Genomic DNA, 72089 nt, shown 5'->3' with positions numbered 1-72089 from the left:
TAGTTTGACAATATTTCAGATATAATGTTTTGCTAGGATTGTTTTTACCTACCAAGCTCCACATAAGACTTCCACTTTTATATATGAGTAGAATAGGTTGAAGACAATCTAATGTAGGCTAGAGTGACTTGATGAGATGACTGTTTCCATGATCTTTTGCAAGAGAACCTCACTTATGTTTGATATGCATTCTTTTGAAAACTCTTCACGATGAAACAAGGTAAAGGTTTGAAGTTTGCTTAAGTTTGAGAGCATTGTATTTATTTATTATTGTGGCTTGTTCTTTAATTGCTAGTCTATCTTCCATAATGAAAAAGTAGCCGGTCACAACATGAACTTAAATGCTAAATACTTGAGAGAGCAATATGTCTTGTTATGTATGACTAAGTGCAGAGAGGACATTGAGGGGCAACACTGATTTCTTTATAAGCAAAGCTCCTGGACTTACTCGAGGATGAGGAAGGTTTAAGCATGGGGGGAATGTTGGCGCTCCTTAAGTACCCATTTTATCCCTTGTTTATCCTTGATAATGGCATGAATTTAATATCAAAATCACTAACCGTCCTAACCCCGGCCTAATTATTGGTCATTTTCATATTTGCACAAATATTTTGGAGGAACTTCATTTTTGTAGGTTTTTGGCCTGTTTTGGAGCATGAAATGACAAGGCCTGTGATCGAGTGCTAACACGGAGAAAGACGAAGGCCAAAGCCCAAAGGAAGGACCAAAGCCCATGTTGATTCGAAGCCCATTCATGCACATCCATCCTCCAAGTGAGCCCAAAGGACCAAGCCCACAAAGATGAGATCAAGATACTTCGGGATTAAGCAAAGCAAATAAAGATTTAAGGAAGGATTCCCTATCCTATCCTTTCCTCGAAGATATCTCCAAGATAACGATGTCTAAAGGGGTGCAATCGTGAAGGACATAAACTCTAGAAGATGCGAGGAGCCTACACGCGAAAGATGAGACCGAGGCGGGCCCAAAAGAGGGTAGGCCGGCTGGCCTAGGCCCATGAGCCAGCGGGCCTAGCCCGTTTCCAAGGCGGTTCGGCCTCCCCTTCGACCGGTGGCTTCCTCGGCTCATAAATAGCTCGCACCTTATTCAACTTGCGGCATCCATCCACCCAGAACTCGACGAAAACCTAGGGCCAAGACCGGAGGGAGACGACGGCCGCCGCAAGTCTTCGAAGTTGTCTAGGAGATGGCTTAGGCCGCCCCTAGCCGCCATGGCCTCCCTACGTGGTTGTGCCATGGTGGAGTTCACGAGCTAGTTGGAGTCGTCAATGGTATGTACTCGGTGGTGACGATCCAAACGAATCTATTATGTGAGTAATGATAATCATGTCTTCCAAATCTTTTAGCGACCATGTTCTCTCTTTCGATCTCGTTCTTTTCTTTGGGTTTGCTTCATCCTAGATCTATTATCGAGATAGATCGCTTAGCATGATCTTGTTGTCATGGTGGCTAGAGGTTCATGGCGGAACTACCAAAGGGGGTTCGACTTGCTTCAGGGTGCTTTCGTCCAAAGGGGGGCGTCATGACAGGGCGCTGCTTTAAGTAGATGGGGTATCGAAGGATCGGATTGGAGATTTTGGGTTTAAAGATGCCATTGATTGAGATGCATGATTTATTTGCTCGTTAGCTTGAACTACAACTAGATGACAATAGGCCCAGTCATGTCTTTGGTTTTTCTATGGTTACGCCTATGTTCATGGATGAGATCAACCTTTACACAACACTCATATCTATTAAATGTTACTCTATATGTGCAATTCATGCTTCATGTTAGGATAAATCCGTTAGATTAGATGGAAAACCTTGGGTAGTTCTTTGTCGATCCACGGATTGATAAACCTTAGGGGAATACTCTAAGGGAAAAGCTACACGATCCCGTGCGCTTGCGGTATATAAATTGGGGCGCTAAGGAGCATCAACACACGTCATGAGCCCTACTGGCGTGAGCGCACTCCTGTGCATGATCGGCTAGGAAAAAAGGTATCGGTGCATGATCGACTCGGGGGCAGGACAATGTTGCGTGATCCTGCTGGGAGAAGAGTTCCTGTACACGATCGGCTAGAATAGGTGGCCAATGACAGAGTGCAAGATGATCAGCCGATGCGAAGAGATCCAGAACGTGAGCCTGATCACACGAATCAATTTCAGTGGTGTCTAGGAGGTTTGACCAAGTCTCAGAAGCGACATGTTTAGAGGCTACGCCAGCTGGAGATCATTGAAGAAGAGCGAGAACAAACTCTGAACAAGAAATGAGTAAAATCGCAAGTTTGGCGTGTTAAGGCTAAGGCCGATGATGAATCGGCCAGTGACAATTCTACACCGATCCAAGCAGTCGGTTCTTCAGAAAGCTCCTAATGGATGAGTTCCTAGAAGAAGAAGGGAAATTGGGATAGGGATTTACGTCGGCCGATTTGTTAGAAGAAATTGATATTGGAGATGGTGACAGACCAAGGCCGATGTTTATTAGTGCCAACTTGGATCCCGAATACAAGCAGGAACTGAAAAGTTTATTAAGGGAATACAAAGATTGCTTTGCTTGGGAATATTATGAGATGCCTGGCTTGGATAGATCTATTGTGGAACATCGTTTGCCTATAAAACCGGGATATCGGCCATATCAACAAGGAGCAAGATGGTGTAATCCTAAGATTTTACCAGATATAAAGGCCGAAATCACATGGTTAGTTGAAGCCAATTTTATTCGGCAGTGTCGTTATGCCGAATGGATATCTAATGTGGTTCCTGTTTACAAGAAAAATGGCAAACTACGAGTGTGCATTGATTTCAGGGATCTCAACAAAGCTACGCCGATGGATGGTTACCCTATGCCGATAGCTGATATGTTGGTAGATGCTGCTGCTGGGCACAAAGTGATCAGTTTTATGGATGACAATGCTAGATACAATCAAATTTTTATGGCAGAGGAAGACATCCACAAGACAGCGTTCAGATGTCCAGGACATCTCGATTTATTCGAGTGGGTAGTCATGACCTTCGGATTAAAAAATGCCGGTGCTACGTACCAGAGAGCCATGAATTATATCTTTCATGAACTCATCGGCAAAATTGTGGAGATATACATTGATGATGTGGTTGTGAAGTCAAAGGGGCACCAAGAACATTTGGCTGATTTGTGTAGAGCTTTGGAATGCACCAGAAGACATGGTTTAAAGATGAATCCAAACAAGTGCTCTTTTGGTGTATCAGCTGGCCAGTTCTTGGGTTTTATGGTACATGAGGGAGGAATTGAAGTTAGTCGGAAGACTATATCTGTCATTGACAAAGTTGAAGCCCCTACGACGAAGGTTGAACTTCAGTCATTGATCGGCAAGATTAATTTTATTTGAAGATTTATATCTTATCTGTCGAGAAAAATTCAGCCGTTTAGTTCTTTACTGAAGTTGAAGGCCGATCAGGAATTTGTATGGAGAGAGGAACATCAGAAGGCATTGGATGAAATCAAACATTATCTGGTAAAGCCTCCGGTGTTGGTTCCTCCCCAAAAGCACAAGCCGTTTAAATTGTATTTATCGGCTGATGAGCGTACTATCGAATCGGCCCTTATTCAAGAATTTGAAGGAAAAGAAAAAGCTATTTACTTTGTGAGCAGAAGGTTGCTGGATGCTGAGACCAGGTATTCTCCTGTCGAGAGATTATGTCTTTGCTTATACTTCTCCTATACCAAGCTTAGACATTATTTATTGTCGGCTGAATGTATTGTTGTGAGCAAAGATGATATTTTTAGATATATGCTCTCATTGCCGATTTTAAAAGGGAGAATAGGGAAGTGGATTTTGGCATTATCAGAATTTGATTTGAAATATGAATCGGCTAAAGCAGTTAAGGGTCAAGTTGTAGCCGATTTTGTTGTGCAACATTGTGGAGAAGAGCTAAACATGGTAGATCTTGTTCCTTGGACTTTACTCTTTGATGGATCTTCATGTGGGAACGGTTCTGGAATTGGTGTGGTGCTGATTTCCCCTTGGGGGGCAAATTTTGAGTTCTCATTTTCGATTGAAGCCTCTGCGACCACTAATCAAGCTGAGTATCGTGCTATTCTCAAGGGGATTCAATTACTTCGAGAAATCAAAGCCGATGCTGTTGAGATTTTTGGAGATTCTATGCTGGTGATCAATCAGTTAGTTGGGGAATATGAATGCAAAGATGATATTTTACAATTATATAATGAAGAATGTCTCCGGCTCCTAAAAGAATTCAAGAAGGTAACCATCGAGCATGTTCCCAAATTTCATAACAGTGATGCAAATCGGCTGGCTCAGCATGCTTCAGGATATCGGTCGATGGAAGGAATAATGGCCTTGGAGTTAACGGCCGATGATTGGAGGAAAGAGATTATTGATTATTTGAAAGATCCACCCAAGAAGGTGAACAGAAAAATAAGATTCCAGGCAATCAAGTATGTATTGTTGGAGGAGGATTTATATTATCGGACGATTGATGGAGTTTTGCTCAAATGCATCGATAAAGAAGAAGCTAAGGTATTAATGGGTGAAATTCATGAAGGGGTCTGTGGATCCCATCAATCAGCCTATAAGATGAAATGGGTGATCAGGAGGAATGGATATTTTTGGCCGATGATGCTAGAAGATTGCTTCACATATTACAGAAGTTGTCAAGAATGTCAGAAGTTTGGGAGCGTGCAAAGAGTTCCTGCGGCAGCCATGAATCACATAATCAAGCCGTGGCCGTTTAGAGGATGGGGAATTGATTTGATCGGCCAGATATATCCTCCATCCAGTAAAAATCATAAGTTTATCTTGGTGGCCACTGATTATTTCACCAAGTGGGTTGAAGCAATTCCTCTGAAAAATGTTACATCAAGAGAGATGATTAAATTCGTCAAAGAACATATTATCTATCGATTTGGTATTCCACAGACCATTACGACCAATCAAGGTACTATGTTTACGTCAGATGAATTTGTGGAATTTGCTACTAGAATGGGGATTAAATTGTTGAATTCTTCTCCATATTATGCCCAAGCTAACGATCAGGCAAAAGCATCTAATAAAGGGATCATCAAATTGATCAAGAGAAAGATTGATGAGTATCCTAGAAAGTGGCATACTGTGCTTCATGAAACTTTATGGGCATACAGAATGGCTTGTCATGGCGCTACAAAGGTGTCTCCATATCATTTGGTATACGGACATGAAGTCGTTCTCCCATGGTTGTTGATACTTGATTCACGGCATGTCACATTTCGGAATCAATTGACGGCCGATGAATATTCGGCTCTGATGAAAGATGAATTAGAGGATTTGGCTGGCCATCGGCTAAAGGCTCTTATAAATGTTGAGGCGAATAAAGCCAGAGTTAGCCGATGGTATGATAAGAGGGTAAAAGCCAAAACTTTTGAGCAAGGCGAATTGGTTTGGAAGTTGATACTGCCGATAGAAACAAAGAGTTCAAAATTCGGCAAATGGTCGCCAACGTGGGAAGGACCATTCAGAGTAAACATATGTGTTCTTGGCAATGCTTATATTTTAGAGACACTCGAAGGGGAAGAGTATTCTAGAGCTCTTAATGGAAAATATTTGAAGAAGTATTACCCTAGCGTTTGGGTGGATGGATAGCCGATTAATTGAGTTATTGGTTGAATTGTTATGGCCGACACGATATGTGTCGCCCTTAGTGCAAAAAATCTACACAATCCAGATTGTTCAAATTCGGGTCAGAGTTGTTTTTTTTTTGCAACATCAATTGGGAAAATGCAATGGGAATTGGCAAGAAAAGGGAAATACCTCATTAATAATACTGTTTACAAAGGGGCCGATCTGAGGATCTGGCCGATACAGTAAGAGATTGTTTCTAGGAAGATGCTACTCCTAGAAATCTAATCATCGGCAAAGACGTTGCCGATGACCGGCTCTATACTGACATCTTTGGAGATGGCGGCGGCTGCCATCTCCATGTCGTCGGCGAGCTCTTCAAAGAACCACCAGTCCTCGCTGCCCAGCGGAAGGTGGACCAGTTCAATCTGCAGGAGGTCGTGACCAGTCTGAAACTGAGCAGTGGCGAGGGCTACAGTGGCACCGCGGCGGACCCCATGTCCGGCGACCTCCCGGACGCGGTTGGGAATGTCCTGTAGACGGGCAGCGACGGTGCCACCACGAGCGTTCACCGACCTGGTTGCGGTGGAGGCTGCGGCATGGAGGGTTTGGACCTGCGACTCCAGGACTGAAGCAAGATGTCAGAAAAAGAGTTAGAAAAACAGGAAAGAGCAATGCTTCGAAAGGGGCAGCTTACAAGCGACCCTGGAGTCGGCGGCGGTGAGCTGGGCCTGGAGGATTGCCCGATTGGATTGCGCTGCCTCCAGTTCGGCGGTAAGGAACTGAGACCAGATAGTCTCCTGGGAATAATTCTACCGAGCTTCGTCCTTCTCGTGAAGGAGCTGGCGAATGTACTCCTTGGTGCTCTCGGGAACACTAGGAAAAGGGGGTCCCTCCGAGTTGGAGGAACCGGAAGAGCCATCGTCACTTTAAAGAAAAGAGACAAAGAAATTAGAGATCGAAGTTGAACAAAAGCATGGCAATCTGAAGACGGAAGAAAGAGGGGCTTGCTCCACGCGGCGACGGATCGCCGGTGGGGCATTGGAGGGACCCTCATCGGGGCGCTTGGAGCCCGCCATTTGCTACAGGAAGACCTAGGGTTTTTGGTGAAGAAAGAAGGGAGGAGGCTCTGTAGCTAATGGAGACTTGTTGCCGATGCAAGGACGGAAGGTGATATTTATGGCCCAGTCTGGATAAGTGAAAAGATGAAAGGTGAATCGGCGCGTTGGGTTTGTGCGGACAGAAGGTGAAAGGCCAGGGGCAAAGAAGAGTTTTACCCGATCGTGTGGGGTAAGCCGTATGCACGGGGTACGAGGAATGGCTTTAAATGCTAGTTGGAGTAGTTTCGGAACAAAATAAATTATTCCAAAACTAGAGGGCATGTGTTGACACTGTTTTTTGACACGTGTCAAAGAACGTGATTTTTGTGAAGAGAAGTTGGCCGATTTGGAATAAACCAAAAGATGCACAGGGTTGGAATCGGCCAATGGAGTTCGTCCGATGGGCTAGAAGTATATGCTTTGAAGATGCTGATCCGCTAGCTCTGGTATCCAGCCGATGGAGAGATGTTGATGAAGTCAAGGAAGGAGAGGATCCAGACTCTGCGAAAATCTTGATGATTCGGTTGTAATATTTTAAGTAGTTTATCTTTTAGATAGTCTTTTCTTTAGGGTCAAGTAATGTTTGCCGTAATTAGCTAGAACTTGATAGCGCTAGGCCATATATATTAGTTGTAAGGGACCGGAAAAACTTGATACACATCCAATACAACAAACTTTACAATTCCTTTGCACTTTTTCGGCGACTTCACATTTTTCTTTTCTTTTTTCGACGAGTTCTTTCAAGTTGATCAAGGACGCCTCACATTCGAGCGACTTGATTTGCTGGTGAGTTTTTGTTTTATCGAGTATATTTGAGCTTTAGCTACCGGGCGCATCGCTGTAGCTTCGTTCAAATATATTCAAAAGTTATCGAATTTATCTAGGCTTTGACTTCCGGGCGCATCGCTCTCGTCTCGTCTAGATTTATTCAGCAATTATCAATATCGGCTAGATTTATAAGTTTTCCTATTGGCTGGCCATTATCACATCTAAAAACATACTAGATCGGCTTTAGGTTTTGGAGTAACACTTTTGTTATCTCAAGAGCCAGTTTAGATTTGTTTTTAGCTCACGTCATCTGAGGTACACATTCGTAGCTTAGATCTTGTCATATATACGCAATCGGCTGTTCAAAGCCGATTTTGTCATTTAGTGCATCAGCTGATCCTGCCGATGCGCTCTTTTACTACATGCTTGCCTTTAATATCTTTTTGTCGTCTATAGTATCGGCAAAGCTTGCCGATACACCTATCTGAGAGATATTCAGAATAAAGCCGATATGCTCTCGAATTTGACTTTGTTTTCTCCCTTATCAATTTCAGGTCAAATTGACTGGCACGCTTGGTTGACTTTCCGTGACTCGGTGAACACTTGCCCTCGGATTCCAGTGTGTTGATTTTTGCATCAACATCATCTAAAGGCTCTTTACATGAGGGGACACGTCAACGGGAAGCTGGTGACTCGCATGCTAGTAGATGGTGGGGCTATTGTAAATCTTATGCCCTACTCGATGTACAAGAAGCTTGGTGGCCAAGACGAAGACTTGATCAAGACAAACATGACGGTCAGTGGCGTTGGTGGAAGTGAGCCCATTAGCGCCAAAGGATTTGCTTCCATGGAGCTCACCATTGGGAGTAAGATGCTTGCTACGGCCTTCTTCGTCTCAGAGGTGCAAGGTAATTACAACTTGATCCTTGGGAGGGATTGGATTCATGCAAATCAGTGCATTCCCTCTAACTTGCATCAATTTCTTGTTCAGTGGATCGGTGATGAGGTTGAGGTAGTCCATGGAGACACTTCATCTTTTGTTGCTTTGGCCGATTCTGATTCCATTAGTGCACATGACAATGTCAAGTGTTTATCAGGCGTGGATCTGTCTGATTATGATTTGATCAATTGCACTAAGGATGGTTTTGTTTCTGCTGTGTTAAAGCCGATGGACAATCAGCTAAATCATCTAATATAAATCAGATGAGTTCAACATAAACTTTAGAGGCGACCGGTCAAACCGCTTGTGCCGACCGGTCAGACCGGTCCGATCCCGTTCGGTGCATAGAGACGACCGGTTAGACCAGACCCCCCCGACCAGTCAGATCGGTCCAACGTAGAATGGCTGCAGCAGAGGCTAGATCAATATCGGGTGCGTACGAACGATATGTGTGAAGCCATTGAAGATTTTGATGATCTGGACAAGCTGGGCCAAGGGTTTACATCGGCTGATCCTTTAGAAAAGGTAGACATTGGTGATGGAACTATTCTTAGGTCGACATTTGTAAACAAGAGTATAAAGCCGATTTGATAAATTTGTTAAAAGAATATGTTGATTTCTTTGCTTGTGAGTATCATGAAATGCCTGGTTTAAGTCGTGATTGTTGACACTCCATAGAGCCCCAATTTATGTACCGCAAGCGCACGGATCGTGTAGCTTTTCCCTTAGAGTGTTCCCCCAAGGTTTATCAATCTACGGAACAAGCGTTCTACTATGCTTAACTAAGCACTAATGATGTTGGTAAAAGATCTATATTGAGTGATTGAGTGTGAAATAGATCTAATCTAACCAATCTAATCTAATCTAGACTAGTGAGCAATGATAGGTGTGTGCACAAGATATGAAGAGCATTTGTCCATAGGGTCTAGGATCACTAGAGATGTAATCGCCGAGCAACAAAGAAGGGATCTAATCTACCGAAGGTGTGTTCCAAGATCAAAACCTTTCCCTCCCGCATACTGTCACTACACGAGGATAATCGGTAATGAACAACAAGAACACGATAGTTGATGTAATCTAAGAAAACCATGCAAGAGCAAAGCAAACCCAAAGCCAAATCGCGACCTATTAAGCATCAAAGCATCATCAACAAGAATCATGGTAGATCAATCTCATAAAGGATTCGGCAATTACAACTCAAGGTCTCCTTACAACCCCATGAACAAACGAGGACCTTACCCCATGAAGCTAGGTGAAGCGTAATCGATCATGGTGACGAAATCTCCGGCAAGGGATGGATCCCTTGCTGTCCTCCAACTTGCAGCGGCGCCGAGGGACGATGAGGCCTCCGGTGTCGCCTTTCTCTTGTGTCTAACTCGAATGGATCTCTTGTGTCGCCTTTCTCTTGTCGCCTTTCTCTGGATGCTCTCTTTTCTTGATGGCGGCTTTGGGGCATATGTAGGCGGCTCTGGTCGATGGTTTTAGTAAAACACCGGCTAGGTTTGACGAGTACTTCGCGCTGAAGAAAGTTGAGGCCGATTGGGCCCTGGAATGGGCTAGGCCAGCCGGCTTAAAGGCTCCTGGCCGGCCGGCCTGGGCTCCTTCTGGCCCCTTTCGGCTCCATCTTTCGCATGCGGGTTCTTCTCCTTATTCTTCATCTTAGCTCAGTTGTGATCCTGCGTCAAAACATCTCCGAAAATGTCCAATTTCCTGCCAAAATGCAACATGCTCCAAAATCCAAGACAAAATTGAAAACGGTCAAGTTCAGGTGCCAAGTGGCAGGTTAGTACATGAATCATCCCGAAGAAATTACCAAAACTACTCCTAATTATATAATAAAATGGGTACTTAAGGAGCGCCAACATTCCCCCCATGCTTAGCTTTTGCTCGTCCTCGAGCAAATCAAATCATCAAGTCCTTCCATGGGTTGCTCGAGAGTTCTCAAACTGCAAAATTTACTTATGCAAACAAGTCTAACAATATTTCTTCAAACAAAGGTCAGAGGAGCAGCGAGGGTAATCATATCATGGGCGTTTAAAAACTCATCCAATATTACTCCACGACTTTTACCTTTAGCCGGCGACTTGAATATTGACAACACTTGCTTTTCTTGCCATCCTCGGATGTTTTTTTAGTTTTTAGAAGCAAAATACCCTGCAACAAAGGTTAGACCAAAAATTCTTGCACAAGTCCTTCCATGTCTCTCGATATAAGTGGCTATCATATTATTATTTGCAAACTCTCATCTCCCAAAAGTCTCTCAAGTATAAAGTGGGGCTATAGGTGAGGCTAGCAAAGTATACACATATATTGTCAAATTAAGAAAACCTTCTAATGATTGCTTACCTTCCGAGCCAATGATCATGAGCGTTTCTCCATAATGTAAGGGGTTCAAGGGTAAGAAGATTTAGAATGGTGGACATGTGCAAAGACATACAAAAAGATTGACTTCAAGGCACAAGCGCCGTCCTCGTTGTCGGATTGCACATGGTTAGAATTGAGGATATTGTTCTCAAACAACAAGGTGATATCTCTTTGCACTCCTCTAACCATAGAATCCCTTCCTTCATTCTTTTCTTCTCTTCTCATACATTTTTTTTCTTTATTTCTCCCGAATTTTCTTTCTCTTTTCCGAACCTTTTCATAGGACACTTTCTATAAAATATAGATAGGCAAATCTCCGAAGTGGCTCCCTGAATTTTTGGAGCCCGAGCCGAGGTCAGAGGGGCCTAGGCCGGCCGGCTCAAGGGGTGTAGGCCGGCCGGCCTGGGGCTTTCCCAGCTCGGCTTCGGTCCGTCTTTCTAGTACTCCTTCCTTTCTTCATCCCAAAATTATTTTTTGTACAACTCATGCACAGGAACAGAACGTATCCTCATAATTGGGTTGTGGTCAAGGAAAAGGATAATAAACAAGATAATCTCGGGTTCGGGTTTTGGAATCCGGTAGATCTCATGAGTTGTTCCAATGAGGAATTCTCATTACCGAATATTGACGGGGCTAGCAATTTAGAGATGAAAAATACGGACATGATCATTGCTCGAAATTAAAACTCCCAAGAGAAAGAAATCCTAACTCAACTCAATGCACATCCAATGCTTATGGTGGAACGAATATAGCTTGTGGATGATAGGATTTTTACTCTCGACTTGTCAAGAACTTGATCATCCTTATGTTTGTAGGGGTTTTATTATTTTTATGAAATTAAAGTCCTCCAAATCATGCCTTACTCGCAAGCGTAATCAAAACCAAGCGCTAGATCAAAGCTCAAGTGTGGGTATTAACATGGACGAATAATTTACTAAGCTCCACAAATAAGAATTAATTTCCATGACAACGCTCATGAACAATTGCTTTAAAGAAAATAAAGTAAAACTGAATGCATAAATAAAATTGCACGATCCAACAATTTAACAAAAAACAAAGACTCTTTTTATTTCGTTTTCATGACTCAACACTAATTTAAGACTCACTCTCACACATGCGAAAAATAAAGCACACAACGCTAGACTATGACTCTCACACAAATGAAATTAAAGACATGCACACGACGAACTTTCGACTAAACAAAGACTAACAAAATTCAATCTACGAGCCGTCACACCTCTCCCCCATGCTTAGATTATGTGGCGCCTTCGTCGCAATGATATAAAGGATGGGTGTGACGCTCGTTGGTGTTCTCAACGGCACCTAAGGCAATTGCATCTAGGGCGCCCTCCTCCTCCTTGCTTTCGTAGATCTCCGACCATCCCAAATAACTTCCTTATGTTGCGGAGAAGGAAGTTGTAATCTCTTTCTGCCAAGCGCTCGATGTCGTTCATCCTTCGATCCATTGCCACGATTTGATCGTGACACCAATCAATGGTGGCGTAGAGATCCGTGATTTCATTGCGGCACTTGAAACAGCACCCGAAGTGATGGCCGCCATGGTTGGGACCATCATCCTTGGGCTCGTCGTCGTCCTTCTTCTTCCCCTTACCGCAGTCACCTCTAGAGGGGTCGTCATCCTCCCTTCTCTCCTCTTCGGCCCACCCCGGCCAATCATCGTCGTAGTCACGACCGGCGGCGCCCCATGAACCGGGGCTCATGTAGCTCTCCCAATCGCTCTCCCCCATGTAGTCCTTCGGCTCCGGGGTGTGCTCGATGTAGTTTTTCCTTTTAACTCCGAGAAGGCGCAAGGAACGCCTAGGTGCGGGTGGCTCATTGTCTTGTCGCTTCTCGCCCTCGTCCTCGTCGCTAATGACGACGACCACCCTTTGGGTTTGATCTAACTTCTCCATGCGCCACAGAGGGCCCGTCCCTCCGGCGCTCATCCGTGCTTGGGTATTAAATTTCTTCGGAGGGAGCTTCGCTTCACATCGCTTTGCTTCGACAAGGAGGAGTGGTGCACCGATTGCCGAGGTGGAGCTAGGCACCTACTAGTTTGGCATGGGGGGTGTCGGGCGCCATACCCCCCCCCCCTCCTTGATCTCGATCGCTGCAATTATGGCTCTTGCACTCGCAGGAACGGCTATTGTCGACGTCTCTCATGAGGTGGTGGTGTAGATTGAAAAGAATGAGAGAATTGATCTAAACCGCGCCTCTATTTAAGTCCTGAAAAGACTTGGATGAGAAGTCCAATATCTCTATGTTTTTGGCATGCGAAATCTATAAGGCACGGGTTTAAAATGTCCTTATCTCGTACCTACCAAAAATCGAGACCGAGACGTGCACGAGAGGGCTCAGGCCGGCCGACCTAGGGGTGTTAGGCCGGCTGGCCCAGGGTTTTTTTTGGCCCCCTGGACTCCAACTTTTTCCGAGGTGCCCACCAACAAATTCTAAGTCTATGTTTTACTCGAAGTTCGTCCAGAATAATAATAAAACTATGAAAATAAAATCTAAAACAGAATATTTACAAACTTACCTTGCTTAACGTCGTTAGGCTTGACATTCTGGTTCCTCATCCATGGTGTATATGTCGATATAATGAAGGGGCACGATGTCGGGCTCCAAGAATACCTTTATTCATTGTCCGTTCACCACATATTGGTCGACTTTTGCATCCATGATTGTCACCACTCCCGTAGGTGAAACCGAGTGTACGACGTATGGTCCGTCCCATTTGCTTTGCAATTTTCCTTTGCCAAAGAGTTTGAACCTTGAATTGTAGAGTAGGACCTTGTCTCCTTCTTTGAATTCCTTGTTTTGTAATCGCTTGTCGTACCATCTCTTCATCCTTTCTTTGTAAATTGTTGCACTATTGTACACTTTCAATCTTAACTCCTCCAATTCGCTTATTTGGATTCTCCTTTTAATTCTAGCGGCTTCCACATCAAAGTGCATCTCCTTCATCGCCCAATACGCCTTATGTTCTAGCTCAACCGGCAAGTGGCATGTTTTTCCATGAACAAATTGATAAGGAGTCATACCAATCGGGGTTTTGTATGCCGTACGATATGCCCATAGTGCATCATCTAGTCTCTTCGACCAATCTTTTCCTCCTTCTATCACGGTCTTCTTTAATATATCCTTCAATTGCTTGTTCAAAGTTTCCGCTTGTCCGTTTGTTTGGGGGTGATAAGCCGTGGACACTCTATGTTCAATTCCCAATTTCTTCAAGCAATTACCAAAGTCTTTGCCCGTGAAGTGTGTTCCTCCATCGCTTATCAAGATTATCGGGACGCCATATCGAGGGAAGATTACCGATTTAATCATGTGTGAGGACTCCTCCGTTGATGCCTTCCGACATGGCATAGCTTCAACCCACTTTGAAACATAGTCCACCATCACCAATATATGCTCAAACCCATGTGAGTTCACGAATGGTCCCATGAAATCGATTCCCCAAACATCAAATAGATCTATTTGCAAGTTGTAGTTCAAAGGCATGGCATTCCTTTGCGAGATATTCCCCGTCCTTTGGCACTCCGGACAAGTCGAAACAAATCTTTTCGCGTCTTCATGCATCTCGGGCCAATAGAATCCACTAGCCCATACCTTAGCTTGAGTTCTAAAGTGCCCAAAATGTCCTCCATATCCCAACGAGTGACACTTTCTTAGAACTTCTTCATGTTCCTCCCTCGGTATGCATCTTCTTAGGACTCCATCGTCTCCATATCTATATAAGTATGGTGGATCCCAATAGTATTTTCTTCTTTCCGCGATCACTCTTTTCTTTGCATTCTTTTCCAAGTGATCTAAGGGCATCCCTTTTATTGCCCTTATTATATCATTCATCCAACCATCTTTGTCGAGAATTCTATATAGGTGATCATCTCTCATTTGGTCCTCGATGGGTTCTTTTCCATCATCTCCATGGTACATCCTTGATAGGTGGTCGGCCACAACATTTTCCGCCCCTTTCTTGTACCTTATCTCCACATCGAATTCTTGTAGCAATAGGATCCATCAAATCAAGCGTGGCTTAGCATCTTTCTTGGACAAGAGATACTTGATTGCCGCGTGGTCGGTATAAACTATCACCTTTGAATTTACTATGTATGATCTGAATTTTTCGAAGGCGAATACCACGGCAAGCAATTCTTTCTCCGTTGGTGCATAATTAACTTGGGCTTCATTGAGAGTCTTGCTTGCGTAGTAGATAGCATTTACCTTCCCCTCTTTTCTTTGTCCAAGAATGGCTCCTATGGCGTAGTCGCTTGCATCACACATGATTTCAAAAGGTAGATTCCAATTCGGAGGTTGCATGATAGGAGCACTTATGAGAGATTGCTTGAGTGTTCGAAAGGCGTGAAGACAATTACTATCGAAGGTGTATTCCACATCTTTTTGGAGAAGTTGTGTCAATGGCTTGGTGATTTTTGAAAAATCCTTTATGAACCTCCTATAGAATCCGGCATGACCGAGGAAGCTCCTCAAAGATTTGATATCCGTAGGTGGTGGCAATTTCTCCACGGTTTCTATCTTTGCTTTGTCCATCTCTATCCCTCTCTCGGAGATAACATGACCGAGGATAATTCCTTCTTTCACCATGAAATGACACTTCTCCCAATTAAGCATAAGATCAACCTCTCCACATCTTTTAAGAACTTTCTCCAAATTTGCCAAGCAATTTTCAAAGGTAGTACCATGCGCCGAGAAATCATCCATGAATACCTCCATAATCTCTTCTATGAAATCTGAAAATATAGCCATCATGCACCTTTGAAAAGAAGCGGACGCATTGCACAATCTAAAAGGCATCCTCCGATATGCAAAAGTTCCATACGGGCAAGTAAATGTGGTCTTATGTTGATCATCCGGATGAATAAGTATTTGGAAGAATCCCGAGTATCCATCAAGGTAACAAAAGTGTGAATGCTTTGCCAACCTTTCTAGCATCTCGTCAATGAATGGTAGTGGAAAATGATCCTTCCTCATTGCCTTATTCAATTTTCTATAATCGATGCACATCCTCCATCCCATGATGGTTCTTTGCGGAATCAATTGCTCCTTCTCATTTTTCACAACCGTGAGTCCTCCTTTCTTTGGAACGCAATGCACGGGGCTTACCCATTCACTATGTGACACGAGGTATATTATTCCGGCATTCAACATTTTGATAACCTCCTTCTTCACCACATCACGCATAGCATGGCTCAACCTTCTTTGATGCTCTACGACCGGCTTGTATTGCTCCTCGAGTTGTATATGATGTGTGCAAAAAGTAGGGCTGATACCTTTCAAGTCATTAATCGAGTAGCCGATCACCTTTTTGTGCTTCTTCAATAAATTCAGCAACTTCTCCGTCTCTTCCGGGCTTAATTCATTGCTAACAATCACCGGGAAAGTCTTGCCATCTCCCAAGAATTCATATTTCAATCCTTTGGGGAGCTGCTTCATCTCAACATAGGGCGCACCATCCTCTTCTTGATCTAACTCTCCAATGTCTTCAAATTTTTCTTCCTCCAAATTCCCGTGTTGTGGCTTCAACTCTTCCATTATTTCCACTAGTTCTCCATCTTGATCATCTTGAGCGTCCCCATTCTCCAAAGCGCGTTGGAGAGGATCCCTGAAAGAATCAATGAAACAAATGATCTCTACCCCTTCATTATCAAGAGGTAGAGATGAAGCACGAGATGGTTTTGAATGAAATTTGAAAGTGTGCTTCTCTCCATCTAGATCAAAAGTGACAATCCCTATTCCAACATCTAGAATAGCATTTACTAATTTGAGAAAGGGTTTTCCAAGGATTATGCTTTCATGTTCATCATCACTAGCATTAATCACAAAAAAGTCGGTAGGAATATCTTTACCCGCTATAGCAACATTTAGATTTCTAAGCACTCCTAGCGGTTTGATTAATCTACCATCTCCCATGATCAATTTAATGATTGTAGCATCTAGGTTTGGTGTTTCATTAAAAAGCCCAATATAAACCTTGGAACTCATCACACTAACATGGGCGCCAACGTCACATAGAACATTGCAACATTTTACTCCGTCTATCATGCAATCAACACGAGGTGTGGGTGATGGATTACCTTCGCCTTGATTGCTTCCAATCGCATATACTTGGGCTATGTGCCCGTAGGGTGACGATTCCGATTTCACTCCCATGATCCTTTTGACCTCCAGCAGTTCGTCCAAGTCAATCTCTTCCTCTTTTTCTTCAAAAAGTTTCCAAATAATATCACCGGCCGATTCCTTGCCAAATGTATATCTCGTGTGATTATCTGGCGGAAAGTCTTCCGCTATCACCTTCACCATTCCTCGTTGATTTGGATGCGGTCTTGCTTTGTCGAACAATCTTCCGAAGTCAATTGGTATCCAATCCATTTTCTCGAATTCCCTTAGCGATTTGGTGGTGCCCAAGGTTCTTCCTTTCTTTTCCGGGTCGTCTTTCGTTGCACTCCGAATCGATGCTTCTTCATCGTGGTTTGTCTCTATGACTTTCCCATGCTTCGGTTGTTCTTCCCTCACTTCCGATGTCTCTTTTCTGAAAATTCCAGCAAGCACCCTTGCTTATTTTTTGTAGGAGTTGGGCGGCTTCCGTGAGTGTTTTCTCCATGAGATCTCCTGCACACATTTGAACAAATTGCATGCACACGGGGGTTAGGGAAAAATAAAAGGTATGCAAGAGTACATCACCGGAAAATCCGAGCTTCGGTCCTTGTTCAATCTATCCCATGCTTGATCTATCCCTTCTTTTTCTCCTTGCGCAAAGTTGATCACATGCTTCCAAATATGTTGAGTCTTGCTTAACGGAAAGAACCGCTCGCAAAATTTCTTCATCAAGTCATCCCAATTTCCTTTTACCTAGAAGGATGCAAGTGCAAACCATCTTCTCGCTTCTTCCGCAAGTGAGTATGGGAAAAGATTCCATCTAAACCAAGCAAGCGGAACTCTGTCTTGTTGTACCGTGTTGCATAGCATTGTGAACCACTTGATATGTCTATATGGGTTGTCCGTCTCATCTCCTCTAAAGGGGTTTGCCATCGCCATCTTGAAGATTTGAGGCTTGATCTCGTACTCGGTGGCTCGCAACACCAAATCTGATTTTTGCATGTCGAAGTCCTCCGATCGCGGGCTTGCAAAATCCCTTAGTGATTTTTCTCCTTCCTCCACGTGTTGAATGAGAAGGGCCATCTAGACAATCAAAATAAAAACAAAAACAAAAATTTTCTAGGGAAAAGGTTAGGCGTTAGTAACCAATAAAATTAATACAAAGTTAAACGTAGCAAAATCGCTTGTTCCCCGACAACGGCGCCAGAAAAGCTTGTTGACACTCCCTAGAGCCCCAATTTACGTACCGCAACCGCACGGATCATGTAGCTTTTCACATAGAGTATTCCCCCAAGGTTTATCAATCCACGGAACAAGCGTTCTACCGTGCTTAACAAAGCACTAATGACGTTGGTAAAAGATCTATATTGAGTGATTGAGTGTGAAATAGATCTAATCTAACCAATCTAATCTAATCTAGACTAGTGAGCAATGATAGGTGTGTGCACAAGATATGAAGAGCATTTGTCCATAGGGTCTAGGATCACTAGAGATGTAATCGCCGAGCAACAAAGAAGGGATCTAATCTACCGAAGGTGTGTTCCAAGATCAAAACCTTTCCCTCCCGCATACTGTCACTACACGAGGATAATCGGTAACGAACAACAAAAACACGATAGTTGATGTAATCTAAGAAAACCATGCAAGAGCAAAGCAAACCCAAAGCCAAGTCGCGACCTATTAAGCATCAAAGCATCATCAACAAGAATCATGATAGATCAATCTCATAAAGGATTCGGCAATTACAACTCAAGGTCTCCTTACAACCCCATGAACAAACGAGGACTTTACCCCATGAAGCTAGGCGAAGCGTAATCGATCATGGTGATGAAATCTCCGGCAAGGGATGGATCCCTTGCTGTCCTCCAACTTGCAGTGGCGCCGAGGGATGATGAGGCCTCCGGTGTCGCCTTTCTCTTGTGTCTAACTCGAATTGATCTCTTGAAATCATCTCTGGATGCTCTCTTTTCTTGACGGCGGCTTTGGGGCATATGTAGGCGGCTCTGGTCGATGGTTTTGGTAAAACACTGGCTAGTGTTGACGAGTACTTCGCGCTGAAGAAAGTTGAGGCCGATTGGGCCCTGGAATGGGCTAGGCTGGATGGCTTAAAGGCTCCAGGCCGGCCGGCCTGGGCTCCTTCTGGCCCCTTTCGGCTCCATCTTTCGCGTGCTGGTTCTTCTCCTTATTCTTTATCTTAGCCCAGTTGTGACCCTGCGTCAAAACATCTCGGAAAATGTCCAATTTCCAGCCAAAATGCAACATGCTCCAAAATCCAAGACAAAATCGAAAACGGTCAAGTTCGGGTGCCAAGTGGCGGGTTAGTACATGAATCATCCAGAAGAAATTACCAAAACCACTCCTAATTATATAACAAAATGGGTACTTAAGGAGCACCAACAGTGATCTTGTTGAGCATCGTTTACCGATCAAAGCCGGTTTTATACCTTATAAGCAACCGGCTAGGCGATTCAATCCTATTATGTATGACTGAATTAAAACTGAAATTAATCATTTACTTGATGCTGGATTTATTCGGTCTTGTCGTTATGCTGATTGGATCTCTAATATTGTGCCCGTTGAGAAAAAGGATTCCGGAAAAATTAGAGTGTGCATTGATTTTAGAGATCTTAATAAAGCTACTCCCAAGGATGAGTATCCTATGCCCATAGCCGACATGTTGATCAATGAGGCTTCTGGATATCGTGTTATTAGCTTTCTTGATGGTAACGCCGGTTACAATCAAATATTTATGGCCAAAGAAGATACATCTAAAACGGCCTCGAGATGTCCCGGGTTTGTCGGTTTGTTTGAGTGGGTTGTTATGACTTTTGGTTTGAAAAATGCGGGTGCAACTTATCAAAGAGCTATGAATTTAATCTTCCATGATTTGCTTGGTGTCATCTTGGAAGTTTACATTGATGATATTGTCATAAAATCGGCTGGTTTGGACCATCATTTGGACGATTTGAGACTTGCTCTTGAAAGAATGCACCGGTATGGTTTGAAGATGAATCCACTCAAATGTGCTTTTGGTGTATCAGCTGGGAAGTTCCTTGGCTTCATTATTCATGAGAAGGGAATAGAGATTGATCCTAAGAGAATTGAAGCCATGAAGAAAGTTGAAGCTCCTACATGCAAGAAGGACTTGCAGAAGTTCTTGGGCAAGGTAAATTTCTTGAGAAGGTTCATATCCAACTTGTCTGGGAAGATCGATGCTTTTACTCCTATTCTTCAGTTAAAGGATGAAACCGAATTTACTTGGGGGGCAAAATAGCAAGAAGCATTTGAGAAGATCATTGTTTATTTGTCTTCACCGCCTGTGCTCAAGGCGCCGAGGAGAGGTGTACCTTTCAGACTTTATGTGGCCTCTGAAGACAAGGTTATTGGTGTTGTTTTGACTCAAGAAACCGAAGGAATGGAGTACATCATTACATACTTAAGCCGAGGACTTATTGATGCGGAGACAAGGTATACATTCATTGAAAAGTTATGTTTGTCTCTCTATTATGCTTGTACCAAGTTGAGACATTATCTACTATCTAGTACTTGCATAGTGGTGTGTCAAACCGATGTGATCAAACATATGTTACAAAAGCCGATTTTGAGTGGTCGAATCGGCAAGTGGGCTTATGCTTTGGTGGAATATGATTTGGCTTGTGAACCTTTGAAATCTATGAGGGGCCAAATTGTAGCGGACTTTATTGTTGAGCATCGGATTAATGACAAGCATGATTTAGAAGTCGGCTATATTACTTGCACACCATGGAAGTTGTACTTTGATGGATTGGTTTGTGACGATGGTCAAGGGATTGGTGCTTTTCTTATTTCCCCGAATGGTGCCGTTTTTTAATTTTCAAACTGATTGGAAGAAGAATGCACAAATAACCAAGTTGAGTATGAAGCACTTCTATTTGGCTTGGAATTCTTGCAATCCATGGGCGTGAAATTTGTTGAAGCTTTTGAAGACTCTCTTCTGGTGGTGCAGCAAGTATCCAAGGTATGCCAATGCTATAGTGGTTCTCTAAATGCATATCTTGATAAATACCTTGATATTATTTCTTCCTTCAATGAATTTATTATAAAACATATTCCGAGGAAGGAGAATGGAAAGGCAAATACTCTGGCTCAGCAAGCATCTGGCTATAATGTTACGAAAAAATATTTTAACATTCGCAAGCCGATGCAAATGAAAGCCGAGTTTTTGGCTCTGGACCAACCGGTCCAGAGACCGGTCTGACCAGTAATGCTGCTAGAAATCCCAATTCGGCCATGAAAGATGATTTGGTCATCAAGGCCGGAGATCAGGACTGGAGGGTACCTCTTATATCATATTTGAGAGATCCTGGTCGTGGTGCAGAAAGAAATATTCGGCGTTTGGCTTTCAAATATGTTTTGATTGACGATGATCTTTATTGTCGAACTGCCAAAGATTTGCTTCTTAAGTGTTTGGACTCGGATCAGGCCAGAGTTGCTATGGGAGAGGTTCATAAAGGCATTTGTGGTACTCATCAATTGACTCCCAAGATGAAGTGGTTACTTAGAAGAGCCGGTTTTTATTGGCCTAACATGATGTCCAATTGTTTCAAATATTATAAAGGGTGTGAAGAATGTCAGCGGTTTGGTGATTTGCAATTGGTGCCTGCTACGTTGATGCATCCTATTATTAAACCATGGTCATTCCGAGGTTGGGGGTTGGATTTTATTGGACAAATTAATCCTCCATCATCAAAGGGGCATCGCTTCGTGTTGGTTGCTATGGATTATTTCACTAAATGGACCGAAGCAGTTTATTTGAAAAATATGACACATAAGGAGGTAATTGAGTTTATTACTGAGCACATTATTCATAGATTTGGCATTCCATAAACTTTGACAACGGATCAAGGTTCTTCATTCATATCAAAGGAGGTGCGTGTCTTTGCCGAATCTTACAAGATTAAATTGCTCAATTCATCTCCATACTATGCTCAGGCCAATGGACAGGCCGAGTCTAGTAATAAGATTTTGATCAAACTTGTCAAAAAGAAGATAGAAGAAAATCCTAGAAGATGGCATGAAGTGTTATCCGAAGCATTATGGGCTCATCGCATATCTCGACATGGTGCTACTAAAGTTACTCCTTTTGAGCTTGTGTATGGTCAAGAGGTCGTTTTGCTTATTGTGGTGAATCTGGACGCTTATAGATTAGCTAAACAAAATGACCTTTCTGCTGATGATTACCATGATTTGATGATGGATAATATTGATGAGGTGACTGACAAGCGTTTGAAGGCTTTAAAGGAAATTGAGAAGGACAAGCTTCAGGTGGCTAGAGCTTACAACAAGAAGGTAAAAATTAAATCTTTTCAGGTTGGAGATCTGATTTGGAAGACGATTTTGCCTCTTGGGATGAAAAGCAACAAGTTTGGCAAGTGGTCACCAAGTTGGGAAGGGCCATACAAGATCATCAAGGTTATCTCCAAGAATTTATATATGGTGGAGGCAGTGCAAGGTGAGCATCTACCAAGTGCTATCAATGGGAGATACTTGAAGAAATACTACCCTAGTGTGTGGCAAAGTGCGTGAAGACGAAGATGGCCGGTATTGGATATCGCCCTTAGCTTTATTTTTAGGCTAGTTTGCTCTGTGTAAAATATGAATATCAGATTAGTTCTTGCTTTTTGGCTTGTGAAACTGACCAAAAAGCTGGGGGCATATGTTGACAGCCAATTTTGGCAGGCTCAGAGGCCGATCGGTCAGACCGGTCTACCCAATTCTAGTTCGAGGAGTTGTTTGATTGATGGAATCCTTATGTAATCCGACTTGGAAAAGGGGTACGACTTCCTCGGCCTATAAATATAAAAGCTAAGGCCGATTGAGGTATTCCAAATCGAATCAACATAATTTACATCTACTTTTTGTCTCTCTCAAACCCTTGCTTTTCCAAACCCTAATTGATGTTCTTCCTGCGTCTCGATGGCGTTTGAAGGCGTTCTGAGTGGCCTGCCGACCTCAGAACAACCCTAGCTGCGCGAGCTCCGACGGGGTCCCTCCCAAGATTGTGTTGCTAGGCTCGTTGCAGTTCTCTGCACCAGACTAGTCAGACCGGTCGGCGCAACCAGTTCGCCCAGAGGCTCACTGGTGTTGATCGTTTTGATGATCGTTCGCGCGTTCTAGCGCACTCGAGTGTGTTGGCGCGATTCTGTGTCAACAATTACGTCGACTGTACTACAGCTTGTAGGGCAGCGCCAAGCTGATACCACAGTTGGAGAGTGAGATTCAGACTTAGGCCAAGACCCACGACCACCTGATGTGGATGCTTCACCAGTGCTGCAACACCACCCAGGAGGCCCGACAGAAGAGTGACTGTTGGTAGTTTGCAACGTCACGAATAAAATCTGCAAGCGCATGGATACCGCTGTAGCTTTCACCCAAGAGTATTCCAGGGTATCATATCCACTGAGGAATGTGAGTACGCTATCTACGGGTTCAGGCTCATCCAAGGACACACACGCCGGTGTGGAGAATACAGAAGAGAGGACTTTCTATATCTAGAATCTATGCCTAGAAGAAGAGATCACGTCGCCGTTATACTTCGAGCTAAAGGTGTCGACCGGCTTATACAAACTGATAGCTCCTAAATGATGCTCTATCCAATATCCAAACGTGGAGGATTACTAAAAGGCTCGAACAGGGCTGTCACCTGCCGGCTAACTCTACAAACCGTGGGACTATCAAACAACTGAGTGGTATAGTCCAGCCTAGACACCACGTCTACACCTTTCCCTACTAACCTTAGCCCTGGCCAAGACTACCCTTTTCTATCCGGGGTCTTAAGCTAAGATCGAATGCTACTTGATAGCATACACATCAACTAATATAAGGCAGAGATGATAACTTGCGATCTAAACTCTAATTCCAGATAAACAAACAAAGAAAGTCTCGAACACTTACAACCAAATAAGCATCCGTCGAGGTACAAGCGGAGAAGAGTGCCGACAAACCCGGCACTTCCCCCGACTCCTCCTCACTCTCCTCCTCTTCTTCTACACCTCCTAGTCTACCTAAGCATCTAGGATGAAGGCCTCAAGCTCCAAGGGAGGAAGGGTGAGTTGAGAGGGTGAGATGTGTGTGTTTTCATTCCTCTACCCCCCCCTTTGTATTTATAGGAGGGAGCCATGGGGTGGGCTACAGCCGAGCCTCATCAAATAGCCATAACCAGCCAGTAAGAGACCTCCACGTGGAACCTGAAGGTGGTGGGGCCCACGGGTAGGTCGGCCGGCCTACTTGGTCGGCCGGCCTCCCAGTGGGCCCACCGACCTTGCATTTTGGCCTGTGGGTCGCTTCCTGGGCCCACTTGTCAATGGCATGAGGTTTATATTTTATCATGTTGGTTCCTTGCACTGGTGGGCCCTATACTCCATATTCTGACACGTGTCACATCCTGATTTGCCAAAACATTATGTCTTGGATTAAACCACACCATTATGCTGCCCAATTAGCTCAAAATCACTTGCACATATTCTAGAACATCATCTGTGGAATCTGTTAGTAAATAAATCTATCCTAGCATTTATTCCACATTTTGGTTCCTTTTTGTGTAGGAGTTGACGGTCAAAATTGGTCGTTAGTGACCGTCAACAACGACCTCGACAAGGCCTCAAGAGCTGAAGCCGAGAAGAAGCTAAGCAAGTCAGAGGCAGAGCGCCGCAGCATGGAGAAGCAGATGGATGATCTTCACATGATCATCACTGACAGAGAGTACCTGGAGTCCATGACCAATAAGGTCACCGAGCTCGAGACTCGCCAGAGGGAGAACCAGAACAACATCACCATGCTGCTCCGCACTGTCGCACACTACTGCGACAAGGCTACCAGCTTGGAGGAGACTTGGAGGCAGACAGATGTCGTGAGGGTGACTGAGTTGCAGGACTTGTAGAGCCAGCTTCCAGAGGAGAGTCAGATAGAGATCCACGAGGAGGACTTCCAGCTGATCCCTACTGACCTGCACTTGCACCGCTGCCCGTACGAGAGCCTGCCACCGCCAGTCGAGACACCAGAGGTTTTGCAGGGCCTAGAGACCATTAGAGAGATCTTCCCTGCCGACTACCAGAGAAGTTCAAGAGAGTGTTTCTGTTCCGCAAGCGTCCTCGCCCAGAGTAGAGTATGAGCAGTAGAGTCTGAATAAGGTAGTGGTAGTGTAGTAGTCGCCGATGTCCCATTCCGGCATGAGAGTCATGAGTAGTGTTGAGCCAAGGTCAAATGCCGGCAGAGTTGTCATGAGATGTCATGTAAGCGATAAGAGTCACCCCTTTTGAATTCTTCACGATGTATCATTAGAGCATGTGTTGGGTGTGCTATCCAAGGACTAGGAGGTAACCTCGGATAAGCACCAGTGTCTCTTGTACTACATGCATAATTGACTGAGTGCTTGGATTTTATGATGGTGTTTCATGATGTACTTCGTTCTTCACATTGAGTGTATTTGAGCTAATTGTTATGTTTTAAAGTAACTCTTTTTATGAGAGACGTACGTTAAAGCAAAACCTTCGTCTATCTAGCTTCTCAAAAGATGTCAATCCGCCGGTCCAACCGAATCATGGCCCGGTTCGAGGATGCTGCCCATGAGGAAGCTACTGCCGCGCTCATGTGGCCGTGAATGTGGCCGCCAGCTAGCCGCGGACGCGGACGTGCTTTCGCGCTTGTTCCACCTGTGGGGCGTGGCAGGGGCGCAGCCCCGGCTGCCCAAGCCCCTCAACACCCTGTGGGGTAGGTGGAAGAAGAAGAGAACGAAGATGAAGAAGTCGATGAGGATATCAAGGTTGAAGGTGCACCTCAGCAGTAGCAAGTGCCACCACCACCGCCACTGTTGCCTAAACTAGCCGAGGTTATGGCTGCTTAGACCCAGTGGATGCAGCGTCTGACCCAGCTTGCTGAGTAGGGAGTCCAGCTTGGGGGACAGCACCTCGGACCCTAGGAGGAGGGCTTACACCACAAGATTGAGAGATTCATTCATCTGAAGGCCCCTACGTTCAGCTACTCAGAAGACCCAATGGATGCCGATGACTGGCTTAGGATCATTGAGACCAAGCTCGACCTCACCAATTGCAATGACGAGGAGTGCGTCGCCCTTGCTATGCACCAGCTGGAGGGTCCTACCAAATCATGGTGGGATAGCTACTGTGACTTGCACGCAGATCCAGCTCACATCTCTGGGAGGAGTTTGCAAAGGCCTTCCGCGACCAGCACATGCCGAAGCAAGTCCTAATCCAAAAGGCTCAGGAGTTCCGCACCATGACTCAGGACACCATGAAGGTGGAGGAATACAAGCGTCACTTCACGAAGATGATGAGGTATGCCCCGACGACACCAACACCAAGGAGAAGAAGCAGTTCTGGTTTTACCACGGCTTGCACCACGGGATTCGCCAAATGGTGGCCGGATGAGAGTTCACCACGCTCCGCCACATGGTGAACCATTGCATTGCCATCGAGAATGAAAGACTTGGCTGGGAGGACCGCCAGCACAACAAGAAGAGGTGGGCTGATTAGCAGATCCGCGACGCAGGTTAGCACCAGCTCCTCCGTCTAGGAACAACTACCGCTCTGGCTCCAACCCACCGAACAGAAGCTTCAGAGGAGGGAACAACCAACACAACGACAATAGGGACCTGCTCAATGAGGAGGAGGCTACAACCACTTCCAGCAGAATCAGCGAGCTAACACTGGTACCGCTCCCGGTTGTTTGCTTCAACAGCCACAAGCCGCGCCACAAGTCTTACGACTGCCCCGAAAAGAAGATGCAGATGCCTACTCGCGCTCCAGCACCTGCTAGCAGGCCTGTGCAGACGCCTCGCACCACCGACCGTGGTCGTCTAAACCACATGACTAAGGAGGAAGCCCGGGATGCACCCAAAGTGGTGACAGGTAAGTATCTAATTAATGGTGCAACAACATTGGTTTTGTTTGACTCCGGAGCAACCAGCTCCTATGTTTCCACCAAGTTTGCTTCACAAAACTCCATTCCCATGACCATTAGAAGCCATCCTATAGTCACCAGTTCCCCTCTTGGAGACCTTAGATGTACCCTTGAGTGCAAAGGGGTTAAGATTATGATCCAAGGTATGCCTTTTATGGCTGACCTGACTGTGTTGAAGTCAAAAGGGATTGATGTAATCTTAGGAATGGATTGGCTGACCAAACATAAGGGAGTCATACCTTGCTCACCTCGACTTGTAATCCTAGAACACCCAGTGGGAAAAAGATAGTGGTAGAACCCCTGAAGTCCCGGGAGGTACTACAGGTACACAACCTAGATGATGTAGAAGGGAAAACACTCTTCGATGTGCCAGTAGTGTGTGAGTACTCGGATGTATTTCCCGAAGAGTTTCCAGGACTACTGCTCGACAGGGATATTGAGTTTGCGATCGACCTTGTGCCAGGAACAGCCCCAATCACCAAATGGCCCTATTGGATGTCGGTGGAAGAGCTGGTAGAACTGAAGAAGCAGTTGAAGGAGTTGCTAGAAAAGGAGTATATCCGACCGATGGATCCATGAGAATTTGCATCGATTACCGCTCCTTGAATGCAGTAACAATCAAGAACAAGTACCCGTTGCCAAGAATTGATGACTTGTTGGATCAACTCAAGAATGCCATGTTCTTCAGCAAGATTGACCTGAGATCCAGCTATCACCAGATGAAGATTCATCTCGAAGACATCCCGAAGACAGCATTCGCAACCAAATATGGCCAGTATGAGTTCACTATCGTATCTTTTGGGCTGACCAATGCACCAACCTATTTCATGAACATAATGAATAAGGTGTTCATGGAGGAATTGGATAAATTTGTCATAGTCTTCATTGGCGACATTCTAATCTACTCCGAAACCACCAAAGAACATGCAGAGCATTTGCTGATCGTACTTGAAAAGCTGAGGCTGAACCAGCTATACGCCAAGTTCAACAAGTGTGAGTTTTGGCTACAGAAGGTTGCATTTCTAGGCCATGTGTTGACAGCAGAAGGCGTTGCAGTGGATCCCGCCAAGATTGAAGCTGTGACCGAATGGCAGCAGCCGAAGAACATCACGGATATCAGAAGTTTTCTCGGATTGGCCGGATACTATCGGCGATTCATCGAAAACTTCTCCAAGATAGACAAGCCAATGACTGAGTTACTCAAGAATGGGGTACCATTCGTCTGGTTAGTAAAATGTGAAGCCAGTTTCTAGGAGCTCAAGTCTAAGCTCACTACTACCCCAATCCTTACTCTCCCGGATATCCGAAAGGATTTCGTGGTATATTGTGATGCTTCTCTCCAAGGTCTAGGTTGCGTACTGATGAAAGAAGGCAAGGTTGTTACTTATGCTTTGTGACAGCGATGAAAGCATGAAGAGAATTACCCAACCCATGATCTTGAGGTCGCAGCAGTGGTGCATGCCCTGAAGATATGGAGGCATTACCTGATCGGCAACAAGTGTGACATCTCCACATACCACAAAAGCTTGAAGTACTTTTTCACCCAGTCAGAGCTGAACATGAGGCAGAGAAGATGGCTGGAACTGATCAAGGACTACGACCTCAACATCCAGTATCACCCCAGAAAAGCCAACGTTGTGGCCGATGCACTCAGCAGGAAGAGCTACTGCAACAACATGATGGTTCGCAATGAACAGCCCGAACTGTGTGATGAACTAGAGAAGCTGAGGCTTGAGATAGTAGAGCAAGGGTAGTTAAGCGAGATGATCATCAAGTATGACCTTGAGGACAGGGTTTGGGAAGCACAGAAACAGTGTCCCGAGATCTAGAAAATACGAGAACAGATGAAGGAAGGAAAAGCAGCCGACTACAGAGTCGATGAAAAAGGAACCATATGGTTGAAGGACCGAATATGTGTCTATTGACGGTCATTAAGTGTGAAATATGACCATCAACGGTCGATGGCAAATGGCGCCAAGGGGGGGTCGGCCGACCCCCCTTGTCAGTGTCCTACGCTGAGATTTGGCTGGAAGCTTGATCCTATCCTCCCAAAGGCGGTTTTGCACATTTCCATGTTTAATGGTGGGAACCGACCTCAAGAGCTATATAAGGGCCTCCCACCACTCTCACCACACACACCACTTGAAGGCCTCTCTCTCTACACTCTCTTGTGACTTGTACTCCTTAGGGTAGTGGAGCTAGGATAGTACTTCATCTCCTTAACGAATCCAGTCGTCCTCGGGGTCGGCGAGCAATCCTCGGCCTCTGGTATGGCTTTGTATTCCGACTTTCGTTATGCTATTCATATTGGGTTCGTTCTTGGTTATCTTGCTATGTTCGTAGCTTGCTTAGCCTTGATAAGTGCTTATTCAAGTTATACTAGTTGCTTGCTTAGACCAGATGATCTGGGTAAGGATATCGGTTCGTTGTGCTTTCGGGCTTGCCTTAGCATCTTACCTGTCCATCCGAAGGGTAGGGGACCCGGGGGTGCTAAGGTAGCGACTTCATATGCGGGCATGGTGCCCGGGTATGCGGGATCCTTTGGATATGACGGTGCTCCACGGTGTGACTGGGGTAGATCGCAGGTGGTGATAGCCCTGTCGGTCCGCCGGGAAGCTGCTTCTCGGTTAGCGTACTCCCCGACGTTCAGGTACGGTGTAGGAGTTCATGCAAAGATGAAACGGGACTGGTTGTTCTCCAGTACGGGTCATTCTCCCCGATGTCCCTAATTTCCTGGCACCTGCAGCTCTAAGCAATGTGGCTAACGTAACTTATCTGCTAACATGAATAGTAAACTAGGAATCTTTGCCTATGCTCTCACTAACCTTAGGATTGCTTGTTTATTCTTTATTCATGAGAGTTGGTTGTTCTGTGTGTGTCACATTACCCCTAATTATCCTTTATTTATCACTTAAACCTGTATAGTCAGTGGTCTTCATCTTACTTCATACGTGTCATGGTTATGCAACTAAGTAAATACACTTTACACAACCTAGCCATCACTTGGGAAAATATAAATAATGATACCTTGAATACTTCCGGGTGAAATGCTATAACGGTATATCCGTGTGCTTGCAAATCCTTCTGTAAACGTTAAGACATACCACATAGCATCTTCGAGGCGCCGTTGCTAGGAACTAACCACTCCTAGTGGCGACGCTAAGAAATGCCAACAGTGTCCTGAATGAAATCCTGAATGAAGGTCACAACTCCAAATACTCCTTACAACCAGGGAGTACCAAGATGTATCAAGACCTCAAGGATTGTTTCTGGTGGAATGATATGAGGACCGACATAGCCGAGTATGTGGCTAAATGTGATATGTGCAGAAGGGTCAAGGCCGAGCACCAACGTCTGGCAGGACTGCTCAAGCCCTTGGACATTCCAGTATAGAAATGGGATGATATCAGCATGGACTTCATCGTGGGGTTACCCCGAACCCAGAACGGATATAAAACAATATGGGTAATCGTCGACAAATTGACCAAAGTGGCTCACTTCATACCCGTCAAGGAGAACTATAGAGTTGACAAATTGGCAGATTTGTACGTCAACAACATCCTGCGACTGCATGGAGCACCCAAGAGCATAGTATTAGATAGAGGTCCACAGTTCACTGCCTAATTCTGGAAAAGCTTACATGAGTCCATTGGGACCACTTTGGAGTACAGCTCCGCTTACCACCCCCAAACAGATGGTCAGACTGAAAGAGTCAATCGGATACTCGAAGACTTGCTGAGAGCTTGTGTTTTGACCTATGGCACTGATTGGCAAAAGAGCCTATCATATGCAGAGTTCACCTACAACAACAACTTTCAGGCTAGCCTCCAAATGTCACCTTTCGAGGTGTTATATGGAAGAAAGTGCAGAACCACGCTGATGTGGTCAGAAGTCGGAGAACGATCCTTCTTTGGTCCAGAATCAATTGAAGAAGTAGTTGAGATTGTGGCCAAGGTTCATGAGAACTTGAAGACGACCCAGAGCAGACAGAAAAGCTACGCCAAAAAGAGACAAAGAGAACTGACTTTTGAAGTCAGAGATCATGTATACCAGAAGGTATCACCACTTCGTGGGACCCGAAGGTTCCATGTGAAAGGGAAGCTTGCCCCGAGGTATATCGGACCTTACCCAATCATCCAAAGGATTGGAGATTTAGCTTACAAGCTACAGTTGCCAGAAGAGCTTGCTTGAGTACACCCAGTGCTCCATGTGTCACAGCTATGCAAATGTCTTCGAGTGCCAGAGGAATCAATACCTGCAGAAGCCGTGGATTTGCAAGACACCCTCGAGTACGTGGAGTACCCCGAGAAGATACTGGACAGAGCCATCAAAGAAATGAGGAGGATCACAATACCATACTGCAAGGTTATATGGAGCAACCACACAGAACGAGAGGCCATTTGGGAGAAGGAGGACGACCTGAAGGAGAAGTGTCCATACTTGTTTGAAACCCAGGTAAACCTTTAATCTCGAGGACGAGATTCTCGTGAGGGGGGAAGACTGTAACATCCCGTAATTTTACGGAATGTTATGTTCTTCAAAAATACGAGTTTTCAAAAACTTTTTGTGTGAGAGTGTTGTTAGCTAGGATCACTTAAGGAGAAATGCTACCCTTCCTCAAAATTCCTAGAATTTAAATTTAATTTAATATAAGGACTTAATGCTAATTTCATAGTTGTTTGAATGATTTTTGTGTGAATTGGGTGGTATTTAATTTGAATTAGCCATTCAAATTAGATAAAAAAACTGACAAAACCCCCCTAACCTGTTTGGGCCAAAACCCCCCAAACCAACACAGCCCGACCGCCTGCCCGGCCCGGCCCGCACATGCGCGCACCCCCGCGCGCGGACGCGCCGAGCGGCCCGAGCCGGCCTGACAACACCCCCACTGGCCTGCCCAGCCCGAGTTAGCCCAACACCGCCCAACCAGCCCAGTTCTCCCGCACCGGCTTGTTTCCCCACTCCCACGCCCGTTCGCCACCGTGGGTCACTGACAGGCAGGCCACGCCTGTCAGCTTTATCCCCTTCCTCTCACCGCCCGCACCCTCCTCTGCTTTTCCACCCGCCATGCCTCCTACGTGTTGTGACAGTGTGCGGAGCGTCTCGCCGCGAGATGCGCTGACGTGCTGACACCACGCCTGCCCCGCTTGCCGGCCACGACCACCCCGCGCACGCGTGATCCGCTCTGCCCTCAAAACCCTACCCCGCGGGGCTCCCCGATGCGCGCCACGTCGCCAAGCCCTACAGCCATCACATCGCCGCCATCCTTCCTCGGCGTCCAAGCCTAAACCCTAGTGCCACGGCCTATATAAACCCCATCGGCCGCCTCCGCTGAACCCTAGAACAGCTGCACCCAAGAGAGGGGAGGAAATAGAGGAGGAGAAGGAGAAGGAGAAACCACCGCCGCCACCGTTGCTCCGTCGCGCCATCGCCCAGACATTTACACCAACATCCATGTGTGGCACCGCATGGCACGAACGCTCCTGCACCGCCTCTCCACTGCACCGTGCACGCCGTCCCCAAGCCGCAAGGTGAGCGCCACCGCCTTGTCCTGCCCTTCCCCTTGTGCCGGCGTTGCCTTGGCCACTGATGAGCCACCCGTAGCGAAGCCCTAGGACCACCCTTCCCCTCTTGTTTGCATGCCTGCAGGAGCCCGACGTGACTCACCACCGTAACCCGCAACCCGCCTTTACCCCTTCTCACCCAGTGCCGCCGTGACCACTCGGCCGGCACGGCCGCGCGCGGCCTCGGAAGACCGAGGACCCGCACGTGTGCACGCACAACCTTTAGCCCCGGGCAAGGCCGAGCTTTGCTCGTGCCGCGCCCTGCCGGAGCTAATGGCCTCGCCGCCGTGGCTGTCCGCCTCGCTGCTGAGCATGCCACCACAACCTCACCAAGGCTTCGCCAGGCGAGCGCCGTGCGCGCGCGCATGAGCGGGTGCCCATGGTTGAGCCTTGCTCACCGTGGCGCCAAGGCTGGCCATCACCAATGTGCTCCACCGCTGTGCCAAGGTTTTGCCGTGGCCATGCCATGCTGGTGCCGCGCGCACACGTGTCCGAGTCCCAAAGCCTGGCCTTTGCCCACCTAGCGGCTGGAGCCGAGCCGCCGCCGCAGGGAATGACGTCACCGCCGCCTCGCCGTAGTGTCTAGTGGCCGCCTCGCCGTAGTGTCTAGTGGTCGTAGCGAGCCGAGCCCATTTGGGCTCTGGATCGAACACCTTGTGTGCATGACACACGCCCAGCCATGGCACACAGACGCACACACGCCCGGATCCACACCAGATCTGGGCTGAGCTACACCAGATCCCACAGAGGATGACATCCCAGGCCCGCCAGTAAGATAGGGAGAATCCGCTGACACGTGGGCCAAGGTGTCAGCCACAGAAGAGAAAGGAGAAAGAAAGGAAAAGAAGAAGAAGAAGGAGATGGGCCGGATTCGACCCGATCAGCCCAAGAAGAGGAGAAGCCCAGTTCGTCTTCGAGCCCGCTAACACATTTTTCCTTTTTCTTTTTTTTACACAGCACTGACACGTACGTCCCACCTGTCGGTGAGACCCAGAGACTGACCAGTGGGCCCCCTTTGACCATTGACCCGTTGACCTAGTCAATGTTGACCGGTCAATGCTGACGTCAGCAAGGGCCATGCTGACATCCGCACCAGCCGACCCCCCGCTGACATCATGCTGACGTCAGCATGCCACGTGGCACGCCCAGAGGCTGCCATATGTCACTAATTTTCTTTTTTTTTGTTCCAAAATCCTTTTATTAATTTTAAAAATACTTTTAATCTTAGAAAAATCATGATAAATCAATCGTAGCTCAGAAAATTATGAACCCAGTTTCATAATTCTTCTAAAATCATGATCTACCCGTTAGAGTAGGAATTGACTTGATTTGGATCTTATTATGGTGAGTTTTGTGCATCTTTGCACTTTGGACCTTATGTTTCCCCGTATTTACGAATAGGACCTGGCACCAAGGAGCTGACGGGTGATCAGGACTACCCCGAGACTCTGGAGTACTACGGGGAACCGCCAGGTTCACGCCCATCCTTACTTTGAGTACCTATTAGGCATTGCTTGCTAGATACGCTACACTTTATTATTGAATGTGTTGTGATGAGCTTGCATAGCCATTTATTTACCGTATTCCTTGATTCCTATATTTACCTTGAATTAATGAATGCTTTGACTACCATCAGTGCGATATTTGTGTGGGATTTCGTGATATGAAAGTCTTGGTGTGAGTGAAGTTGCCTCCACATATAGGAGTTGGTGACTAGGGCTTTAGCGGGGGCGAACAAACCTTCCACGATCGTCGGATTGGAAGCTGGGGTTTGTGTGTTGGGCACAATCCTGATGGGCACCTGTGGCGGATGCAGGACCGTTCCTTCGAGAACAATAGCGGTGTTAGGCGGGCAATACCTGTAATGGGTGCCGACCATGAACTGTGTTTACGGATACGCATCTCTGGATGAAGATGCTCGCCCCGACAATATAGTTCGAGATTGTGGACCTAAAAACAGAACTATGCCAAACGTGCACACCACTTATCCATTATGAGGGCGGAACCAGTCCGGGCTAGCTATGCGCGGCACCAAGTTTGTAGGAGGATAGAGTATCAGTGTTAGAGGGAGAGGGCTGACCTATAGCCCTCGATCAGTAGGATTTGTTTGAATCCCATTCTAGAGATTGCTTCACAGCCCCGGGCGACCTCTCGCGGGAGGACGCACCCCAAACCGGGAGCAGATTGGTGTCGTAGCCGTTAGTTTCGTTAGACTGGTGCCACGGAATCAGCCGGAGTTCCTTGCTGGCTGGTTTCGGGGCGAGTGGGTACAGGTTTACAACCTCTGCAGGGTGAAAACTATACGTATAGCCGCGTACTTGGTCATGTACATTTCTGGACCTAGCTTCACATCATAGAGTAGATCCACATATGTTTTCTACCTCCATCTAGTCTACTTTCCTGCTTGGATAGCAGCTGAGGTGCGAGGAGAGGGAGTTCCCGTACCAAACCAGGGTTGGGTTACTCGTAGTGGAAGAAAGGAGACCGGGAGTCTGGGATGCCGGGACAGACCGCGTCGAAGGGGATTTTATGACTTATATATATTGCTTGCTACTTGCATAGGAAGATATAGCCTATCCTTGGCATTATTTTATACCATTATGCATCCACATATAAATGGTTCATGGGGATGGTGACATGAACCAATCCCGTCCTTGGGGATAGCCTGGCTAGATGCAGGGTTCAACCTAGAGTACGACATCAACGCGATGGTTGGTACTACTGAAGCTATGCTATGCTCAAGGATGCTTGTGGAGGAAACACAGATGGTGTTGGCTTGAGGTCTAGTTGTCGCTACGCTTTCTGTTTGCTTCGCATTTAGCCTAGCGGGCTTGTACTCAGAGATTCGTACTGCATATCCCCGAATGCTATAATAATTAAACCCGTGATCGCACCGTTTATCAATGGTATGACTATGATTACTGCCTGAGATGTATTCTATATGTGATAGCGATTGATCCAGGGACTATCACGACAATATAGGGAGTCGGGTTGTCCGTTCGACAACCTGGTTTGTTTCACGTTACTCTACGGGAGAGTCCTTGCCCGCCCTTATATAGGCCGAGGGAGTAAGGTTACAAGAAACCCTAGATCAGTGTGAGCCTAAGAGTCTGCACCGAGTACTATTCGGGTGGTTTCTTTCTATACCGACTAGTTCTAAGTCTATCCGACTAGTTACATGCTGAATGGTTATGAGACATGCCCCATTCCATATCTGGTAATGAATCAAGTCACATCAGGTATCTTGTGGCCCCAGGTCTAACAATGTCTGACACGTGGACCTTCGGGTCCCAGTCAGCACACGTGGCTGCCAGCTATACATACTGGACCAGTCTACCTTGGCCTACAATTGCACATGTTAGCCACGTCAGCTTGCTGGGCCTGCACTTGTACAAGTGGACGCCCGGATCAAACATAACACAATGGATTGTCGTTGACATAGTTGACCCACAAGCCAGGGACGTGGACCGGCAGGTGCAGGTCACTACACGTGGCAGCCGGTCTGGTTCTATGATGAATCGTGCCCATCGCAAGTACGACAGTTGATGGCGCACCGTTTTTGTGATGATATGAAATGTTGTTCTGTGACGCACATTTTATTTTTGTCATAGTTCCACAAGGGTTGAGGGCTATGCCGATGAACTATGACGAAACCTATGTTCTTTTGTGATGCGTTTTTTTTTCTTTCATCACGGTTGCATAGTGTCCGATCGCCCTGTACATGGTCCGGTTGAAACCCAACTCAACTCGTAAACCAGCCCATCCCAAGCTGCGTTGGAAGTGCAGCCCGGGTTGGATTCTATCCAGTTCTAAGCCGCACAACCCATCTCAGCTCATCCTCGTCTTCTTCGTCTTCGCGTCCTCCAGACGACCTTCACGCTAGGGTTTGCGAGATCCGCAGTTCAGCGATGACCTGACAGCCAAGGAGCTGCCTGAGGCCGGCACGGAAGCGGCCCGCCATCTCGGCCGAGCACCTCCACCTCCCATCGTACATCGCGGTGGCCGCGAGGTGAGGCCGCAGGCGATTGGGCGGAGTGGGAGAAGCTAGCCTTTTGCATGCCGCCTCCATCGATGCGCAGCAACCTGGCCGGGATTCCTGTGCTCCAATTCAAGATTCCAAGTTCGATTTTGTGCCCGCGCTGCGCCGGCTTCATCTCTCGCGCCCTCCAACATCTGTTTCCAACGCTTATGCAAGGTTCTGATGGCGCCGCCTTCTCTCGCAGTGCCGATTCTGGGCTGCATCGCTATTAACCCGTGGAAACCACGAAAACCGTGGAAACCAAACCACTGCACAGTGCCTCCTGTGGGTTGGGTCGGGTTTTGCCCATAAACCATGTAAACCGGACCATGAACAGGGCGAGTGTCCGAGGGCTGCCGCCGAAGACCTATGACAAATCTGAGATTTTCGTCGTAGCTATGGACTGTTCAATGACGAAGTTCTAAACATCATGTGGAGAAATGTCATGGAAACTACTATTTCTTCTAGTGCTTGTAACGTAACTGTTAGAGGAAACTCAGTGCTTGGCGTGACACGTTTTCACGTCTACAATAACTAAAAAAATCTCTAGAACCGCACACTTACTGTGGGCAAATATCCTACTACTATTTTTTCAGTTTTGAGTGAGGGATACTTTTTTTTAGCGAGCTGACCAAGCTGGCTCACGAGCGCCAAGCCAAGTTAGTTTCTTTTCCTCGTTTTGTTAATGAGCTGTTAGCTTATTTGGCGTTATCTTGCCCTAATTTCTAATTATAATGCTAGATGTTTTGTTTTCCAATTTGTGATATTTGAAACACTTTAATTGAGGGGTGCCGTAGGCTAACTGGACCGTGTTGGCAAATGGCAAGAACACGAACAATTGACACGTAAATTCACCATATATATTTTCAAGGGTTATGTAAGAGCTGATGATATATGAAGTGCATGGTGAGAATTTTCATGCCATCCTAGCTTGGTACTCTCAGATATTAAATTGTAGCAAACCAATATATCTAGAGAAGTTAAAACAATTTATAATTTGGAACAAAGACAGTAAGTTAAAAAAATTTAACAAACTTTGGTTCTGAATTTTCCAGATTCTTTTGGCTGATCGATCTAAAGCAGTCTACCTTCAGGCAGTGTTTAGATCCTTTTGCGAAATTTTTTTACTATTTCAGAGTACTAAATAAAATCTATTTATAAAACTTTTTGTATGAATGGTTTATAAATCTATTCATACAAAAAGTTTTATAAACCTCATGTGGGAGAGGTGAGAGAGATGAGAGGTAGAGAATGAGAGATGAGAGATGAGAGATGAGAGAGACGAGAGAATGAGAGATGTGAGAGATGAATGGCCACGGATCGGACTTAAAATATCGCGCGCGGAGGCAAAGTGGGCGGCCATGTTTTGGTACCGGGCGATTCTTTCAACCGGTGCCAAAAGACGTGTTTTCAATTGCCACCAACCGGTGCCTATATCTAAGGTATGCACTGACACCGGGTTATGGCGTGACCCGGTGCCAATGTCTGCACCAATAGCACCGGGTCGTGCTTTCACCCGGTGCCATTGATGCATCGACCATTTGGTACCGGCTCATGGCATTACCCGATGCCTTTGTCAGTGCTTTGGCACTGGTTTGTGCCGTGGCGCGTCTTGCCAGTGCTCGGCGCAGGCCAATAGTACCGGCTAGTGTTGCAACCGGTGCTGATGGCTTACATTAGTACCGGTTCAAACAACAAGTGGTATTTTTGGCCTGGATATTTGACCTATTTTCTAGTAGTGGTATAGGCCTTACAAATTCAGATTCATGAGTAGTTCATTTTTTCTGGTGGCTTCACAAATTCACTAGTTTGTATCATAGCTTTTGGATTAGGCCAGTTTTCTCTATCTATTTTGGATCCGAGTAACATTCAGGACAGCTTGCATCATACGTCCGTGAATAGTTCCGACATCTTCAGTCAGTTATATTTAGATTCTTTGTCCAGTGTGATGAAGCAAGTTGGTGGAGAGATTACAACATCTTAAGTGGTCTGAATATTAATGTGCTATACTGCTATTAGTTTTTAGACAACTCTTTGGGAGAACAGAGCATCTGAAGAATGAATAATTATTGCAACAAAATCATACTGGCAACGCAGGGCGCCAGCTAATGTGCAGGACTATAAACTGATGCGCTTATGGAATATAAACTGTTTCCTCCCTTTTCATCTCCCTAGTTTACCCTGCCTCTGGCATGACCCTTATTTTCTTTATTAATGTTCCTATTATTTTCTGTTCTGCTTTCTCGACATGAGGGGCAGACCCAGTGCCAGAGGCTCCCACTCGAGTGGGGTCTAGGGAAGGGAATATACGGGCAAGCCTTACCCCCACAGGAAATTGCGGGGAGGCCGCTCGAACCCACAACCTGGCACTTTGGTGAGCAAGCACTCAACCAACTGCGCCAGGCCTACCCTTCTCGACATGAGGGATGGTCTAAAACATACAGCAAAGTTTTTTCCCACTTTTGGTTGATATGTAGGCCCTGACAATTTTTCTGATATGCACACAGGTTCCTGTTTGTGTGCACGTTGCATTCAACGTAGGATTTTCCTTCAGCGTCCTTTTGTTTTGTACAAAACTTAAACCTGGTTTTCCAACTTGGGTACGTCTCCACTGTCCAGACAGCTGAGAAAGGAAGAGCAGTGTTGATTTGGACATATGCACTGGTTGATTCAAGGATGTAAAATTTGTGCGATGTTTGGGACCCAAAAAGAAAACAATTTTTTAGATTAAAATACAAATTCTATCAGGATATTTTGTTCTTATAAGCATATTTTTACAAGATAGTGCTATTACTGAGCATGTTGGTGCAGACCTTTTGCAAATATTCCATCAGCCATTCTGTATAGAAACTTTGCTAGTACAAAACATTGTACAAACCTGTCTATATATACACCTATGCCGTACTTCTTTATTTGTTAGTTGAGTCTGGTAACTGTAGTTACCTCAAAAGAAATGTTAATTGAGCATAATATTTGCAAAAGGAGTCAACTTCGATGGTGCCTACCTACTGCCTAGGCTTGGCATTCGCCATCTCAGTCAAAGCTGGATGATACCAAACTAATTCATATTAAGGACGTCTTAATTAGTATGATAAGCTTTCACGGTTTAAGAAATATGGTATGAAATCAACTACTCCAAGATGCACTACTTTTATAATATATTACTGAACTTTCTGAGGCAACCAATTATGCTGTTCATAAGCAATCATTTTGTTTCCATCTGAAAACTAGTGCAATCATTCTGTACCACATTCCCACTTGATTAATTTTCCTTTTGAGCATGCCTACTTTGTTATGGTGTCGTGTTAGGTGCATATCCCTTGACCTAGAGGCGCCAGCTTTTAATGATTGAATTAGTTGAGGCTGAAAAGCAAGACTTAGTGAGTCTACAGCTAAATTGTTTTGTCATAATCTCATCTCGCTTACAGGTGATGCTGGATGTTTACTAATGTCCAAGTGAGATGTTTTGTTGTTGGACTCACCTTTTACATTTCCACATCCAGGTACCCAGATGATGAACAATTCTGCGGAATAGTATCGTCAGGTGTTAGCTGCTACCACAAAAAAAACACACAAGGAAAGACAGAGAGAGAGAGCAATGGCGGACCTAGTGCTTGGGGCCGCCAAGTCGTTGGTGCAGGGGACGCTGACCAAGGCCCAGTCAGCTATTGAGGAGGAGTCAAGGCTGCGACAGAGTACACAGCGGGATCTGGTATTCATCGCTGGAGAGTTCCAGATGATGCAGTCCTTTCTCGGCGTCACAACTGAGGAGCACGTCAGGAATAACATTGTTAGCACCTGGGTGACGCAGGTCCGTGACCTCGCCTACGATGTTGAGGACTGCATCGAGTTCGTTGTACACTTGGACACAAAGTCCGATTGGTGGCTCCGCTTAATCAAGTGCTGCAATTGCATGGCACCTGCACTATCCCTGGATGAGGCTAACACTGACATTGAGCAGCTGAAGGCAAGGGTCCAGGATGTGAACCAGAGAAACATCCGCTACCTCATTGGTGACTTTGTCCCCAAACCCATTATGGAGATGAATCAGCCAACAGTCGCCGGTCCATCTTCTGGCATGCTTGCCAAAACAAGGGACACAGCCTGGATGCCACGAGACCTCGAAGAGCTGACCAATTTGATCACCAGGGAAGGAAATGGCCTTGAAGTGGTCTCAGTATGGGTAACGGGTGGTGACTCTGTGGCAACATCCATCACAAGGAAGGCCTTTGACGACCCAAATGTCTGGGGAAACTTCACATGCCGCGCTTGGGTGAAGCTATGGCATCCTTTTAACCTCCATGACCTCGTCAGGAGCTACTCTCACTAAGGATAATTTAGCTAGACGACGATGGAAAGGGAGTTTAAAATGTTGTTACTGTAATCTTAATGAAACAATACAATACCTTTTTTCGATTGCCACAACGCTAAATTCTTATGGAGACTGATAAGTGTTGTTTTTAATTTACCTATGCCGTTAAATGTGAATCATATGTTCACTTACTGGTTAAATGGGCTGAGAAAACAACGTAAATATCAGGTCTTAGTGGGAGCATGTGCAATCTTATGGGCGATCTGGCTAACGCGAAATGATATTACTTTTAACTGTGCGCGAGTTTCTTCGTCTATGCAGGTGCTGTTCAGAGGAACTTATTGGATCCGGTTTTGGGCACTGCTACAAAAAGAAGAGGAAAGGCCGCTGGTGTTAGAGGAGTGTCGCGCACTTGAGTGTTCTGCCATGGAAATCTTCGCTTCGAATGGATGTCCTTTCATTAATCGGATTGCCTATGTCTAAGCACTTTTTAGTCTCTTTTATTTCTACTACTCTGTTTTGTTTCGCTCGGACGCTTGTTACTGTGTGGATTGTGGTTTTGAACAGCTATATGTATCAATTGATACAGAAGCTGGAATATGTTTAATATATATTCCCAATTCTAAAAAAATGCAAACTTCCGTGAAGTGCAGCAAGAAGCAATCATTGGGACTAGTCTTGTTCAGGAGTTCATGCAGCAAGTGAACAACCAAACATACCTCATTGTCCTGGAAGATGTGTCCACCATGGTAGAGTGGGAAGCCATTCGAAAGCACCTTCCAGACAGGGGAAATGGGAGTCGTATTGTTGTGTCTACACAGCAGTTTGAGATCGCAAGCTTCTGCACAAGACTTCCATACTTCCAGCGGTTCTCAGCTGATCAGTCATTTTGTTTCTTTTTTAAGGAGGTAAGCCTGGAGCATCATTAATTACTTCAGCTAAAGATTTGTTCCATTTCCATGGATTCTCTTTTACCTGCCAATCATTATGCATGACATTTCCAATCATATTGTAGCAAAAGGTATAACTGCTCCTTTCTATGATACTTCTCATTGTGCATCCCACTTCCATAACTGAATGGTCTCCATTGATGAATAAGGTCTAGAATTGAAACTCTTTGTCTGCCAAACACCTCCTAACAAATCTTATTTGCAGGGTCCTCAATCTGATGGAGGCAAGAACAAGGCAACTGATAGGGGAATTGTAATGGTCCCTTCCCCTCTGATGGGACGCATTCCAGAAATTGACGAACTTCCTAAGTATCCAGCTTTGGCACGTGTGAACGCTTTGCATGTGAATATGTGATGTCCGTGTGGGGGGTAGCTGGTGCTGGGAAGTCTGCTCTTGTTAGAAATCTGTACCACAAAAAGGTGCATATGCTTCAGAATAGTGAGTTTGATAAGCATGGTTGGGTGGATGTGTCCTATCCATTCAATTTAAGGGTTTTCTGTCTCAGCTTACTTTTGCAATTCCATTCACATTCTGTCAAAGCAAACGAAGCTATATACTGCAGCACGAGAGGAATCAGAGACCCCATCGAAGAGTGTCACAACCTTCTAAAAGATCACCGGTGCCTTGTTGTTATTGACAATCTTAAGTCCACAGAAGAATGGGACTTGATACAAGCTGCCTTGGTATCAAGACGCTCTCAAAGCATTATTATTGTAATTACCAATGAGCTCAGAAACACGGATACGTGGCTCTGATGGCGTATCGTGTATCCGATACGTATCCGACACGGATACGCCGCGGATACGCCGCCGATACGTATCCTGGATGTATCTGTGAGCTGGGTCGTATTGGGCCGGGAAACCTCAGATTCGATACGTATTTGGTAGGATACGGCCCAGTTACAGCCCACCTAAAGGAGCAGGGGAGGAGCTTGGCGCCGGATCCGCCGCCGCGAGGGAGGAGCAGGGGAGGGGAGCCGGAGCCGGATCCGCGACGCTCCGCCCTCCCCACCCGCGGCCAGCCGGCCACGCGCGCCGGCTCTCGAGGTGGCGGATGGGAGGCGTCGGCCATGGCGGGCGCGGAGGAGGAGTTGGCCGCCGCCGCGCCTGGCCCCCACTTGTAGGGGGGAGGGAGGGAGAGCGGCCTCCGCGCCTAGCCGCCTCCGGCGTCCGATCCGCTCGAGCCCGGCCGGTTCCGCCGCGCCTGGCTGCCGTCGGCGCCCGATCCGCTCGAGCTCAACCGGTTCCGGCGTGTGGGCCAGCACCGCAGAGGCAGGCGAGCGCGGCGAGGGAGGCGCGCGAGCTGAGGGGTGAGGAGGAGTAGAGGGCGGCGGGGGAGGAGGAGCAGAGGGAGGCACCGGGGTGGACGGGGTGGAAGGGCAGCGGCGGCCGAACCCGAGGTCGAGGGGGCAGACGAACGGCGGCAACCAGACGTGAGGAGGAGGCGCTGGGGGCGGCGGCCGAACGGGATCGTTGGGAGGTGGGGGAAAGGTGGGGGAAAGGAGGGTCGGTCTGGCTAGTGAGGGGACGGGGGAGTCGTAGATAAGGCAATGGTGGACTGGGCTCGGCCGTATTGTCTAGTTTAGTGGGCTTATTTACATTTGGTCGACTACTGCAGTGTATAAATCGACTGCTATTTCGCTCTCTGTTCGATTGGGATCAACACTGGAGCTGCCCTAAGGAGGTGGGTGGTGTTGTAGTGGAGTTTTACGTTGGATTGCTGGTTTTTTATTTAATTAATATATAATATTATTTGTTTCTAAAAATATTAAAACGTATCCGCGTATCGGATTTTTAGGAAAAATGATGTATCCGCGTATCCGTATCGGCCCGATACCGATACACGTATCCGTATCCGTGCTGCATAGCCAATGAGACAAGCCTTGCCTTACACTGCGCAGACAGAAAGGAGCTCGTGTTTAATGTCAAAGGTCTGGAAATTGGGGCAGCCATCGAGCTCTTCAAGAAGGAGGTGTGTTTAAACAGATTTAAGTTCCACTTCTATAGTTCATCATTTAATATAATTTGCATAATGCATCTTGTTACAAACATAGGTCTCTCATGGGTGCATGATTAGGATTTATTTCTTCCTATGTGTTTCAACTGCCACAAGTCACAACCCATCACTGTTCCTGTAGGAAGTGAGCTTAGCTCAACTGGTTAGGGATGGAAGTGTGGTTGTACCTCCTAACCACCGATGTTCAGAGTTCGCTTCAACTTGAATTTGGATGCCTATTTTTCCTTCCTAGTGAAAAACCACATTGTTACTCCTAGCTTGGATCTCAGTTCACTGTTTCTTTCAGTCTGCTACTGCCACTTTTGGTGTAGCATCTACTCTCTGACACATTGCCTCCGCTGTTTTCATGCCACATCTTCTTTTAACACATCGCTCCTGTTGTCTTGTCCTGACTATCATGTGGCCACATGAAGCTTGAGGTTGTCGACTCTTGCTCATCTTCGTTCGGTTGAGGCTGATCGCCTGGCTTGTCATAATTTCAGTTATTCCTGATATTGTGCTGAATTGACGCATGCACTCTTTAATCTACATAACTTTTTGATTGTATGTCATGCACTTTATAGTTTCCAATTTAAAACATCTAAACATAGTTTAATTTCTATTTATGCTCGTAGGTAAGGAAGAATGCATATTTCCGAGTAGACGATATTGATAATGACAAGGAGCTACGACAACTTATATCAAAGTGTGGTGGACTTCCAAAAGTAATAGTTGCTATAGCTGACTCTTTGGCTGAAGTATACAACTGGGCAGAAAGAACCAGAGTTTTGAATGACCAATTTATAACAAACCTGGAGACAGGGCAAGAGTTTGCTTGTTTACAGAGCCTATTTGGCTGGATACATTCCTACTTTCGTTCTTGCCCAGATTTCCTGAAACCTTGTATCTTCTATCTATCAATCTTCCCTAAGTCCCAGGTCATCCGGAGGCGGCATTTGGTGATGAGATGGGTCGCAGAGGGTTACTCCAAGGACAAGTCCAACTATACTGCAGAGGAGAATGGGGAGGAGCTCTTCTCTAAGATCATTGAGCTGAGCATGATTCAACCACCAGAGCAGGCAATCATCACAAACATGAGAATGATTTGGTTCCAAGTCAGTGCTTTCTTCCATGAATACATCATTTCGAGGCCAAAAGAGGAGAATGTTACCTTTGCACTGGAGGTCTTTGCGCTAGCGGGATGCTGCCGCCAAACCACCGGGCGCACAGGACGGCACCTTGTTATAGAGGAAAGCTGGGATAGAGACAGGATTGTGCTTGAGAGCATCGACTTCTCTCGGCTACGCTCTTTCACAGTGTTTGGGAAATGGGAATCATTTTTCATCTCTCCAAGTATGGAAGTGCTTCGGGTGCTTGATTTGGAGAATGCATCAGATGCCACGGATGAAGACCTCAATAAGATTGTAGACCTTCTGCATCGCCTAAAGTACCTATCTCTGAGGGGATGCAGTGAGATCCGCCATTTGCCAAGTTCTCTGGGTCATCTGAGGCAACTCCAGATTCTTGATGTCAGAAACATCTCCATAGTCACATTTCCGGCGTCCTTCACCAAGCTAAAGAAGCTGCAGTACATCCGAGGTGGCACTACCACCCCTGCCGACCTCACGAGTCCTCATAAACGAGTAGCTGTTGAGCTGCATGCTGGGATTGAAAAGCTGACCGCATTGCCCACGATTGGGGTTGTTAATGTCGATATTGCAAGGGGTGAAGCCATCCTGAGTGAGCTCAGGAAGCTGACTCAACTGCGGAAGCTCGGAGTATTCGGCATAAATAAAAAAACAGCAATCAATTCTGTTCTGCCATCTCAGATCATGTTCATTTGGAATCCTTGTCAGTGTGGATAAATAAGAACAGTCAAAATTGTTTGGATGGCATCTCCAGTGACACCCCGCCTCCGAAGAACCTACAGAGCCTTAAGCTGTTTGGCCTTGTAAACAAGTTGCCAGAATGGATCAACTTGCTTAGAAAGATAAAAAAGTTGGTTTTGGAGATAACCACACGGCCACACCAGCAGAACATGACATGGCAGTGCTTGGTGGTCTCCAAGAACTATGTGTTTTGCGCCTCTGTTTCAAGCCAATTCAAGATGGCAACCTCAATTTTCTAGTCAAGACGGCGGAAGGGGTAGAGGTCCTGTCCTATGAAAAGGTCAAGGTCCTCGAGATTGCTTGCAGCTCCCCGTTACTTGAAACTTTTGGATCATTAGCATTGAGAAGTCTTGAGCAGCTGACATTTCACTGCTGCAGTGGGTTGACATTACCGTTTGATGAGATAAGAAATCTCACTAAACTCAGGGAAGTCCGGCTTATTGGTTCCCAAGATGATGCACTCAAGAAACAATTGGAGGAACAACTCAAATGCCATCCAAATAAACCTGCTTTGAAGCTTGGGTGACCGTGTACTGAACTCGAGACAATTGTCATCTGTTCGGTGTTAGCAATATTTGGTGTAGTGCTTTCTCTTCGGCAATGTAAAACTTAAAATGCTGTAAAACTTTACATCTGGCCGTTAGGGGCCACTCTGATGAATGAACCAGGTGGGGATCCTCTCCCCCCCGTTGAACCTTCAAAAAAAAAACAATTGTCATCTGTTCTACCTTGTGGGTACGCAGGATTACATGGCAGGTGCTCTTCAGATCATCTTTGTTCTTTCACTCTCTCCCTCTCCCTCCCTTCCTCCCTCAGGCATCTCCTTGCTTTTTGACCTTGAGTTATCATTTTCAAATAATCAGTACGATTGTTCTGCACCGGCAGCAATAGTGGAATACTTTCACGGGATTAAGTCAAGTTCATTGGAGTTGTACTGACAAGGCTCAGCTCATATATGTGCCAATAAAAAGGCTTTGTTGGTGTAAACCATATGTGTGTAGTAGTATCGGACATGCAAATTGATGTGGCAGTTTAGTTGTGTTGCTGTAATTTGATTGGGTACTATCAATGGCATTTAAGTATCTAACGTTTCTTCTTGGTTTGTGGTGTACATTTTCTGTTCATGGGTTCTGTAATAAGTGGTTCCAGGCTTCTCTACAATATAATTAGTGTCAACAGTATTTAATACCATCTCTACAAGTCTTAATAGGTGTTATCCATTGGAGTGTAAAAAGGCAAAATTGAAGCGGCAGTTTAGTGAAAGAGCTGCAGTAAACAGACTTGGGAGATATTGATAGACAATTGCTCACATTCTGGTGCTAACTAATCAGCCGCCTGCAACGTGTATCACCATACTTTTCACTGAACAGGCGTGCATTTTGCAAATGCCTTTCTTTGTGCCAAGTATTATAGTCACGGGGGATGTTCAGATGAGTGTGCATAGCAATGGAAGTTCCATAGTACTTGCCCAGCTTTTTCCAAGCGCGTGACCACATGCTCCCAGAATCTCATTGGACAGGGCAAGCTTGGGTCAAGTCAACTTGTCTTTGCTTTACTCGGTTGGTCCCTAGCCTGTCTGCTTCTTTATATTCTTTGCAGCAATAATGGAGGCACTCATCTCATAGCCATATCCGCCTGTATGCTCCTTCTCCAAGATCCATCCCTGCAGCTAGGATCCTTCAAGAGTTCTTCTCCAGGTCAGTGCTTCTAATAATCTGTTCATTTCTGAAGTTATTTTCACTTGCTACAATCATACTTGTGCTATTCAGTGTTACGCCTGTGGTTTAAGCTGTCTATTTACATTCAGTCCCCCTTGTCACTCTATGAATCGAAAAGAAAAGAAGCGTGGTTGATTTCTAATGTTTTAAAAACAATCATGTTCTTGCTATATGTTCTTAAAACATGATTGTTCTTAAGCATGTGTGGTTACGAAAAATTTCTTGCTTGTTTGGGTACAGTAGAAGACTCGATTTGTAGAAGCTCAGATCCATAGCTCAATCATCAGAAATGGCGAGCCTGCAGAGCCAGGAGAGTCTTGCGAGTACATTACCGACAAACCTACCAGCGACCTTTATGAAGGAAATTACCACCGATTTTGCTTCTGAGCGAGAACTTGGCCGCTCTGTATTTGGAATAGTTTACAAGGTAAATGATTATTAGGCCCTAACATTTAAACATCAAATTCTTCTATACAAAACCCTTGTACTAATGATCCATGGAGGAGGTTAAATTAACAGGGTGTTCTTCCAGAGACAGAAGGGAACCGCATGATTGCTGTGAAGAGACTTGCTGAGAACTCACCAGTGCCGGCTGGCAAAACATTTGAAACTGAGGTTACAAATCTTATGGCATTTAAACACAGAAATGTAGTAGAGCTGGTTAGCTTCTGCCACGAAGCACAGAAGAAAGTAGTTCAGCATAGTGGGAGATATGTGATTGTAGACGTGATCGAAAGCTGTCTTTGCTACAAATATCTGCCGAAGGGAAGTCTTGACAAGCATCTTTATGGTATGCAATGCCCTATCCCTCACATTTGTCTTCTCTCTGTATTATCCATACTTGAGATGTAAACAAATGTGTGAATACATCATTATTTTTATTCTCGATGTTCGTTTTATTGCCACTAATGTAAGCAATACACACTTTTTGGACAATATTATGTTAGAATCCTTATGATCTTTACATCTTATTACTTCTTCAGCGGACACTACGTCAATAACCTGGGACACACGACTCAAAATAATTAAAGGGATCTGCCAAGGTTTACATTTCCTTCACAAGGAATTGGATGGGCCCCTTGTTCATATGAACCTTGTGCCCAGCTCAATATGGTTGGATGATAACTGGGTGCCAAAGATTGCTGATTTTGGTCTCTCAAGACTCTTTGGCCAAGAGCAGACCAGGATGTACACAGTCAATGTTAAGGGATATAAGTAAGCCGAAACAAACTACAAAGTATGATTATTCCTTCCAATTGGTATAAATTAAAATGTGTTTGATTCTTTGATAAACTCTTGCAGTGGGTACATGGCTCCAGAATATCTATACAGAGGTGAAATCTCCACCATGTCAGACATATATAGTTTAGGCATGCTTATTCTTGAGATCACGACTGGAGAGAAGAACTGTGGATATTCTGAAGACAGATCTGCAAGAAACTTTGTTACCAATGTAAGACAGCATTACTTGATGACTGGAAATTCGAAACATCGGCTTTTAGAATGTTTCCATGTATTCAGTTAATACATTCTCAATAAGGATTAAATCCAACTCTGCAGGTACATCAAAATTGGAAAACGAATGAGCAAATAATACACAAGTACCCATCACTAGATCCAAATGGCCTCCAGCAAGTAAATGCATGCATTGTAATTGGGCTGAAGTGTGTGGAGGCTGATCGGAACAAAAGGCCTTCCATAGTTGATATTGTTGATAAGCTCAATGGGAAACGTGTACCAATTTTTGACCAGGTATGAACAATTCAGACATCGTCAGATCAATGATCTGTTTTCAGATCATCTAGTTTTATTATGTTGTCTTATGTATTCGAAAATTGTTTCCCCTCTTTTTTTTGCAAGGCTGAAAACTAAACCAAAAAAAAAACTTCATTGGTTACAGTGAGCATTTCTAGAGAAGCCGAGACATGTTAAACGCAGTGTCTAAATGTTTTCATCTCTTTAAAGTTTTTTGACGTGCAATGACATTCCTTTTTTACAGTTCAAACCAGTTTCTATCAAAACTGTTTAAACCAGTTTTTAAATACAACTTCGTCTTTTACTTAAATGCCTAATACCAGTAGAATCACAGAATTTATGCTATTATTCTGCGGTGCTAACATCCTATATGAAATTTCAGGCCTCCACTTCCCAGGAGCGATGAGACGTGGTCTTTTGAAGGAGAGATCAATATCCAAGATGAAGTAGAACCTGCTCTATGATCAGAAAGTGACATGAATTTTCTTCAGAACAAATATCTACTTTTTTAAAAAAAAATATTGGCTCTTCCTTGCAACAACGTAACTGCCACTTTACTTATCTTTCTAATTAGATTTGGCACTGTATTGTTGAAGCACTCTTCTCTTTGTTGACCTCATTTTAGAGTAGAATTTCTGTTCCTCCGCGGCATGAAAATATTTGTTTTTTTCTGGAAAGCATATGATAACCTTGTCACTGTGAATTGGTGTGGAATCTTTTGTGTTGTTTCAAATTAAATATGGACATACGAGATCGGAATAAAACGAATCCAATTTATTTCCAGGATCCAGGCTTGGCTTTCTCTTTCCACAAGCCCATATGTCCTCTATTCCCTCTCCCCAGCCTTCTACCACCATCAACAAACTGCTGACCAGTGACCCAAATCAAGTCCATGGTAACCGCAGGGGCGGACCTCAGTGGTACCCGAGTAAAATTTTCCGATGTCCCATCAGCAAGCGCCTCCCTACGTATTCTTGAATCTTCAGATGAAATGTGATCACTCGACTAAGTATTTGATTGGGGAATTGACATCTCAACTTGAAGACTGATCAAAGCATCACTGCATCAGTAATAGAAACTGCAAAGTTTTTTAGTGATGTGCCGAGGGTGTCCACGGTGCATTTTTATAAGCTGATTCTAGATGGAAATAAATGAAAAACCCATTGAAACGCTTTGATTAATTTCCGATTATTTAGACCGCCGCTTAGCAGGAAAGCACCGAAACAACGTGAAGCCCGATTCTTTCTAACGCCTCCCTGGGCCTGCGTACTTGGTAAGCAAGGGGCTTTTTCCCTCGCTGCCCTCCGCCTCTCTCTCCCCGACACCCGTCCCTGCACACCCTCCCAGCCACCCCTCTCCCTGCGCCACCTCCTGCTCGGGCTTCGGCACCCCCTCTGCACCAGCTACTTCCTCCTTACCCTGCAGTGCGCCGCCGTCCCGGAATCGCGCCGCCCCTTCTGTTTTACTCTGGATCCCTGACGAGCGCCCCTGCCCTCCCCGAGCATAGCTGCTCTGCCGCCCCTACCTTCCCCCTGACCGGAGCAGCGCGGAAGAGGGGCGATTGCTTTGGAGTCCGATGAAGTAGGAGGGGGACCTCAGTGGTCCTTGACGTGTCCTATTAGCTCGGGCAAACAAATCTTGTCACGCTCAATGTAAGACATTGCTTCTGACCCACCAACATCCTGAAATTGCCTCCCATATGAATTCACCTAGAAAATGGAACCGAACAGCAAGGTTCTCTAGCACATCCATTAATCTAGTACCTACAACCAAATCAAAGCTACTTTTACTCAGCAGACTGATTATAGGCAACGCAAAACAAATCTCGTTCTACTCTAAGTGGATCTGAGGAATTTGAAGGTGAGGTTTGCATCACATACCTTGCATGCATCGCTAAGATGAAAGCCCTCAGATCTGCATGACGAGCAGCAAGATTCGTCGAAATCCAGCCCGTCTGTACAAATGGGGCTGACATCGGGTGTGGCCGTCGGCGGCAGCAGAGGGTGGCGGCGGGAGAAGAGAATGAGAGAGAGGGAGAGAGCGTGTGGGTTCCGGCACTAGTTTTAATTGCCACTCAGCTGATGTGGCGAGGGCTGATGTGGAGGGGTACCGGTGACGTGCACGGCGACCGAGTCAAAACCACTCGAAATAGGTGAATTGAGGGTTTATTTAACTCGCAAACCATTTCGTGGGGAGGGGGGTAATTGGCCTTTACTCTTAATTTTATTAGAAGCTTGATATAGCCACATTCTGCATTTATGAAAGAGGGGAAAGGGATTGAATTTTGAAGAAAAATAACATCAACAAACACTGGCCCTAGCTGTCAGATTCACACACGGAACGGAGGAGGCGCGCGGCCCAACCAAATTCGGTTACCTACTAGCGTGATTGCGAGTCAACAGGGATGACGATGCTGTTGGCTAGTTATTCAATCTGATCGAGGCTTGATTTCTTGCGGAATGGCTTAAAATAGCGATGGCCACTTGGATAGTTGAATATCATTTCTGCTGGAGATGCTCTTAGCTAGGTGAACGCATGCTCTCTTTCTTACTGTGATTGATCTATCCTCGTATCATTACTCGTTTCTTCTTTTTTGTTGCCCGTTCCTATCGAGGCAGTTAAAGGTCTTAGACAAGGGAGACTCTATCCTCCATTTTATAAAGTGCTTGCACACAGGAGTTCTTCCCTGAACGGATGATCAGAGTTTGGTATGTGCAGATGGTGTATTAAAAATGATCAAAGCCATCGTCCCTTATGTCTCCCGTACTTTTGCAAGCCACGCAACATCACGCCATTGCCACCAGTCGCCATAACCTGCGGCCTTCAGTTGTGCCCACCACCTGCATCTGCAAACCGTTGACCTCTAGCCGTCTTGAAGATTGCCGCACGGCGGCTGGCACCCCCTCCATTCAGTGGTACTCCCTTCATTCACAGATGGTAGTCTTATTTGGGATGGGCTCAATGACCAAGGCAAAAAATATTGCTTATCAATTCTACTTATCCCGTCATTATTTACCTAGTGAAAAGAAGTGATCTTTAATGCTTAAACCTCGTGAAAACAAACGGTCTTTAATACCCCTTCTCCATGCAGCCAGTTTTCATCCATAGGCAAGGCATGTGAAAACAAAACATTGTGTCGTTTTCCGAGGCACAAATTTACTCCTAGGCAGTTAATAGGCGTGGGCCCGAGAGGCAATGGGTGGGTGGGCTCAAATAAGACTATCAATCTTGAAATTTTCAGATTTTGAAATAAGACTATCATCCGTGAACGGAGGTTGTATTTGAAAGTCGTGATCTTTCAATTCTATAGAACAAATTTTCCCTTTACCCAGTACTGGAAGTCCTGATCTATCGATTCTATAGAACATATCGAGAGATTCCCCATGGCACGGAGATGAAAATATTGAATGCATTATTGACAAAATCAAGTCAAATTTAAACGGCACTTGTTCTTACAGTGAAATCAAGCAGAGCTACTGAATAATCATCACAAATACTTGGGCGAGCTTCCCAAAGACAACAAGCATAAACATTTCACAATTTTCAAGCAGTGCTACAGTCACCAGTAATTTGATTAAGATTGAAATGTGGAGCGAAGGAGCTGATAGCTTAGTGGTGAGTGCTGGCGGTGGCCGGGGTTCGATTCCCATCGAGAGCAACCCCGGTGTCGCACGGGGGTATTTCCCCATAGGGGTGTTGGGGCTCCTGTGGTGTGTGGATGTGTGTGCGTGTGTAAACCCCGGCAGGCGCGTCCTCGGACTTTCCGGCAGCCCATCTACGTTGAGCGCGTGGTCAGTGTGGGTGCCCAACTACATCATTCCCCAGTGCTCCTAGGTGCTTTCCAAAAAAAAAAAGATTGAAATGTGGAGCCCTGCCAAAGATGTCAATGACTCGGTAACAGCACGTTGGAGACGGTTGCAAGTACTACTAGATCCATAGAAGAATAGTAATGCAGAAGGAACCAATCCAAAACGCCTAAACACGAACCTCTAGGACATGCTGCATCTTATGGTGCATCTCGTTCTTGTTCCACTGAGGTACAAAGCCCCTGTGCAGGTTCACCAGCCAGAGCTTCTTCAGGGAGTGAAGCAATTCGATGCCATGAGGGACCTTATCTAGCTCCACCAGGGACACAATGTACAGACCTTCAATGCAAGGGAGGGCGCCTTTTCCTATCACCAGCTGGTTGACATTAGGCATGTGCTTCAACACAAGCATCTTAAGGTGGGGAAATGATCCTTCAGGAAGAACCAAAGTCTTTGCACTACGAATGTTGTTAAGTCCCAGGTTTGTGAGGTTTGGCAAGTGTGGTGCGAGCATCTCCAGTGGATCTTCCCCAAGTTCACACCAACTTAGAGCTAAATACCTGAGATGTCTCCCATGGCCTCAAAATATCGGGCACTGCAGTGTTCCCTTAGCCCATTGCCCTCTGATAATCAACCTATGAAGTTCTGTCGACATTGGTTTGAGAGCATCAAAGCAAAGTGCCTCATTTTCATCCTTTGCAGAAAGAAGCAAGCTGGAAAGTAGTGGCATATTTGATAGGGTGGCAAATATATTTGCACAATCAGGAGCACAAATGTTGTCAATCCACACAGTCCTTAGCTGCATCAGTTTCTTCAGCTGTTGAGCCAAATCCTTGCTGGCTTCCACAGTCTCAAGAGTCTGCAGTTCTTCCAAGTTCGACAGATCTTTAGGTGCTTGCATTCCAATGAAGTACCGAAACTGCGACTGCTTCTCATCAGCATATCTGTCAGCTAAAAGATGTTGTAGCTTCTTAATCTTAGAGATCCCTCGTGGCAGTCTCTCTATTTTTGTTTGCTTGATGTCTAGAGTCTGAAGGTTCAAGAGCTTCTCAACAGAATCAGGGAGTGATCTGACCTTGGTACGGCGCAAGCCGATGTAACATAAGTTGAACAGAGTAACTATAGATGCTGGCACTTCAGTAGTTTCAGAATCTTGTAGCTCGAGAACAGTTAGGTAACTGGATTCACACAAAATTGACAATAACATGTCTGGGGAGGATGAAATTGTTCCAAGTGACACTAGAGTTCGAAGACGTGGAAGTTTAATTTCTAGTGATGCATTGTCTTTCCATCCATAAGATGATAGGCGTCGAATATCCTTATCCTTATCCATCAGTATCATTGTTCTATAATTATTTGCAGTGCCAAACCTCTCATCTTTTGCAACAGCAAGGGCAAGATCTCGCACAATATCATGCATTGTACATGTACTCACCCTTCCCTGCTCATCAGTTTCCATTGTGACCAGCATATTGCGGTGGATTAGTTCCATGAGGTTTCCCTCAGCTACCTCCTCCGATGTATTGTTTTCTTTGCTCACCACAAAGCCTTCTGCAACCCAAAGCCTCACCAAGCTCTCTCGTGAGATTGGGTAATCTTCAGGGAAGAGGCTGCAATACAAGAAGCAATTTCTGAGGTCTCCTGATGATCATGGTAGCTCAGGTTCAAAATTGCTCAGACATGATCATTTTTTGATAGCTCACTTCGAAGCTGATTGTACATTTGATTCCAAATGTAATACGTCCGTGGCCTTGAAGATAATAGGCTAGCAATTGATACAATTGCTAGTGGCAATCCCTGGCACCTATCTACTATAGAAGTAGCTACCTTCACAAGGTCATTGGGGCATGTGCGGTCCTCCTTGTTATAAAAAGTCCTTCTGCAGAAGAGATCAAACGCATGAATGTTGCTCAGAGGCTGGAGATCAAGGCGACGTGTTGGGTGAGCAAGAGCAGCCACATGATTCTTCCTTGTCGTGATAATGATGCGACTTGCCTGGAGATTTTGGAATGCATCAGATATTTGAAAGTACACCTCTTGGTCCCAGACATCGTCCAATACAATCAAACATTTCCTATTTTTGAGCTTTTGCTTTATTTTTTCTTTCAAATCATGCACATCCAATTTGTCAATATTCTGCTGTTCACCACCAACCTTCATGAGTAACTTCCTAAGCAGAGCATCCATAGTGTAGGTCTGGGACACAACCATCCATGCAGGAGCAGGAAAGTTGATTTTTTCACATTCATAAACATTTGTAACAAGGGTGGTTTTTCCAAGTCCGCCCATACCTGATATCGTTATCACCGTGCTGTCAAGCTCGTCAGAATACAGCCATTCGGTGAGTGTTCTCCTGTTATCTTCAATCCCAACAAGATCTTCATCTTTGACGAGTAGAGGGAAGCTATCTTGGGACCGTTGTCTTTCCATCTCAATAAACTGGTCAGGAACAAGCTGTGATGGCTGCAACCACTGCTCTTTAAGTTCTATAACATTCTTGATCTCCTTTTCGATCTTGACCACCACATCTGCAATTTGACTAAAGACCAAGACATAATGTGATCCTTTTATGAAATACTTCTTCAGAAACCATTCTTCCTCCATTTGAAGTGTGTGATATGAGTACTTGTCCATTACATCCTCAATACGGTAGGCCAGCTTTCGCACTTCCCCAATCCAACCCCTGACAACTTCATCAGTTAGGTATACCGTACCAATCTTCCGTATAATATTGTTCATGGCAGTCAGTTGCTTCCTTATTTGCTCGATCTTGTCTTCCAGATCTCTCAGATTATTAACCTTTTCAGATAGTTTGGCCAGCATGGTCTTAGCAGTTTCATCTGCTAAAACGCTACCAATCTTTGTGAGAGCAAGGAGTACCGCTTCTGCCGACTGAAGAAAATGAAAACAATCATGTTACAACCTATAAAGAAAATTTTCATTGAAATGTAAGTTTAACTTGCAAGTCCAGACAGCATTTTTCTAGAATGGTGTCATTTATAATTGCTAGTTTTCCTGGATAATTTGTGGCTTCTATGACATTTAATTCTAATTTTTACTTTGTGAATATGTAGCTTGTTCGCTTCCTTATTTTTGCAAAAACTCAAGGCGTGGTGATACTGAAAAGAACCATATCAATCAACAGAGTACACTGTGTCAGTACAGCAGAAAATGTATAAACAGACTTCATCATCTGAGATCTAATTGGTAATGAGTGGCTAACGTAATTCTCGAATGCAGCCTCTAAAGTAGAACCCTTTTTACTGAAAATCATTACAGACAGGAGTTTAGCTAATCAGCCTTAATATCATAAATTGTATAACGAAAAACGTTCAGTTCAAAATATCTTTGAGAGTAATGAAATAGAGGTCAGGCAAGCATTGAAAAGATGGACAAAACTACCATGATATCTCTTGAATTCTCTAATCCAGGTTGTGCTACATTAGTGGCATCATATTTGCTAAGTTTGTAGCATCAAATAGGGCATATATCTTTATATGCAAAGCAATCAGGATAGCGTAACTTGCAAGCTCAAAGCTGATGGCAAATACAGTGCCAAGCTGGCCAATAAAGCATACTGCACAGTTATAAAGTCAACTTACACAAGTATTCAAAGGATTGTTAGCATATCTTTGAATATATATGGGAAATACACGTGCAAATCAGTTTCTCGGAATTGTCATATAGCTAACTATCAAGGAAGTGAAACTGTTATCTACACAGGATATCTTATGATATTGGGAAATGCATGGATGAGTGACGGTAATGTGATAAACCCTGCATCATTATATAAGTCATTTTTCAAATTTTCCTATTATCAAGTACAGTAGCTCAGCTACAGTTATCATAACAATTAGCTGGTAGAAATGAAATTACACTACTGAAGTTAAATGTGAAAGATGGAATCCATTGACCGACACTATCAAAATAGATGGTAGGCTATTTCTTCTTTAAATCAAATAACACTTATTTTCTGGAACTGCACTCTTGACTCTACTATAATGATTCCTCTAGCCTCTAGGTGGCCGCCTAGGTCAGTCTAATTGCACAGGCGTCAGTCGACTTTGCATAGGTAAACTCTAAACATCAAAATCCTTTTATTGATGCAAGATGTGGCGAAACGCACGCGATTTATCCCACTGAAGGAAGATTGAAATGACCAAAAGAATCACCAAAACATTAAGAAATGAACTATCATCAACAATAGGCATGTACTTGGAACCGGGCTGCAATTGTCCAAGAAATTCATCCGGTTAAGAACTAGAAGCCAGGAAACTTTGATCTGAATATTCAATTCAACTGCTGTCGTAAACGGAGATGCGTATGATAGATCTAGACGCTCACCTACTGGAGACTCGCCGGCGGACTAAAAAGGGGGCCGCAGTCCAGGCGCTCAAGTCAGCAAAACTCTGCAGCATCAAGAAGGGATGAAATGCACTCGAGGCAAGCATCAAGATTAAAGATAGAGTGATGACAGAAGAGATTGTTGCTAATAAAGAAAATAAACGGCAAGAATCGGATGGATCTAACTAGCCGGGACCCATGTTCACGGGATGTTACAGTAACTAACTGCCCACTGCGCAGCCCGCAGGCGTGGCACTGGGAGTGCAGGCTGCGCATCTTTGACAGTTCACCGGTGGCGTGAGGCTGGCCTCTCGACCCGCGGGGTCCATTATCGCTGGCGGCGCAAGACGGCGAGAGATGCCCGTTCGGGGGAAGAAGAGGAAGGGTCGGTACTGTGGGCCCGGAAAACAAATCACTCAAAATTACTTTCTACTTATCTCATTCCAAAAGCATAACATATCTGGTAGAAACCACAACCTTTATAAAAACTCATGCAAATCACGATAAAAAAGTCATATAAATTCACCAAAAAATCACACACGTAGATGATATGATAATACACAACCTTATAAAATATCTTGTTCAAAATTAACTTCGTTTGTGAGATATAAAAAGAACAAATTTCTATTTTTTGATGAATTTAGATGACTTTTTTACCATAGTTTACATGAGTTTTCATGAATGTTGTGATTTGTAGTATATATATTCTTTTCTAGAAGAAATTGTTGCTTCTCCTCCGAAGAAGGTTTTTTGTTTATTTATACTCTACTATGCCAAGAAAATGCATCCACACAACCACAAATGCCAGATTCAATCATATGTTCTACAACTTGTACTATTCGTTACTGAACTTAATATACTTCAAATCTCACGCCTACAGGATCATATTGACTTGATATACATGTACGATGTACAAGTGCTGAGAGGGATCATATACAGGATCCAAGAACCTAAGGCAAAGAAACACAATGTCCCAGTTCGGCTGGGCCAATCAGCCAGCTCCGGCTGCAGCTGCTGCTGGACGTTCCCCTCACAAAAGTACTGTTGCTACAGTATGGAACAGCCAACTCCAGCCGGCTGATTAGCCCAGCCGAATAGGGTGAATATATCCCTGATTTGAAAGTCAATTAACCAACTTATATTAGTAGCGTAACCTGTAGGTCAAATCGAACGAACCATGATTTCCTTCTAAGATATGCAAACAAACACTAGAAAAATCATCTTCAGCAAATCAAGACAGAAAATGGCAAGGGGAAAAGTATCACTTTGGTTGGATTCATGGGTCTACATACAGAGGCTAGCTGCGGTAGCCTGGCAGGCTGAGCCCAGGGCTTTTAGCCTTTTACATAGGAGACTCCTATCAAATGCAACTCATAGGAGACACAATCTTTCTCCGCGAATCCAAAACTGTTTCACTCGAAACAACAAGAATCGGAAACGCGGCTCATCGCATACGAGCTAAACAAGGAAGAAATTTGCACGCACCTGCTGCTTCTAGCGATGGAGGTTGAGCCCACTGGAGAGGCTGAAGGCAGGGGAGAACTTGACCGGGACGTGGAAGGAGATACAAATGCCAGTGAGCCAGCTATGATGATGGATGTCTCATGGCGCCTTCCTGCATTATGCCTTTATCACTTTTGTCTCTATGTTTTTCTGAGTCAAGTCGTGCTTCGTTGTCGATTTAATCCATAAAAATAGATCTTGAAATTTGATTTTTTTTGCGAAAGGGGGACTATATTAATCAGAAGGAACAGCACATCCATGGAATTTTACATAAAACACCCAAGAAATACTAGAAATTACAGCACACAACCCCCCGCGTCGAGTCCGACCACCAGCGAGCCTCGCCGGAGCCGAAGAAGCTCCACCATCCACTGCCGCGGACGACTCCAAACTTTGGATCTGCCGCATAAACCAACGCCTGGCACCACCTCTAGCACGTATCATAAACGTTGAAAGGACATCGGCCGTCGGTCCGCACCGGGAAGAAGGGGAGAAGGATTCCGCCGCCGTCAACACCGCCGGAAGACGAAGTCCAGCGTCGCTGCCCACCGCCGCAACGCAGACAAAGCTAGCACCGCAGGGGATGCAAAGGATTTCCACCCTTTCGCAAGGTTGGAAGAAGTACCTCATGCTGCCGTCAACAGTAGAGACGGGGAAGCCGCCATCGTTGAGCGAGGAGAGCACGCCGCCCTCACTGCCACCATGGCGTTGCTCACAGGAGACGAAGCAACAAAGGAAAACCTGGCATAAAGTGCCACCAACAAAACAGGGGAAGAAGAAGCCGAAGAAGTCCGTCATGAACAGAAACCCGGGCGCAACACCTTCACCTTCACCCCCCAATCCACCGCAGCACAGGAGCAAAAGACGTCGCCATAGGGACAGAAGCGCCGTCACCACCGCCACCGACGGCCAGAAACGACGCCGCCCGCACCACCGGCACACCCTAGCACATAACTATCTAGATCTACTAATCTAGCTAGGACTAATGTACAGCACGCGGGCAGATCTGGCTTCCCCGTCCTCTCCGGCGCCGACGAGGCCGCCGGAGAGGAGGGGGAAGCGGACGGATCAAGACCGGGCCGAGGGAGGTCTTCTTCCACCGCTCTCTACTGTAGCAGGGAAAGGGGAAAGAAAAAATGGCTGCTCACTCATCTTGAAATTTGATTGAGAAGACCCGGCAAAGTCGTCGACGGTATGTAGGCTGCAGCAACAACCAGTGAGGCCTTGTTTGCCTTTTTTTCAGTTTAAATTATAAATTACATCACATCGCATATTTAAACACCTATTAGAAATACTAAATATAGTTTTATTATAAAATTAATTTCATAAATCGTAACTTTAAAAACCAAACGAGAGTGTACGACAGGGCCGGACACCGGTGGCACATGTCCCGCTGGCGCTGTTTCTTGCAAGTTGCGAATTGCGATTGGACGAGCCTCATCAAGTGGGCAGGCACGCGGGGCGTTAATTACAGTCAAACCATACCGTTGTGTCTGGGCCGAGGTGGCGTCGAAAAGGGTCGAAAAATCCTACGGATGTTGTGCGCTAGCAGCTGTTTCGGCGCTAGCTTATGGCCTGCATGCCGGAGTAATCAGGGCAGTACCAATGCAGACTTCACTCATACAGTTTAAGTCTTAAAGACTCCATCACAAAAAACTATATTTCCCAATGCAAAGTATGTTATTTTGATTTACATGGCTCACTTGTCTCTCTCACATTCATTTTTGATTTACGTGAAGACTTGGAGTCTAAATAAGACTTGGATATTACTAATATCATTTTTTTCATATTTGTGTTCGAATACGGAGTCAGATACGAATAATGTTAGTTTTTGCCGGATAAGATTGTAATGGATATCGACATCATAAAAATGTAACTTTTGAGCATTCAAATATGGATCGGTTATGGATATTGAATACTCGGAATCGGATACGGACGGATAAAAAATCTTCCAGACCGAATCGAATTCGAATACGATTGAAAAATATTGTACCATTTACATCCTAGGGTAGCTTATCGTCCAGCCCGTTAGGCCTACTCGAAAGGGGTAGCTCTAAGCTAGTAAAAATAGTTTTTTACTTGATGAACAATAGCAAAGTGAAGAGCTACCGTGGAGTGAAGAGATATAATGCTTTTAGCTGCACTTTTCTCTTATTGTACAGTATTCAAGATAGACTATTCATCTCAACAATTGCCAGCTTAGAGGTAGCTAGCAGTTGGCTCTTGCCATTGGAGGCCTTAGAGGCGGCCTTAGGTTGGTCAAGGATGCTCTTGCCAGATGTCAGAATTTAGGTGTCAATTGGCAAGTCTAAGAGGATTTGATCAAATTAGGGTGTATTTTTTAATACTGAGCAAACTCCTATCTCAATGTTTGATTTCTGAGGAAATCTACACGTGAAAGAGAATGTTTTAGGATTCTTCAACTGCCCACATATTCTTATCAGCTTAAGCTTTTAGGTGAGCTCAATACAAAATATATGGCACCAGAGTGTGAATTGTTCTGATTCATGTGTTTCTTTTTTTTTTCCATGTTCCATTTTTTCCCTCCTTTTATTTTGAATATGAGGTTGAATTATTAGCGCTTTTCAGTGTTAGATGTATATGTATCTTTTGTAGTTTCTCCGTTGTATAAGAAATTTTATGCATATTTCATAATATATGTACATGTATATATTCAGACCTAGAGCCCTCATAATGAATATAAGTGCTATTCATAACATGGTATACTGACCCAAAATTTAGAGTTAGGGTTTATTTCTCTCTCCTTGATCCTTCCTCTGCACGTCGAACTTGCGTGCAAGTCACTAGCTACTTCCTCATGCAGCTTCTCCTCCGTTGTGCCACCGCTGGGCTCCTCCCACGCTCCCGCCCACCAGCTCGCCCGTTCAAATGCCGCCGGAATCCGTCCGCCCGCCCAGGACGCACCCTCAACGCCATGACGCGCCGCCGCCAGGCTCCTATGCTGGGCTACACCTCCACCGGGACGCACCTCCGCCGCCATCGCGCCTTTGTCGGGCCGAGCGTCACCGCGCCGCCGCCAGGTCCCTCCGCCTGGCTACGCCTCGGCCGGGACGCGCCCCTTGCCGCCGTGACGCGTCGCCGCCCGGCTCCTCCGCTAGGGTCGTGACGCACCGCCGCCAGGCTTCTCCGCCGCGCCGCTCCTCCGCCGGGATCCTCCGTCGCCGCGGCGCCTTCGTCGGGCTTCTCGGCCCTGAGTGCCTCCACCACGCGGTGTTCCTCTGTGCGCGCCGTGCTTGTAGGTCCTCTGTTTTTTGTGCAACTGGAGCTGGAGCACAGAAGAACATAGGGCCAGGGATTGTGTAGTTGAAAAGAGAGAGAAAAAGAAAGAGAGGACTACTGTTCTGATGTGGTGGCTATTGACGGTCTATTTTGACCCATTTTAACCATCAAATGTTGTGCAAAATATGAGCATCAAAGGGAACAAATATTAGCATAGGATAATTTATTGACAAATTCCACATATGTTGGTCTAAAAATGTGTGCAGGTGAATTTGGGCCAAAAATACAAGAAACTAGCAAGTTTGATCCACAACATAAATTCCCGGGTCAATTACAATGTTGGTATTTTGTAACGTCACAAATAAAATCCGTAAGCGCACGGATACCGCTGTAGCTTTCACCCAAGAGTATTCTAGGGTACCGTATCCACTAGGGAACGTGAGTACACAATCTATGGGTTCAGATAGTCCAAGGACACACACACTGGTGTAGGAGGATAGGAAAGAGAGGACTTTTTATATCTAGAATCTATGCCTAGAAGAAGAGATCACGTCGCCGTTATACTTCGAGCTAAAGGCATCGACCGGCTTATACAAGTCGATAGCTCCAATATAATGCTCTATCTAATATCCGAACATGGAGGATTACGAATAGGCTCGAACAGGGCTGTCACCACCTGCCGGCTACCTCTACAAACCGTGGGACTATCAGACAACTGAGTGGTATAGTCCAGCCTAGACACCACGTCTACGCCTTTCCCTACTAACTCTAGAGGCGATCAGGGTTATCCTTTTCTATCCGGAACCAACTCTAGAGTCAAATGCTACTCGCTAGCATACACATCAACTAATATAAGGCAGAGATGATAACTTGCGATCTAAACTCTAATTCTAAATAAACAAATAAAGAAAGTATGGAAAACTTACAACCGAATAAGCATCTGTCGAGGTACAAGCAGAGAAGAGCGCCGATAAGCCCGGCACATACCCCGACTCCTCCTCACTCTCGTGTAGAGGTACAAATTGGAGAAGAGCGCCGTTACCGGCGCCCCTCCTGAGTACCTCTACTCCTAACTCCCTAAGATAACTCTACACCTCAAGTGAGGACTCAAGAGAAGAGATGGTGTGGTGTGTGTTGTGTGATGTGTGGTGTGTCTTCATTTGAGCCCCCTCCCGTTGTATTTATAGGAGGGAACCACCAGCCTTCTGCCCGGGAATCGAGCCAAACCGCCTTTGGGGATCAACCACACCTCGCCACGTGTCGTCTGAGAGGCGGTGGGGCCCGTGGGCTGCCACCACCAGGTCGGGCGACCTGGTTGGTCGGCCGGCATTGGGCTGGCCCAGTTTGCCCCGGTCTTTGGTCAGAAGACTGCTAGATGGGCTCCCATGCTATGTATATGGGTAAGTGCCTGTCTTGAGTCGGTTTTGGTGCTCTGGTGGGCCCGTGGATCCTCGTGAACGCATCTGATTCGTCGAGAAGGTGTTGCCTCGGATCGATGACGTGTCACCTTGCTTATGGGCTGTGTCTCTCTCTCATGTGCAGCTACCAAGTGGGCCCTTTTGGCCTTTGGCCATGCTTGTGCTTGGCGCAAGAATTTATGCATTGGATAATATGCTTGTCACATGCAATTTTGGCCCAAATTCACCTGCACACATTCTCAGACCAGCATCTGTGGAATTCGTCAAATAAACATCCTATGCTAACATTTATTCCTTCTGATGCTCGACTTTTGCACGATAGTTGACAGTCAAAATGGGTCGTTAGTGACGGTCAACAAGATCCCCCCACACTTAGTTCTTTGCTCGTCCTCGAGTAAAGGCAAGAACTAAGGCGGACCCTGACTTCCTATGATATGACACTTGCATACAAATTATTCTAAGCCTTACCTTTGCCTGTGAATTTTGATGTGTCTACCATAAATTGTTTGGGAAGTTGAAGAGCGATACGGTATTGACTTCAGTCTCCTCCACTTTCCTGCTATATGACTGGGGTTTTGGAAATATTTTTGCAAAGACCAACCATAGCTTTACTTCTCCATAGGATCTCTCATGTCGCTCATTATGTATATATCCTCACCAAAGTATTGCTTCTTTTCACCCTACTTCTAAAGATGGCTTATGTGGAGCTCATGGTAGGAGGAATGGAAGCATGCACTTGTGTCACATATATTGCAAAATCAAACAAAGGATCCATGGAGATGACAAATCACACAAGTTGATCAAGATCGTGCACATATCTGGAAGGTGGATGGTGGGATGAAATACTCCTTTTATGAATCTCTCTCTCCTTTATTTGGACATGAGGACATGGCTACATATATATATTTTTTCTCTCTCTTTTTTTTCATGGACATTGATGTGTCCATTTTTTTGGGTCATGCTTCTTGGGCATGCCATCTTTTCTCTCTCTTTTTTTTGGATAGCCATGCCTCATTTGAAGGATACTAGAGAGAGAGATATCATTAAACATGGAGTTTTATTTTGTGGATGGATGGAATGGCATAGCTGACTTCGAGTGTAGAAGTTCAGCTGATGGAGTGCACATGATCTTGATCAAACTAGTATGAAAGGCATCTCACTAGGGTCACAAAGTTTGAAAAAGCTCAAAGCAACAACAAGACACATATGTGTAAGATTTGTATCATGAAGATCATCATATGGCTTTGGTAGGACAGGCACGTGGAGTTGTAAAGCTATGGGGGTTTTTCTTTTTGATAAAAATTTCCCAGACACATAAGCAGATAAAGTAAGGATTCTTCCATCAAACCATATCTCACTAGTCAACAACTTAACAATTATGGGTTCCCTAAGATATGATTCACCAGCTCAGGCTCAGCAAAGAATAAAAGATATGCAAGCCAATCATAGAGAAGCACAAGACCAGTGGATACTCCTTGAGTTTAATTTTAGTGATTAAGCAATGGCTTCCATTTAAACTCATAGGTTGGGGAGAGTATGAGGGGTAGAGTGCACAAACCGTCGCGATGAAGATGATCGGAGCTAGTGCTAGTCAGCCAAACCTGAGGTTCCACTGCCCAATACGAGCTCTGATTCGTCTTGGCTTTTTGCATTCTGGTTCGTTCGGTGTTGTCCACGTGTTGTGGGAGATCTCGAGTGTGTATGCATGAAAGTTCTGAGAGATCTCCCCCACACTTGTTCTTGTACCTGGTGCTTATTGAAAAACAAAAATATGGAAACAAACTAATAGCTCTACCGGTTTTAAGAACCAGGGAGCTCCTAAATTTATTGAAACTAAAATTTAATCTCACGAAGATACTTACTCAGGCAAGGCTGAATTAAGATTGCATCAGCATGAGAATGGCGAGCAATATTAATCCAAAAACCTCTACTTACCTTCCCGTTTGAATTCAGCTCAACGACTTATCCATTTGGAATTGATTTTCCTGCAGGGGTTAGTCCACATATGCAACCAAATTCTATACAAGTATTAACTCCAGGACATCAATCAAACTTGACACCATGTTAGTTTGACTGAAGAAGACATTTTAACCCAAACACCATGCTTGATTTAAAAGGCCTATGAATGTGTTTCTAGACACACATTCAAACTAGAGCATACATGAGCAGATAAAGAAAACATGAAGCATGATTGAGCTTTATTCAAACAGAGATAAGCATGAGTACGAACCTAGTGATCCTCGGGCGACCTCCCGGCAGGGCTTTGTTTAATGTCAAAAGCAGGACATTGAGAGTACTTACCACGACATTTTGTTGATGGAATATTATCACCATGGCAACTCCTCTCATTTTGTTTTTTCATTTTTTTAGAGCAAGATGCGAGGACATACACCAATTCCAAGACAAGATATGAATTGAGAAAAGGACTTACTTTGGGGTACTCACACTGTTGACACTCCTTAGAGCCCCAATTTACGTACCGCAAGTGCACGGAACGTGATAGCTTTTCCCTTAGAGTACTCCCCCAAGGTTTATCAATCCGTGGATCGGAAGCAAACCGACTAGGGTTTACCATCTAATATATCAAACATATCCTAAACATGAAGCGAAGATTGCATATAAACTGAACACTTGATAGATATGAATGAAGCATAAGTGTTCATCACACCCACAAGCGTAGATGAGATAACACAACCAAGGAGCTAGGGCCTATCGTCTCTAGGTACAGTTCTAGTCAAAAAGGTGATCAAAACATAGATTGCATCTCAACTAAAGGTACACGAAATCATCTCATCATGTCGTCGCTAGAATTTTTCCCTCCGCCATGCTGTCACCACACCGGGGTAATCAACCAACTAGCTAAAACACACTACCTCAACGTATCCGCAAGATATAGACTAATCACCACGAATAGATCTAATCTTACTATGAACATATGGATGCATCACATATGAGAAAGAAAGCATGCATTGAAGTAGACCAAAGTCGAGACAACTAGAATAAAGAGTAGATTGATATCACCATCGTGTGTGTACATACCCCGACAAATGTTGGGGGTGACTCCCGAACTCCACCATGGCACAACCTCGCAGGGAGGCCATGGCAGCTAGGGGTCGCCTAAGCCATCTCCTAGGTACCCTCGAAGACTTGCGGTGGCCGTCAGCCTCCTCTGGTCTTGGCCCTAGGTTTTCGTCAAGTTCTGGGTGGATTGATTCCACGAGTTGAATAAGGTGCGAGCTATTTATAAGCCGAGGAAGCCACCGGTCGAAGGGGAGGCCGAACCGCCTCAGAAACGGGTTAGGCCGGCCGGCCCCATGGGCCTAGGCCAGCCGGCCTACCCCCTTTCGGGCTTGCCTCGGTCTCATCTTTCGCGTGCAGACTCCTCGCATCTTCTAGAGTTTATGTCCTTCACGATTGCACCCCTTTGGACGTCATTATCTTGGAGATATCTTCGAGGAAAGGATAGGATAGGGAATCCTTCCTTAAATCTTCATTTGCTTTGCTTAATCCCGAAGTATCTTGATCTCATCTTCGTGGGCTTGGTCCTTTGGGCTCTCTTGGAGGATGGATGTGCATGAATGGGCTTCGAATCAACATGGGCTTTGGTCCTTCCTTTGGGCTTTGGCCTTCGTCTTTCTCCGTGTTAGCGCTCGATCACGGGCCTCGTTATTTCATGCTCCAAAATAGGCCAAAAACCTGCAGAAACGAAGTTCCTCCAAAATATATGCGCAAGTGTGAAAATGACCAATGATTAGGCCGGGGTTAGGACGGTTAGTGATTTTGATATTAAATTCATGCCATTATCAAGGATAAATAAGGGATAAAAGGGGTACTTAAGGAGCACCAACATTCCCCCCATCCTTAAACTTTGCTCGTCCTCGAGTAAGTCTAGTAGCTTTGCTTATAAAGAAATCAGCATTGCCCCTCAATGTCCTCTCTGCACTTAGTCATACATAACCAGACATATTGCTCTCTCAAGTATTTAGCATTTAAGTTCATGTTGTGACCGGCTACTTTTTCATTATGGGAGATAGACTAGCAATTAAAGAACAAGCCACAATAATAGATAAATGCAATGCTCTCAAACTTAAGCGAACTTCAAATCTTTACCTTGTTTCATCGTGAAGAGTTTTCAAAAGAATGCATATCAAACATAAGTGAGGTTCTCTTGCAAAAGATCATGGAAATACTCATCTCATCAAGTCTCTCAAGCTTACATTAGATTGTCTTCAACCTATTCTACTCATATATAAAAGTGGAAGACTTATGTGGAGCTTGGTAGGTAAAAACAATCCTAGCAAAACATTATATCTGAAATATTGTCAAACTAAGAGAGAGATCTAATGGAATTACCGAGACTAGTCAAAAAGGCCATTGGAAAATAATGTTGGAGAGGGAGAAAGATGAAACACACACATTTAGATAGGTGGACATGTGCAAGTGGCAAATGGATGATCCCGAGACACAAATGAAGTTCTCGTTATAGGATTGCACATGGTTGGAAGATTTGAGTATGGGATAGTTCTTCAAAGTAACATGGAAAATTAATGAAGCCAAAAAGAACTAAAGAGCATTTTATTCTTCTCTTTTTTTCTTTTTTTTTCTCCTTTTTTTCATTTTTCTCTTTCTTTCTCTTTTTTTTCTTTCTTTTTACTCCTTAGAACTTTTGATAACATAGAATACTTACCCAGCCATCCCCCCATGCTTGAACGAATGCTCGTCCTCGAGTATGAATAGTGGGAGAACCAACTAGCTAGGGTAAGTATCTCAAATTCACCTTCTTCTTCGTAGAACCTCTTGAATCTCCGGGGAGCCTTGTCTCCCAAAACTTTTCTTTATATGGTGCCCTTGATTCTTTTGATTCCGTCGAAATGATAATCCATACTCATTGGGTTGTGGTCAAGTAGGTAATCACAAAAAGATATTTTTGGTTTAGGGTGGATATCCAGCGAGGTTTGCAAAATTCCCGAAGTAGAAATTCACAATGCATGGATAAATAGGCTAGCAAAAAGAAGGTTACACAAAAAAATGAAATGACCAGCTTCTTAATCTCGTACCAAAGAAATCAATCTTAATCCAACTCATCAAAATATAAGTTTGCAATCGAAAGGTTTCATCATGAAAGAATATGTATGTATAGGTTTTGGTGGGTAGAACTTTGCAAGAGATTCACAAATGTAGATAGTATAGGAATTAAGTTTTCAAATTAAACAACACAAGGTTTAAGGTTCTCGGTAGACTTAAATCAAAGAGCAACATAGAATACGTGGGTTTAGAATTTAGTCATTTAACCTCCACAAATAAAAGAGCCGGTATTTAATCATTTTAATTCCATTTAATTGAGAGAAAATGGTCAAGTCATATACAACATAGCGTAGGTAAAATAAAGCAGCAACTTTCATCACTTTTCCATAAGCAAGAGCATATAAGAATATCATCGTGGTGAGCTCATGGTGATGGTGGTTATCATTCATTGAAAACAAAAACAAATCTAGGTTGTACTCCTAGTAGCCATGTTATTATAGGGAGAGATATACAAAGGTGGCATCTATGGTTGAAGGCATATATGTACAAGCATTTAAAAAAAGAGAGAGTTGAGGAAGAATTACCGTCCTTCTCGATGCTCGTAATGAAGTGTAGCGCGGCCTCCCCCATACTTAAGCATTGTGCTAAGCATGGAAGAAGAATCATGAGCATCATGTGGCAACCGTGATTATCTTACTCCATGAGATCTTTCTCCCTTGTCCACAAAATCCTCCCCCATGCTTAGCATGACGCTAGGCGTGGAAGGAGATGATGGACCATCTTGCAATTCTTGAAGTTCTTCCCTCATGTGTATGAATATCATCTTCAATGTGTCTTCACCTTTGTTGCCTCAATTTCCTTCAACTTCTTCTTGTACTAAGTCATGGTCCCAATCCTTGCTTCTCATCGTCATCGCCTCCTTCAATTCATCGTTGTCCCATTGCTGCCTCATCTTCACGAATTTTTATTTCAATTTTCAGAACAGAACATATACTAAAACATTGCTCCATTGCGAAGTGCACAAATTTTTCTTTCCAACGAGTATTCAATCGCCCAAAATTGATTCCGAACAAGAGAGTTATGTCCATTTTATCCCAGCGCTGCAATCTGTTCCGAATTTCAGAACGCGCAGCATCCAAAGTTTTTGCCATATCTCCTTGTACGGGTCTTCAAATTCATTGATCTTGGATGCGTTGGAATAGGAATTTCATGGAGCTTCTGAATATCAACTTTTTATTCCTTGTATGTCTCTCTCCATGCGCAAAATTTGATGAAAACAGCAGGCCTTGCTCTCAAACTTTGGAGATGTTGACGAATTTGATTTCTTCTTTGATCACGAATTCATGGGAACGCTTCTTCATGCCTGCAAAACATTTTAAACACACACTACCCCCGGGGTGACGGTCGGGAGTAGAAACAAATGCCAACAAACCTACCATTCCTAAGATCTCAATTTGTGGCAAAGTTAGCTTAGCAAAACTAGTGAGTGTACGTGTGTGCTAGTGTAAATGCAAATGAGAGGAAGGTATATAAACAAAGACAATGTTTACACCTAGTTATAAACACCATGTTTACAACTAGGTTGTCGAACTTCTCCTTAGCCAAAAAGACTTATTTAACCAAGGTCAAAACACCATGTCTATCCCAAGATCAATAGGCCTTAATAGCACAAGAAAAAAATAAAGCGCATTGCAAAGCTTATAAACCAACCAAATGCAACCTCATAGCTTGGTAACTAAATGATGATGGTCTTCAATCATGTCTAAACACTATGTTTACACAAGATTGCAAAAAGGAAAATGCTCACATGAAGCATTAACATGGATATGAAAGCTTTCATCAATAAAGTTGAGACCAAGCTAGCAAAATGAGTGCATGAACAATGTATTGGATGCAAAGTGCAAATGCAAAGTTAGCAAAAACAAGTGTTTGCAAGGTTGAAAGGACCTTTCGATGTTGTTCCGCAACTAGCTTATTCAAAAACAATTGCTAAGAGTGACAAAAAGCCTTCGCGACACTTCATAAGAAGTGAGGCTTTTGTCAATGAAAAGGTTATTTATCGAAAAGGACCAAGCAACCGAGCTAAAAAGGTTTTAGAAGTAGGTTTATGGGTTTCCTATATTTTTGGCTTAAAACAAAAATTTCAAAGAGAGAGTGTTGGGTATAGAAATTCTATCTAAGGTGGTTTAAAAAAAAACTAGAGAGAAACAAAAGTTAGTTTTTTTTTGAATGAAAAACATACCCTATGGTTTTGGGATTGCTCTATGAGTGGTTTTCCTAAGGGTTTTAGGATCTCAAAAGCGAGGCTAGTCAATGTTTTTAGAAAAGGTTTTTTTTATATGCAACATGCAATGCAATGCAAGGGTGAGACGAACAACATGGTATGCAATGCAACACGGGATGAGTGAACAAAATGATATGACATGATGAGGTGGTCTAAAACAAAACAAAAAGTTAGCCTAAGTTAACAAGCCACAAGTTTAGAATCAAAGGGTGGTGCAATGCTTCATAAATCTCTTTAAAAAGACACAAAGAAAAAGACTCAAAACGCTAAAAGGCACACAAAAAGGTCTATAAGTTTCCCAAGATCAAATAACAAAGTGCTCCCTCAATAACATTTTGAATAAACAACATGAAGTTGTGGTTTTTGTTAGAGCAATGGTATAATGTTACTTGATATTCCGATTAAAGAGTGCAATGTAGAAGATCATATTAATATATATAAATAAAATGAACGGGTTGCCTCCCGCAAAGAGCTTCATTTAAAGTCATAGAGCTTGACTTTCTCACATATCTTCTCATTGATGTGAAGCCATGGTCCTTCGTGCGAGAATCCAAAGTGTCCATGCAGCTTGATGTCGCCTCTTGTAATCCCTCGTGGTTTGCTTGCAACATCTTCATTTGTCGAAAGTCGACCGCTTGGGTCTTCATTTGCCAATGTCATTGGGGTTCTTCCTCTACTCCAAGCCTCTGAATTTTATCACGTATGCTTGATGAAAGCATCGCCCAAGCTCCCCTTCATTGTTGTCAGCGTCATCTTCTCTATCTTGTTCTCATCGCGTTGCTCCTGCCTCTTCTTTGTGGAATCTCTCCTGTATACTCAACAGAACATATACCAAAATATAGATCTATTGAAATGTTTATGAAATTACCTTTCCAATGAGTGGTCATTCATCTTAAACCGAATCCAAATGAGAGAGTTATGCCCGTTTCACTTTTGGCGCTGCGTGCTGTCCAGAAATTTTCAGAGTGCACAACCTTCAATATTTTGGCCATACCCGCTTGTAGGAATCTCTGATTGACTTGGTTCTTGATTCGTTGGAACGGGAACTTCGTGGAGCTTTTGAATATCCGAAAATATGCTGCTCTTTGCTTCTGAGGTCGGGCTGGACATTGATGAGAACAATTTCTTCTTGTGAATTCGCCCGAAGATGTCAATGATCTCGATCATGTGGTCTTTGGAGCGTAGTGTCATGCGTCCTTGTCTTCAAGGTCATCACCATTGATTCACCAGCGAGTATCATGGCTCCAATGGTCTGTCTCCATGGTTCTTGCTTTGCCTAAGGTGTCGGGATCGAAGATGCTCCTGTGCTTCGTGTTGATGATCCGAACAGTTTCCTTCCTTGATAGCATCACTCGATTAGAAGTATATCGAGCATCCCACTGGAGAAGATAGGTGGTGTCGTGGTTCTTCTAATATTGTTGCCTCCAGCTT

The 72089-nt window shown here is 44.8% G+C and overlaps 2 protein-coding genes and 2 pseudogenes across 4 annotated transcripts; 3 read left to right on the top strand and 1 right to left on the bottom strand.

Moving 5' to 3' along the window:
- The first annotated feature begins 38624 nt into the window (after positions 1-38624).
- Positions 38625-46103, top strand: LOC120684813 (annotated as a pseudogene).
- Positions 41367-43953, top strand: LOC120686679. Its single transcript, XM_039968890.1, has 3 exons — positions 41367-41638; positions 41886-42426; positions 43562-43953. Exons 2-3 carry the CDS (start codon positions 42035-42037, stop codon positions 43755-43757), a joined length of 588 nt encoding a protein of 195 aa, XP_039824824.1. The 5' UTR covers positions 41367-41638; positions 41886-42034; the 3' UTR covers positions 43758-43953.
- A 1004-nt stretch (positions 46104-47107) lies between the features above and the next one.
- Positions 47108-49752, top strand: LOC120686373 (cysteine-rich receptor-like protein kinase 19). Of its 3 annotated transcripts, none has more exons than XM_039968570.1 (7): positions 47108-47262; positions 47524-47710; positions 47803-48073; positions 48267-48498; positions 48586-48736; positions 48844-49035; positions 49421-49752. In XM_039968570.1, the coding sequence occupies exons 2-7, from the start codon at positions 47573-47575 to the stop codon at positions 49442-49444; spliced, it is 1008 nt and encodes a 335-aa protein (XP_039824504.1). In that variant the 5' UTR covers positions 47108-47262; positions 47524-47572; the 3' UTR covers positions 49445-49752. The 3 variants fall into 3 exon arrangements, with proteins under 3 accessions (XP_039824504.1, XP_039824505.1, XP_039824506.1); XM_039968571.1 differs by having other exon boundaries at positions 47137-47262; positions 47527-47710; XM_039968572.1 differs by lacking the exon at positions 47108-47262 and having other exon boundaries at positions 47816-48073.
- A 3142-nt stretch (positions 49753-52894) lies between these two features.
- On the bottom strand, positions 52895-57593 carry LOC120686275 (annotated as a pseudogene).
- Positions 57594-72089: the final 14496 nt, after the last annotated feature.

The sequence above is a fragment of the Panicum virgatum genome, chromosome 8N, assembly GCF_016808335.1.
Source record: "Panicum virgatum strain AP13 chromosome 8N, P.virgatum_v5, whole genome shotgun sequence".
Taxonomy (NCBI): domain Eukaryota; kingdom Viridiplantae; phylum Streptophyta; class Magnoliopsida; order Poales; family Poaceae; genus Panicum; species Panicum virgatum.
The sequence above is the reverse complement of the archived record's forward strand: the minus strand, read 5'-3'. Positions and strand labels throughout refer to the sequence as shown.

What these genes read in the sequence shown, in the direction of transcription:
- LOC120686373 (XM_039968570.1), top strand. Translation starts at nt 47,573, where the DNA reads ATGGCGAGCCTGCAGAGCCAGGAGAGTCTTGCGAGTACATTACCGACA. An exon ending in CAAGAAACTTTGTTACCAAT is followed by an intron (nt 48,737 to 48,843) that starts GTAAGACAGCAT and finishes CCAACTCTGCAG; the next exon opens with GTACATCAAAATTGGAAAAC. An exon ending in GTGTACCAATTTTTGACCAG is followed by an intron (nt 49,036 to 49,420) that starts GTATGAACAATT and finishes ATGAAATTTCAG; the next exon opens with GCCTCCACTTCCCAGGAGCG.
- LOC120686679 (XM_039968890.1), top strand. Translation starts at nt 42,035, where the DNA reads ATGTCCGTGTGGGGGGTAGCTGGTGCTGGGAAGTCTGCTCTTGTTAGA. An exon ending in GAGCTCAGAAACACGGATAC is followed by an intron (nt 42,427 to 43,561) that starts GTGGCTCTGATG and finishes CAATGAGACAAG; the next exon opens with CCTTGCCTTACACTGCGCAG.